Source organism: Malania oleifera, chromosome 6, assembly GCF_029873635.1.
Source record: "Malania oleifera isolate guangnan ecotype guangnan chromosome 6, ASM2987363v1, whole genome shotgun sequence".
Classification (NCBI taxonomy): Eukaryota; Viridiplantae; Streptophyta; class Magnoliopsida; order Santalales; family Ximeniaceae; genus Malania; species Malania oleifera.
The window spans coordinates 10,301,669-10,373,757 of record NC_080422.1 but is presented as its reverse complement, the minus strand read 5'-3'; the positions used below and the strand labels follow the sequence as shown (position 1 = coordinate 10,373,757).

Sequence of the window (72,089 nt, the reverse complement as noted above, 5' to 3'; positions counted from 1 at the left end):
GGATGATTTGAATTGGGCTTGGTGTAATTGGGCCACATGGTTTTGGTTAACTAGGTTAGGCCTAAATAGGTCATTGTGGGTCTAGTCATGAGCTAGGTTAAGTCTAGTTAGACTTGAGCCCATTTTGGCCTTAAAATATAAGGCTTAATTCGGTCTGGGTTTTGTTTGGGCTAAAGGGTCAATTGAACTAATAGGCTTTGATCTAGAGGGTTTGAGCCAAGGTGAATGGATCCATGGATTTGGATAAATGGGTCAACAAATCCATGTCAAAGTTGACCTAGGTCCTGGGTCTTCGGGCTAATTGACTTTGACTCGGGTCAAGTTGACCTGAGTCTCCAAGTCAGATTTGACCCAAATCTCCAAGTTGAATTTGGGGTATTTAGATCTGAATGATTGTATATGGGTTTTCAGGTTTTTAGATCTGCCTGGATCCAAATTTTGGTCCAAGATTTCGGATTTGGGTCACATATTTGGGCTTGTTTTGAGCATTCAGGAGGAATTTTTTTAGTTTATTAAATTAAAGTTGGATTTTGTTCAAAGCTTTGTTCAAATTTGAACTTGAATTACAAAGTCTTGAATTTTAAAATTCAACAATTTTGAACATGTTGGAACTTTAAACAGAATTAAACTAATTAATACAAAATTTATATAATCAACCTTTATTTCTGAATTTCCCAATCTGCAAACCTACTCCTTTGCCCAAACTCTTCTAAGTTTCAAAACTGCTCAATTTTTTTACTCTCTATAATTTGTGGTCTTCAGTCTCTCTCCAATCTCTTAATTTCAATCACTCAGCCTTTTTCCTTCTCTTTTTTTTTTTTTTTTTTCTAGTGAGCAATTTTTTCTCCTCTTTTTTTTTTCCTCCTAATTTGGTTTTCGAAACTCACCATTTATAGGCTGAGAGGGAAACAACCCAATTAATTATGATTAATCAATTAGAATTTAGTTGATCAATTAAATTAAATTGGATTGATAGATTTTTGTTTACCTTAATTTTGATTTGTAATCACCCCATTTTTAGCTAAAATCTTCTTCATGTTTGTGCAGATGCAAACATGAACATGTCAGCCCACTATATTTTATTTTTTTGCATTTTTTTTTGTTTTTTTTTTTATTTTCCATATATTCGATTTTTTTTTTTCTATTTCCATGTATTCAAGTTTGCCCATTTTTATAGATTTGTTATGTAAGATGACAAGAAGATCTGTCTCTTGGCATCCTATAGTCACAAATCTATAAAGGGAGGAGACACAAAATTTAGACTGGGCATTATATAGTAAAATCCTCACAAAAGAGAATGAATGGATTTACAAAGGTGCATGGAATCTGAGTCAATTCAACAAACTTAAAAAGTAAGGTATAAATTGTCCTAGTTTATAAAGATACTGCTGCCATGGATTTGGAAACTATGCCATGTGCCTCCAAAATAGACATCACAACTTGAAAGCGACTAGCCTGATTTGGAAACTAATGTCACATGCCACTGAGGTAAACAAAATATCACAACTTGAAAGCGACTACTTGGATTTGGGAACTATGTTACCCATCCAAAGTAGACATCACAACTTGAAAGCGACTACCAGAATTTAGGAACTAATGTCACACACATCCAAAGGACTTCACAACTTAAAAGTGACTACACAGATTTGGGAACTAATACCACTTGCCTCTGAAGTAAACAAAACATCACAACTTGAAAGTGACTACTTGGATTTGGGAATTAACTTCACACGCCTCCGAAGTAGATATCACAACTTGAAAGTGACAACTCGGATTTAGGAGAATCAATCCCTATACCCTAAGTAGAATATAGACCATTCCAATACACGAAAAGTAATAAATTAAAGGAGTGAGAAGTGGAATGAACACTATTCACAAAATCTATGAGATAAATTGTATGATATGAACATTATGATGCATGACATGAGGATACATCCTAACAGAAAAATGCATATGGAATGCTTCCTATCACTATTGATGATGCATGCAATGCACGAAGATGTACAAATATCTTCTTTAGAAATGCTTGTGGACCAATCAACATATGAAATTCTTAAACCAGTCTTTGTCGTATCTCAATTTCACTTCAACAGTATTCAAATTATGATTTATGGAGAGGAGGGTTTATAATTTTGCTAATGATGCCCTTATTAACGACTAGAGAAATAGCCACAGCCAGACCCGTAGCCCTCATTGGACTCGAACGAACATAGCCCCTAGCCCCTCTCGGCCCTTCGAAGCCCTTCGTGAGTTCGTTTTGCAGATTTGAACCAGCAGGAGCCTTTGCAATCCTTCGAACCAGCAACGTGAGCTCGTCTGCGAGCCTTTGAACCAGCCGGAAGCCTTTGCTACTTCGTCTTCGAGCTTCGAACCAGGATCGTGAGTTCGTCTTCGACATTTTGAAGAAGCACGACCCTTCGCGACTTCATTTCCAACCAGCAGGAGCCCTTGCGAGTTCTTCTTCTTCTTCTTCCTGCTGCCTGCTGCCTTCTGCTTCTCTTCTTCTTCTTCTTCTTCTTCTTCTTCTTCTTCTTCTTCCTGCTGCCTGCGTGCTGCTGACTGTTGCGTGCTGCCTGCTGCTTCTCTTTTTCTTCTTCTTTATATGTAAGCTTATAAATTAAATATTTTCTTTAATTAATCTAAGCTTATAAATTATAACTAATACATAATATTTATTTTTTTTACTGAAATTTACCTACTGTTTTTAAATTTGTAATATTTAGTTTAATTAATGTAAGTTTATAACTAATACATAATATTTATTCTTTTTATTGAAATTTGGCTACTTTTTTTCCTCTTCTTCTTTATATGTAATTACTAATTAAATATTTAGTTTAATTAATGCAAGTTTATAAATTATAACTAATACATAATATTTATTCTTTTTACTGAAATTTAGCTACTATTTTTTAATTTGTAATATTTAGTTTAATTAATGTGAGTTTATAAATTATAATTAATGCATAATATTTTTTTTTTATTGAAATTTAGCTACTATTTTTTGATTTGTACTCTTTTCTTTTGATGATGAACTATGTTGAATTGTTGATGCTTTTGGACTAAATTTTCAATTTTTTAATTGAAATTTTTGGCATTTTAAATTCTAATATTACTAGATATTCATATGTTCATATATCAATTACCCCAAATAGACATTTTACACCATTTTAATAATTGTGCGCCTTACCTTCATGAGGCGCGCGCCTTCAGCTCGGCTCGCGCCTCTAACTACTATGATCATTAGTAGGTTTTCCAGACCATACCTTATAGGATGTTTTTCCCCCAATTGCAGATGACTTGTATCTGAACTTGCATCTTTCTCAGAAACAACAGTTGCTGAGCCAATAATTGTACTACCTTGAAAATAATACAACTTATTTTTCCTCATACCTTTCGTCACCACAAGCATACTTGATTTAACCTTTAAGGTTCCATCTATCAAAGTAATAGTGAACCCTTTAGATTCTAAGGCACCCAATGAGATCTGATTTTTCTTTAGGCTTGGAACATATCTAAAATCAGTCAAGGTTTTAATAGTTCCATCTTGACATTTCAACCGTATTGAACCTATTCCGGTTGTTTTATAGGTATTATCATTTCCCATAAAAACAACCCCATCATCTAATTTTTTAAAATTAGAAAATCATTCCCTATTGGGTCACATATGATAGGGACAACTATTGGGTTATCCCACATTGCTTGTGGAAGGGGTTGTTGGTCAGTTATTAAGTGTTAGGGAAAGCCTCACTCCTTGAGCTAACTTTTGGAGTTGAGAAGACCCTAGACCACCTAATAGTGGTATTAGAGCAAGGTTCAATCGAGCGCCCTTAAGTGGTTATAATTCTGTTAAATATCTTGTGTTGAATTATGAAGGCTAATCTAAGTAGAATGGTGTCTTTGAATGGTTCAAATTATCATATATGGAAAGGAAAAATGGAAGGCCTACTTTATGTGAAACAATTCCATTTACCTGTGTTTGCTTATGAGAAACCAGAAAATTAATTCAATGAAGAATGGACTTTGTTGCACAGACAAGTTTTATGGATATCTTAGGCAGTGGGTAGATGATAATATTTTGAATCATATTGATAGTGAGACATGCACGCACACTTTGGCAAAAACTTGAGGCATTGTATGCTCGCAAGATCGGAAATAATATGATGAAGCAGTTGATGTATTTGAGATTCCAAGATGGAACTCCCTTAACATATCACTTGAACACTTTCCAAGGAATTATTAATCAGCTGGTTGGGATGGGTATCAAGTTTGATGATGAGGTTCAGAGTTTGTGTTTACTTGGTACATTGTCGGACTCTTGGGAGACATTTAGAATGTCATTATTTAACTTAGCTCCAAATGGTGTAATCAATATGAATCTGGCTAAAAGCAGTGTATTGAATGAAGAGATGAGAAGAAAATTATAGGGATCCTCTTCCCAGTCAGAAGTTTTGGTTATAGAAAGAAGGGGGAGGAGTAAGAGCTGAGGCCTGAAGAATAGATATTAAAGTAGAAACAAATCCAACGGGTTTGCTAATGTTGAGTGTCATCATTGTGGCATGAAAGGGCACATAAGGAAATATTGCAGACAGTTGAAGAAAGAGAACAAAGAGAAAGGGAAGGATACGAAGAATGGCGATGGCAAGAATGATGATCGAGTTGCCATCACTACTTCTGGAGACTTCTTTGTTGTTTATGATGATGATGTCATATATTTTGCATGCCATGAGACCAGCTGGGTGATTGATGGTGGTGCCTCAACTCATGTTACATCTCGATGTAATTTCTTCACGTCCTATATAGCTAGTGACTTTGGGACAGTGAAGATGGGTAATGGTGGCTTGGCCAAAATTGTTGGTATTGGAGATGTGTGCGTGGAGATGAGATGGGTAATGGTGGCTTGGCCAAAATCGTTGGTATTGGAGATGTGTGCGTGGAGATGAGTAATGGCATGAAGTTAGTTCTTAGAGATGTGAAGCATATTCCTGACATTCATTTGAACTTGATGGGTATTGCAACACCTTTTGCAATGGTTAGTGGAAGCTCACTAGAGGTGCTGTTGTTGTTTCTTGAGCACATAAGTTTTATACTTTGTACATGCTGCAGGAAAAAATCTCCAAAGACATTATTAATGCAATGGATGATGAGGTTTCAGTAGAGTTGTGGCATAAGAGACTTGCCCACATGAGTGAGAAAGGCTTGGCATACTGGCCAAGAAGAATCTTCTATTTGGGATGAAGAGTGCATCTTTAAAAAAAGTGCACACATTGTTTGGAAGGGAAGCAAAACAGAGTCTCCTTCAAGAGTTCCCCTTCCACAAGAAAGCCAGGTATACTTGAACTTGTACTTTCAGATGTCTTTGGCCCTATGAAGACTAGAACACTTAGTGGCTGCCTTTACTTTATGACCTTCATAGATGATCATTCAAGGAAGTTATGGGTATATACCTTGAAAAGAAAAGATCAGGTATTGGATGTGTTTAAGCAGTTTCAGGCTTCAACTGAGAGACAAATTGGGAAGAAGTAGAGGTGCATCAGAACAGATAATGGGGGAGAGTATTTGGGTCCTTTTGATGAATATTGCAAGAAACAGGGTATTCAGCATCAAAGGACACCTTCGAAGACTCCTCAATTGAATGGTTTAGCTGAAAGGATGAACAAAACACCGGTTGAAAGAGTAAGGTGCTTGCTTTCACAATCACAATTGCCAAACTCCTTTTTGGGGGAGGCTTTGAGTACATCAGTACATGTTCTTAATCTCACACCATGTGTTCCTCTTCAATTTGATGTACCAGATAGGGTTTGGACTGGCAAAGATGTTTCTTATGATCATTTGCATGCCTTTGGATGTAAGGCATTTGTGCATATTCCCAAAGATGAGAGGTCTAAGCTAGATGTCAAGACTCGACAGTGTATCTTCCTAGGCTATGGCCTTGATGAGTTTGGCTATAGGTTGTATGATCCAGTTGATAAGAAACTTGTGAGAAGCCGAGATGTTTTGTTTATGGAAGATCAAATCATACATGATATTGAGAAGACAGAAAAAGTAGTGCCTCAATATAGTGATGGTTTGATTGACTTGGATCTGACTCCTTTGACAGAGTTGCCAACACAGGTTGAACATGATGTTCACAATGACTAGCAGGGTCCAAGTGATACTGATGTTCCCTTACAGGATGATATTCATGATCAGTTGCCAGTACTAGAGATACCACCAGATGTTCCACTCAAGAGGTCTACCAGAGACCGAAATACTTCCACTCGGTATTCTGTAGATGAGTTCGTGTTACTAACTGACAGGGGAGAGCCCGAGAGTTATGCAGAAGCCATGGAAGATGAACATAAGTCAAAGTGGGTTGATGCTATGCAGGATGAGATGCGATCATTGCTTGACAATCACACTTTTGAGTTGATGAAGTTGCCTAAGGGCAAGAGAGCTTTAACGAACATGTGGATTTACAGGGTGAAGCAACAAGAACACACTTCACAACCACGGTACAAAGCTAGACTGGTTGTCAAGGGATTCAGACAGAGAAAAGGTATTGACTTTGATGAGATTTTTTCCCTTGTTGTGAAGATGTCATCCATTCGTGTGGTTTTTGGTTTAGTCGCTAGCTTAGACTTAGAGATTGAACAGATGGATGTGAAAACTGCCTTCCTTCATGGTGATTTTGAGGAGGAGATATATATGGAACAGCCAAAGGGTTTCAGGGTGAAAGGAAAAGAGGACTATGTGTGTTGGCTTAAGAAAAGTCTTTATGGTTTGAAGTAGGCACCCAGACAATGGTATAAGAAGTTTGAGTCTGTTATGGAGGAGTAAGGCTATAGGAAGACTACTTCTGACCATTGTGTTTTTGTGCAAAAATTTTTTGATGGTGATTTTGTTATTCTATTGCTTTATGTTGATGATATGTTGAATGTTGGCATTAATTCTTCCAGAATTGATAGGTTGAAGAAGCAGTTAAGTCAGTCATTGCAATGAAGGACTTGGGGCCAATAAAGCAGATTCTTGGGGTTCGCATTCATAGATGCAGAAAAGACAAGAAGCTATTTATATCACAAGAGCAATACATTGAGAAAGTGCCTGAAAGGTTCAACATCAACAAGGTTAAAGTGGTTTGCTGTCCTGTTGCTTCACACTTTGAGCAAAATGCAAAGCCCTTCAACTAATGAAGAGAAGGAAGATAGGGAAAGAATTCCATATGCCTCAGCAGTAGGAAGCTTGATGTAAGCAATGGTTTGTATGAGGCCAGACATAGCCCATGCAGTTGATGTTGTTAGCCGGGTTCTCTCAGATCCAAGAAGAGAACATTGGAATGCGGTAAAGTGGATTATGAGATATCTGCGACGCACTTCCAAGTTGAGTCTTAACTTTGGGAGTGGCAAACCAATGTTGGTTGGCTATATAGATTCTGATATGGCTGGTGTTGTGGATACTTGTAAATCTACTTCGGGTTATTTGATGACTTTCTTAGGAGGGGCTGTTTCTTGGCAGTCGAGGTTACAAAAATGTATTGCACTTTCTACAATTGACGCATAGTTGATTGCAGCAATGGAAACTTGTAAAGAGTTACTACAGATGAAAAAGTTTTTACCCGAGCTTGGTTTCACACAACAACAATATGTGTTGTTTTTTGATAATCAGAGTACTATTCACCTTGCTAAGAATTCTTCTTTTCATTCAAGATCGAAACACATTGATGTAAGGTAGCATTGGATAAGAGATACTTTTAATGACAAGTTGATAGCACTTGAGAAAATTCACACCGATGATAATGGCTCTGATATGTTAATGAAGGCTCTAGCAAGGGAGAAGCTTGAGATTTGTCGCTCGATCGCCGAGATGGCAAATCCCCCCACCTAGTCGAGAAGGGGGAGATTTGTTGGGTTGGGTTTCCCTACTAAGTGAGGATGACCCAAACTTGCCCAATACGGGCCTATGTGTGGAGAGGCCTATTTTGGAGAATAGGGTTAAACCCTATTCTTTGCTGCTGTAAAGTGTGGTGAACATTCAGAAAATGAGAAAGAAAAGTAAAGAGAGCTGCGACCGCCACATAGAGAGAGAGAGTTGTCCAGTCTTGACCAATTGCTCCAATCAATGAGCGTTTGTGGTCCAATTGAGCTGCAAATTTACAGGGATCTTCATGACACGTGAATCTTCATTGTGAACGGTGGAGATTGGATTCTGAGCATTCGGTGTTGTTTTTCAGCTCGTGGGCAGTAGCCTCAGTTTTTTGCTGCCACATAGAGAGAGAGCTATCCAGTCTTGATCAATTGCTCCGATCAACGAGCGCTTGTGGTCTGATTGAGCTGAACTTACAGGGATGTTCATGACACATGAATATTCATGGTGAACGGTGGAGATTGGATTCTGAGCATTCAATGTTGTTTTTCAGCCCGTGGACAGTAGCCTTGGTTTTCTTCCGCCACATAGAGAGTGAGCTGTTCAGTCTTGATCAATTGTGCCAATCAACGAGTGTTTGTGGTCCAATTGAGCTGAAATTTTATAGGAATTTTCATGACCCGTGAATCTTCATTGTGAACAGTGGAGATTGGATTATGAGCATTTAGTGTTAATTTTTCAGCTCGTGAACAGCAGCCTCTGTTTTGGTGAGATCTTTCTTTAATTTTTGTAGAAGTTTATTTAAGCCAAGGAATTCTATTTCTTGAAGATAGTTGCTAATTGTGTGCCTTTAGTTGAGACTAAAGAAGACTCATATATTCTAGTAATTGTTGATAGTGGAATTGTTTGAGTGGACTACGGGTCTCGTGGTTTTTCCTTCTCACACTGAGAAGGTTTTCCATGTAAATATCGCGTGTCTTGTGCTTGTGGTGTTTGGATATATATTTTTTACGTATATATTGCTCTATTTTATAGTTTCTTGCAGATTCATACAAAGAGGGAGTTTGAGTATTGTTGTTTCTTCTTACAAAGTGGTATCAACTTGTTAACATTGGAGGAGTCTATGAGTGAGCTTGATACACATGGGTGAGCACTAACTTGACCTAAAAGCTTAAGTCTATTGGGTCTTGGGCCCAACCATGTATATAAGCACCCATCATCCACTCAATTTTTTCAATGTGGGACAAACTCACAAGTGGAATTCTCAACAATCTCCCCCTCACTTGTGAGTTTGTCCCACATTGGAAAAATTGAGTGGATGATGAGTGCTTATATACATGGTTGGGCCCAAGACCCAATAGGCTTAAGCTTTTGGGTCAAGTTGGTGTTTACCCATGTGTAAGAAGCCTACCCACGGACTCCTTCGGTGTTGATAAGTGGTATCAGAGTCAACGGTTCATAACTCTGTGTGTGGGAGTGTGTGATAGAAGATGGATCCGAGTAGGGTTAAGATGTGGGAGGTAGGATTGGTTTAGAGGCCCACATGGAATACAATCCGAGACACTTAAGGTGCGGCGGTAAGGTCCACTTGAGCGACTGTTGAAGAGTTTTGCTTACTCCTATGAGGGAGATGGTTTCCGTTCATGGGGGAGTTGTTGGGTTATCCCACATCAGTTGTGAAAGGGGTTGGTGGTCAGTTATTAAGTGTGAGGAAAAACCCCACACCTTGAGCTAGCTTTTGGGGTTGAGAAGGCACTAGACTACCCAACACTGGTATTAGAGCCTGGTTCACCAACATTCTCCCTCGTGTGCCGTGCCAGGGGAGACCCCGATGGTTGCTTTGTCGGGAGAGACCCCGATGTGTGAGGAGGAGATTGTTGGGTTATCCCACATCGGTTGTGGAAGGGGCTGGTGGTTAGTTATTAAGTGTTAGGAAAAGTCTCACCCCTTGAGCTAACTTTTGGGGTTGAGAAGGCCCTAGACCACCCAACAATTCCGTGCCTCCGCAATGTAAATATAATTGCTATTACAAGCACTTTTAGCCTCTCATCTATGAAACAATGGCTGATTTCACTAAAGTAGAACCTTTGATGGTATTAACTTTAAGCTGGGAATAGCAGAAATTTAATTTTATTTGAAAACATTGACTATAGTTTATGTTTTGGATACTTTGTGCTCACAACCTGAAGGAAATATAGGAAGTGGGATGAAATTTAAATATGGGAGGATGATGATAAGAAATGTAGGAATTACATTTCTAACACTTTGTCAAATGAGTTTTATAATGTCTATTGCAAATATTTGCCAAATAGGTATGGAAAATTTTAACAAAAATTGTAAGGACCCAAAAAATAAAAATAATATATTTGGTTTGGTACAAGACCAAACCGTCGACTGTTTCAGGGAGTTTAGGGAAACCGTTGACGGTTTCAGACAACCGAGAGCCTATATGTAAAAACATGGGAAAAATTGGTTTGGTATGAGACCAAACCATTGACAGTTTCAGGAAAACCGTCGATGGTTTTGTGCGGGTTAAGGGTCTATAACTCAGGGAAGCTTATATATCTTTTATTAAAACACACACATTCTCTCTCTCAAATTAGGGTTTTGGGCTCTCTCTCTCTCTCTCTCTCTACTCTCACTCTCTCATGTTTCTCTCTCTCTCTCTCTCCCCTAAGCTCTCTCGGGTCTCCACTCCCACTCTCCGATCCTCTCTCTCTCCTCTCCGATTGTCTCTCTCTCTCCTCGGCCAAGTTTAAGGAAACTCGGGTTCCGTCTCTCGAAAGCTGTAGGCTCGGTTTCGGGAACGTGGTAGGCCTATCTTCGGTATTAGGTAAGGGGAATAGATTATGTCAGTATATTCTGGAAATTGAACCGATTAAACTTGAGTATGTGGATGATTATTGCTATTATACAAGTATTTGGGAAAAGTTAAAGTGAGTAGGGTGATCATCTCCTTTTTCTTGTAAAACATATATTTGGAGTTGTATTAAACTGTGGAGGTGATCATACCTTTATTTTCAGCAAACTATACCGATTATATTATGATTTAACACTCAAATAAGTGTGGCATGAGAATGGCTTGTTTTATTGCATAATTAAACTTGTGGAAATTTTTATGGTATTATATCGCGAAAATTGTGGTTTTATACTGAGTTCTTGAAATGCCGAGAATAATGCAGAGATTGTGAATTTCATGGTGATATACTGATCACGTGATGGTTGAGAAATTTATGTGTTGAGAACGATGGGGAGGGATTATTGCAAATTATGTATTAAGAATTATGATCATGTTATCTGTTTTATTTATGTAAATTGCATTTTATGTTCTAAGAACCTTAATAGACTAACCAGAAAGCTCGATACTGTAGCTAGTATGAAATTAATGCAGCCACACTGTTGTGGAAGTGTAGGCCATGGGATAGTCGATTTGGTCGCGAAAAATTGTTGTACCCTCCTGGAGTCCGGACCAGGTTGCAGTAGGCAAATTAGACTTACAGACAAGATACTTTGACTTAGCTTGGTGGTAGGCCAGCCAAGGCAACGTCTAGTCTTCAGATTGCACAACCCGTCATGGGGATTAAACATGTCGTTAGTCTAGAATGAGAGATTCTTTTAGACATAATTGTAGATTTATATATTTGGGGCTATTATTGAGTCGGAGTTATTAAATGAAGGAAAATATGTATTTTCAACTATACTGGTATGAGTATAGTTTATACATGCCTTTTCAGTAAAGATAAACTGATGGATATATTTGCTTACACTAAACTCATGTTAGCCACATACTGATAATAATTTATTCCGTCTTACTAAGAAGTGTCTCACCCCAATAAATATTTTCTCATTTCAGGGCGAATAGGGAATCAAGCTTAGGAGCTACGGAGCAGGGTGTAGATAGTAGAGTTAAGGTAAGTGTTTGTATGAAGCTGAACTAGTTATGCTTTTGTGTACCTTGGGATGTAATATTGTTTTTGGGGAGAAACCCATCTAATAATGGTGATGGGTTTAGTACTCTGGTATGGTATTTGAGGTTTATTTTGTTTCCGCTGCTTGTTTTATATTTAGTTATGGAAAGGTGTACCCTAGACCCCACCGGGTTTCGGGTACTGACAATTGTGGTATCAGAGATACGTTACAGATATGGTATCAGAGGTGTGTATGTTTCGGGGCGTTACAAAAATTATGTGACTAAGGATATAGGGATGGAGAAATCTGCTGCAAACATATTCTTTCACTATTAAATGGCTGATGATAAAATTGTGGACTTACAAATTTGTGAGTTTTAGAAGCTAGCTAAAGAAATAGAGGTGATTGGTATGTTCTTGATACCAGAGTTAGTTCACATACTGCCTTGATCTTGGAATGAGAACTAAGGACATTTGATGCACAAGAGGAAGGATATGGACTTGGAGTAGCATGCAAATGGAATAAACAAATAGGAACATGGCAAATATGAACAATAATTTGGAAGTTGTTAAATAAAACTTCATAACAAATGTGAGGAAGTATATGCAGGCCAGTAGCAAAATAACAAGAGAAGGAGGATTGGCAATTGGATAAACAAATGAACTCATAAATGGCTTAGGAGGCACAACCACAATAATCAAGACATGAAGAAGAAAGGCAGTGATTTTGTGGAAATTCATGCACATCAGTGTAGGTTCTGTAAAGAGGGTAAGATGAGAGGTCCAAGCTAATATCTTGAAAATAAGGTTATGGCTGTTATAATATCTGAGGTTAATCATTAGTTATTGTTATTTGGCACTAAGCATATAAACAATGATCCTAATATATTACCTGCCAATGAGAATGTCGATTGCAAATTTGTTTTCATGGGAATGCACTGTCATCATCTATTCAACGAAGGGTTATAGAAAACTTAAAATCCATCACAAGTAAACTTTTTCAATTAACTAATGTGTGTCATGTTCCATACATTGAGAGGAATTTAATTTCAGCTCTTTCTTAAACAAAGGTAAGACCAAGTCAGTTGTTGAGTTTGATAAATTAATCTTTACTTGTAAAGCCTTTTTTCTTGGTAAAAAATATATTGTATTGGAGTATTATTTGCATTTACTACCAGGAAACTTTTAAGCCTATAGTTACAACAACAACAACAACAAAAACAAAATCAAGCCTTAAGTCCCACTAGGTGGGGTCGGCTATATGAATCTTTTTCCGTCAATTTATGCGATCATGGACCATTTCTATTGAAAAATTTAGGGTTATTAAATCCTTATTCACTATTTTATTTCCAATTATTTTAGGTCTACCCCTACCCCTTCTATTACCCCCCACGGTAACTAACTCGCTCTTCCTTACTGACGTACTATGTGGCCTACGTTACAAGTGCCCAAACCATCTGAGTCGTCCCTCCCTTATCTTATCTTTTATATAAGCTAAACCTAACTTATTGCGAATATCTTCATTCCTTAATTTATCTTTTTAGTGTTATACCACTCATCCATCTAAACATTCTTATCTCGACAACTTTTATATTTTGGATATTCTGTTTCTTCGTAGCCCAACATTCTGATCCATACAACATAGCTAGTCTTATGGTCGTCATATAAAACTTCTCTTTTAATTTTAAGGGTATTCTACGATCTCAAAGCACAATTGAATTTCTCCATTTTACTCAACTTGTTTTAACTCTATTCATCACATCATCTTCAATTTTTCATTCAGCTTGTATAATAGATCCAAGGTATCCAAATCTATGAGTGCTATTTATTTCTTCATCATCAAGTTTAACTTAATCTTCAATATTCCTCCTTCCATTACTGAAATTACATTTCATATTTTCTGTCTTATTTCTACTTATCCTAAAGCTTCTAGATTCCAAAGCTTCTCTCCATAATTCTAATTTAGCCTCTACTCCGCCCCTAGTTTCATCAATCAATACAATATCATCTGCAAACAACATACATAAAGAAACCTCATTTTGAATGTTCTTAGTCAGTTGGTCTATCACTATAGTAAAAAGAAAAGGACTCAAAGCAGATCCCAGATGTACACCTATGGAGATTGGAAATTCTTTAGTTTCTCCATCTAAAGTATTTACATTAGTCATGACTCCATCGTACATATCTTTAATGACATCAGTATACCTACTTTTTTTTTTCTCTAAAACCCACCATAGAACTTCCCTATGTACCCTATCATATGCTTTCTCTAAGTCAATAAATACCATATGCAAGTCCCTCTTCTTTTCCCTAAACTCTTCCATTAATCCTCATAAAAGATATATAGCTTTTGTGGTAGATCTCCCAGAGTCCCAGGCATAAAACCAAATTGATTTTCTAAGACCTTCATTTTTACCCTTAATCTTTGTTCAACTACACTTCCCACAGTTTCATCGTATGACTCAGAAGTTTAATTCCATGATAGTTATTTCAATTTTGTATATCTCCTTTATTTTTGTATATAGGTATTAAAGTGCTTTTCTACCATTCATTTGACATTTTTTTTTTAGTTTTTATAATTGTGTTAAATAAAAAAAAAAAAAAAAAGGCCGTACCCAGTGCACAAGGCTCCCACTTTGAGTGGGGTCTGGGAGAGGTGGATGTTATCTGGTCCTATACCTTTTCCATTTTTCAATTTTTTAAGTGCAAACTTAACTTCATTTACTCTAATTTTGCAAATTAATCTCATATTTTTAGTCTTTTCTTTATTTTTCAATTCTAAGTTTAAACCTTCTATTTGGTTTTCATTAAACAACTTAATAAAGTAACTTTTCCATCTATCTTTTATGTCTCGTCCTTAACCAAGACAATATTATCCTCACTTTTTGTATGTTTTACATTTCCTAAGTCCTTACTCTTCCTTTCTCTAGCTTTAGCAAGTTTAAATATTTCTTTCCCCTTCTTTTGTATCTAATCTATCATACGAACTATTAAATGATTTGTGTTTAGCTTCACTAATGGCTTTTTTTGCATCTTTTCTTGCCTCTTTATACTTTTCAAAGTTACCTATGTTTCTACATTTTTGCCACGTTTTATACCAAATTCTTTTAAGTCTATAGTTGATTAGAGAAAAACAATTATTATAACTGTTAGCACCGGAGGAGCCCATGAGTGGGCTTGATACACATGGGTGAACACCAACTTCATCTAAAAGTTTAAGCCTATTGGGTCTTGGCCTCTTGGGCCCAACCATGTATATAAGCACCCATCATCCACTCAAATTTTCCAATGTGGGATAAACTCACAAGTGGAATTCTCAACAATCTCCTCCTCACTTGTGAGTTCCAACTGCTCCCCCTTGAACGGAAACCGTTTCCCTTATGGGAGCAAGCCTAATTCCCCAATAGTTGCTCAAGTGGGCCTTACCACTGGCACCTTACATGCGTCGGATTGCATTCCATGTGCCTCCGAACCAATCCTACCTCTCACGTCTTGATCCTATTCGGATCCATCCCTAGCTTAGATAATCCTTATTGGCCTCGACCACACACTTGGTCCTCCAACTGTTAGCATGTCTGGAGAATTAGCTTCACGTCTCGACTTTTTATGATGTTGCTCACCTAGAGTTACGAACTGTCGGCTCTGATTCTACTTGTTAGTACCAGAGGAGCCCATGGGTGGGCTTGATACACATGAGTGAACACCAACTTGACCCAAAAGGTTAAGCCTATTGGGTCTTGGGCCCAACCATATATATAAGCACCCATCATCCACTTAAATTTTCCAATGTGGGACAAACTCACAAGTGAACTTCTCAACAAAAACCTATACACATTAACCTTGGTAATTTTAAGAGTCAAAGAAGTAGAGGTGGTAAGAAGTATTAAATAGCCATTCGTTGATATTTTTTTGGATATGCTGGAATTTTTTTGTGATGATCAATGAATGAAGTTAAATAGGCTTTTATTAAATTTATAATTGAGTTTGAAAATGCAAAGATATGAAAATCAAAGATTAAGGTGGCATTTGGTTTTTGGAATAAAAAAAATATCCCTAGAGTGAGGGTGCCTAGAAATATTTTTGTTTTGGTTTGGGTTTGCAGATTCTCAATAATGTTCACATGATGCCCATATGTTAGTTTATAGTTCAACTTGGGAGACATTTGAAGAATATTACCATTATACCCTTGTTATTTGACTTGTGTATGAACAATATATGAAGAATAATCATATTTTGAATACGAAAAATTATTAAGAATATGTTCTGAATTAATCCATGTCCTAAAAATTTTAACCATATTTAACCCATAATGATCTAGCTAATTGAAGTAATGGAACCTAACAACTTAACCTTTTAGGTAAAGTAGCAACTAGCAATCTAACATGGTATTAGAGCTATGTGCCCTCGTTTATTGTGCAGTGGTAAAAAAATGATTGTTTTCATAATAATGGGTGTTATTCATTGTTTGCTAATCTCTCCATGTGCAATCATACTGCATGTGTGAGGGAATGTTAAGGCTTACATGGTTGGCCTACAACTTAATAACTTAAGCTTTTAGGTAAAGTGGTAATTTAACAATGTTATGTTATTTTAACATAATGGTAATATTAGTTTCATTTTTTTTATTGATATCTGTTTTTGTTGTTATAAAATAATTAAATATAATAATAGCATGTCATGATACTATACTATTGTCCAATTGGCCAAAATAGTGGGGGAGTTTAGTCTCAAAAATAGGATTCCCTTAAATGGGATTCTCATGAAGCTTATCCATCCCTTATTCATAGATCTACCCACCTTAGATACAAAATTCTCTAGTTTTGAAATAGGAATTAAGGTAGTAGATCTTTTAGCTCCTTTTCTAGGGAGCATGGGAATGAGTGTTTTGTGAAAATCCTCATTCCTAGGGAATATGATGTTATAGTTAGATTATGGCCTATAGACCATGGGGGATGCTGTGGTCTTAAGAACTTTTCAAAGAGAATATGATTCCAAATCTCTTAAATTTGTGAACATAATAGCATAATACATGAAGTTGCATCATATGCCAGAACAAATTGGAATGACAAAAAGGAAAAAAATGATGTTACATAGCTTCAAGCAACATGCTGAATATGATCTTACCTAGTTCTAGGTGACCTACTAGTATTGCGCGCGGGGGGGGGGGGGGGGGGGAGTGGTAGCATGTCATAGTTAATAGAACCTTAGCTTAAAGAAGTGATGAAGCACCCTATGAATTAGAGAATGGTTTTGAACTTAATTTAAAATATTTGAAACTATGGTAGATGTTTAGCTAAAGTAGGACCACGTGAGATTAAAAATATGAAAATTGGACCTAAAATTAGTGATAGTGTATTTATTGGTTATTCCTATAATAGTGCTACATATAAATTCTTAATTATTCACTCAGTTTATTATGTGCTAGAACTTAATATCATAATGGGGGCTCAAGATGCACAATTTTTTGAAAATATATTTGCTATGAATATATAGAAGTTAAACACAAAATTTTAGATAACAATATTTTTTTCTAGTGATAAAGAAATTGTTATATTGAGAATGAAGAAACTTCTGAGCTTTAGAAAAGTAAAAGGTTTAGAAAAGAAACTTCTTTTGGATTAGATTTTGTAACAATCTTGAAGTAAAAGATTATCCAATTACTTTTCAACAAGGTACAACTTCAATAGATTTTTATTTTTTTACAATTAAGGATGAATTAGAATCTCTAGTAGACCATTTTTGTAATCAGTGAAGAGGTCTTATAAATAGAGCACCAAGGTGTGCCACCATTTCAAAATCAAAGAAAAAAGAAAGAAACAAAAAGTGTTGAATCAATTGTGTGATAGAGCATCCAAGAAATTGATAATTGTGTGTCTCAAGCATGCACAACTAAGTAAACGAATTTGTAAGAGTTTTAAACCAGTTATCATTGAGTATTGGGATAAGTAGTTGTTTCTTCAAAAGCTGTAGCATCTCAATGCTGTCAAGGGATCTCTCTCATGTGGGGTCACACATGAAGGTAAGTGGCCATAGAAAGGAAATTGGTCAACCTGGTACTCGATGAAGAATAAGGCAATCTATTGAGGGTTGTTGAATACCATAAGGCTAGAAGGGTTTCCATCTTCATGGAAGTGGAGTAGGTGGGTTGATTCCTTACTCATGGGATGACTTCTAGGCTAGCAACAAGCTTAAGAGGAAAGAGGAGGAAAACCTAATACTACAATGCAACAAGAGCCAGTTCGACAAGTTCCTTGTTCTGATACCAATTTAATGCAAGTGGATGGAGGTATATCATCTTTTCAGAAGGCTTTAACCCCAATGGATGGTAGGATCTTAACATCTGCACATGAATTGGGGTGGCAAACTGTTTCTAGGCCCAAGCAAAAAGTGAACTAGCCTGTTTTCCAACAAAGATATTCACAAAGCGACCAAGAGCTACACTCTTTGTGCTCTCGTCTTCATTGTGGTCAATGCATCAACATTTACTCTGAGGCAAGTCCCACACAACATGTGAGTTTGCAAAGGATGATTGTACCCTTGTGCTTTTTCAGTCAAATGGTCTTGGGGGACTTAAACTTGGGTAGAGTCAGTAGACAATGGGATCTTTTTTTATTAAAATTTTAAAATAACGAGTTGTTTATTTATTTATTTATTTATTATTATTATTATTATTATTATTATTATTATTATTATTATTATTATTATTATTATTATTATTAAGGCCGAAAGAGTTTTTGGTTTTTGGGACTTTTGCAAGAGCTTCTTTGTAGGCCTAATTCCTTCCTTGCCTTCTTCCAATCCAAAGGCAAGTCCTTTTGACTCCTTGGGAGGCAAAGACTCGCATGCCCACTTGATTTTCCCCAAGACTTTGAGCCTAATAAACTCCCTGATAGAGTTAACGTGGTTTGATGGCCACCCCCTAGCATTCCCCTAACCTTTTCCAACATAGAATTTACTCTCTTTGATTCCAGATGGAAGTGCTTGACTCTGAAGCTTCACAAAGGAGTTTGTGTGATGTTCAGAAAAGTTATAATTTGTAAACACCCCTTTTCACAACTATACGAAACTTCGCCTTGATTTTGGTGTGTCACAAGGCATTCTTGGATCACAATCCAATGGACACAATCACCAAAGTTTGTGGAAATTTGATGCATTGACAGTTATAGCGATTAGTTCAAGGACTAAGTTTCTAATTGGGTTTTGTATAAGGTCAAAATGGGAAGCAAAATCATGGGAGTCTAATTTGATGGCTTTAAGGAGAAAGCTATAAGTCTATTTAAGGAAATAATGAAAAATAGAAGAGAGGAAGGCAAACAACACCTTAAAAGGGATGCTAGTAATAATAAAAAGAAAGATAAGAGCAATGAGTTAAAGAGACTAGAATTTTCGATAAATTATGATAAGAATGGGAATTTTTCAAATCTTGAGGAGGCAAGCTGCATCAGGATTTATTTGCTGGACATATGACTCTAAGGTGTATTTCTTGGAACATTAGGGATCTTGATGATAAAGTTAAAAGGTCTATTACTATCTTTCTTGGAAGAATGGAAAGGGGTTGTGATTTGCTAGTTCTTGAGGGCTCTTAGTTATATAGAAGGAAGATGTAGTTCAATTAATAGAGCAAATGATCGACGCCTTCTCATGACAGGTCCTACCTTTTTCAAGAAGTTGGATGGCAACTTTTCGTGGCTTATTGTTGGAGTATATAAACTAGGTGGAGGACTATCTAAACAATGTATTGGAAGCAACTTTATGAAATTGGAACAAAATGGGATGCTCCTTGTGTTATTGGAGGAGATATCAATGTGGTACTATCCCCTTGTGAAAGGAATTGTGGAACTTTAAAGAATTCGAGAATGAAAGATTTTAAGGACCTCGGCAATGTGAATGCTCTTATTGAACTCCCTCTCCTGGGGGCCCTTTTACTTGTTACAACTCAAAAGACCTCCTTTTTCTCAAGGATTGAGAGGTTTTAATCTTCCTTGTGCAATGAGTTCAAGGTGCCTTTCTGCGGAGGATATGAGTTGGCATAAAAAAAAGAGAGGATGAAATGGGTGAAGGAGGGGGGATTGCAATTCCATTTTTTCCATAAAAGGTAAAGCCTTATAAAATTGGAGTTAGAATTTGAGATTTTGGTGAGGGGAACTCTCAAATTTGGAAGAGACTAAATTCTATGAACAATTGTTTTCTAAGGAGCTTTTGAATGGATTGATAGTGGAGGGTCTCGTTTGGTGCCCAATTAAGGGGAGCTCAGCGTAATAGCTGTAGAAACCTTTTGAGGATGAAGAAATTAAGAAAATGGTGTTTGAGATGAGTAAAGACAAGGGTCCTAGACATGATTGGTTCACGATGACAGTTTTTAGGAGAATTGAGAGGTATTGCAAATGATATCTTGAGTTTCTTCAAGGAGTTTCATTGGAAGCAGGTGGTGATTTCTTTTTAGTTTTAAATCCCAAAAATCTAGCCTCTGCAATATTCTTTCCAAGTTCTTACCTAAGAGGCTTCGAGAGGTTGGGACACAATGCCGATGGTGCAATCGAAGTTTATTTGAGATATGAAAATTTCATATGTCGTGCTCATGGTTAATGAGGAGGGGGAGGAGGGAGCTTTTATTCAAATTGGATTTCAAGAAATCCTATGATATGATATATTACGCTTCTTGGATAAGGTGATGGTGCAGGAAAGGTTTTAGGGAGGTGTTGAGGAAGTGGATCAAAGGTTGCTTAAGCTCCACCTATTTGTCAGTTGCTGTTGCCAACCTAAAGAGTAGTTTAGAGCTACTTCGGAGCTTTTTTGTCTACCTAGGTGGTGAACACCTTGAATATGATGCTTATACATGCTAAGTGTTTGTGGATTGGAGGCTTTTGTGTGGGGAGGAAGGAAGTGGAGGTGTCTTATCTCCAGTTTGTGGATGATACCATTTTGTTTCTCAGTTGTAGTGTTGCTAAGTTTTGAAAGGTCATTACCTTGCTCTAAATCTTTGAGAAGATCTTGGGTTTAAAGATCAACTTGTCTAAGAGTGGTGTGGCTGGTATTCATTTGGGTGTTGGGTTAGAAAGCTTCAAAACCTTGCGGGTTTGTATTTCCTTTGAATGGCGGCTTTCTTATGTTGTTCTCCCCCTTAGGGGCGACCCAAAGATTCCAAGCTCCTCGACCTTTTGAGACCCAAAGATAAAGAAGGTGGGTAGAAAATTTGGAAGGTTGGAAGAGGGCATACTTGTCTCTTGGGGGTTGCGTCACATTTTATCGTTGTTTTCCTTGCCAACATCCCAATCTAGATCCTTTCTCTTTTTACAGTGCACTTGAAGGTTGCTAGGACTCTAGGGAGGGTGATGCGTGATTTCCTCTAGTCAGGCTCTAGGAAGAATAAGAGGAACATTAGTTAGGAGGTTGTTAGAAAAACCCAAATACGAAGGGTTCTGGGGCTTGGCAACATGGCATTATGGAGGTTTCCTTTGGAAATGAACTCCCTATGGGTGCCTTATGTGTTTAAACTTTCCTATCTTCAAAATGCATTTGTCACTTCATTCTTTTCTTTCAAGGGGAGCTCTAATGCAGAATTTCCATTTCAAGATCTCATTGAAAGAGAGGTTAACGAGCTCGCCACTTTGCTTCCCGTGTTGGACCACTTTGCGCCATCCAACAAGGAGGATGGGAGAGTTTGGGAGGGTTATTTTTCAAGCTTGCCTCCTTTAAATCATTTTTCTTACATATTTTAAAAGTCCCTTCCTCTAACTTTTTATCTTGGAGACCATCATTTTTGAAATGCTAAGGGTTCCTTCGAAGATTTGGACCTTCAGTTGTGGCTATGGATAGGATTAATGCACATGTCACGTTATAGATAGGAAGGTCCTACATGTCTCTCGCTTCCAACATTTGCTTGATGTGTGCGAGTCGAAGCGGACACACACCGTTTTCTTCATTGTGAGGGGGCTTCACATCTTTGGAATGCCCTTGTCTCATATCTCGAAGAAGCTTGGGTGGTGCCTCATAATGTAAGAGATCTTTTGCTTGTGATTTATTGGGGCTGGCTGAAGTAGAAAAGATGCATCCAATGGAATGGGGTATGCTATCATATGGACCCTTTGGCTTGAGAGGATTGTGAGCATTTCTAGGGTACCCTCAATTTGTCCATGTTATTTTGGGATAAAGTGGTGTTCTTGGCATCTTTTTGGGCCATTTATTTGGCTTTTTTTATTGTTTTTTTTGGGGGGGGGGGGGGGGGGGTGGGGTTATTGTTGTCAAACCTTCAAAACCTTCAAAGGGGACTGGAGCGCAATCTTTTTTCTTGTTCATTACTCTTCTTTGTGGACACCTTGTCTGCAGCCTATTTGTGCCTTTGCTCTTATCTAAAAAAGATAGAAGCTAAATCCTGATGCTAGTATAGATAAAATTTAGAGTTACATTGGTAGTTAAAGGATGTGACCAAAGAGATGGTAAATATGTGACAAAAATAACACCTATAAGAATGTTAATTGCTGTAGCTTCTATGCATAAGTTGTACATATAAAAAATGGGTGTGAAAACTGCATACTAAAAATAGATGGTGTGGGCATAAATTTGTAGATTAGTAGGACTTTGTATGGGCTTAAACAAGCACCTTTACAATTGCATATAAATTTTGATAATATTGTTGTTAAAACTGGACATAAGAGTCAGATAAATGTGCCTATAGTAAATTTGATGGTGAATGTGTGATATAATTATTTCTCTTTGTTTGGATGACATGTTAATGTTTGCTATGGGTTAATACTTATTAATTCTATTAAATTATTCTTAGCTTCCAATTTTGAGATGAAAAACCTAGGATAGGCAGGTGTGGTACTTGGTATAAGAATTTCTCATGAAGCAAATGGAGTTATTTTGTTTCAATCACACTGGAAAAACTCTTGAAAAAATTGTTCACATTGATTGTACTTAAGTTAAAACTTCTTATTGCTAGTTTACATGAAGCAAAAATCATGTTGCTTAATTATTGTCTGCACATGAATTTAGGTTCTTTAATGTATTTGATGAATTAGGCATGTCTAGTAGCATATGCCCATGTGTAGGTTGAGTATATAATCATGGGCATGATCATTGGATAGCTTTAAAAAGAATATTGATATTTAGGGTAATATTTTTGATAAGCAAAGAAATGTGTTAGAAGACAAAAGAAGACCCAACAAGAAAGGAAAATAAAACTAGGAGAACAAGAAGTCCTCATTACATAAGGAAAAATTGCTACAAGAGCACAGAAAACACAAAACTAACCAATCTTGCTATAAGCCTTCCAGAGATGACGAAAGAAACCATTGGCCAACACCCATAGTGATGCAAGATAAACCACTTCGAAGCAAGTTGTTAGGAGCAAGGTCTTAAATTTCAATTTCAACTTAAATTTTGAAGCTCCAAAAGTACAGAAATTTCGACGAAAATTTTGATTTCGATGTCAATTTTGATTGATTTGAAAAAATAACAAAAATTAGGAGTAAAGCATGAAATTCATTGTGAAACTTTAAAAAAGGTTCACTGATATAATAATGTAAGTTTTAGGACCAATATATTACCAGTTAAATACATCTATGTTGTGTATGAGGTGGAAAAGTTGTAATATTGTATGTGTATCAAAAGTATTTGTAAGATAATGTGCATTAAACATATTTGGTTAATACAAATGAAATTCATAAATCATTTAAATATTATCTATTATACAAATAATGATAATTTAGACTTGAATGGTTAAATAAAATGTTGTTGTAAGTTTATTTTTTTATAAAATTTTAAAAGCTCTTGTAATAATCTTTTGTTTTGATAAAAATAAATAAAATAAATTAACAGAGAAATTTCACTTCACTCTAAAATCTCTCATTTGAATTTTGAGGAAATTTCATTGCATGGTTAATATTTCAACAAGTTTTGCTAAAATTTCGAGATATCGATAAATTTTGGATGATTCGTTGAGATTTTCGCTGGAAATTATACAAGATGGAAATCAACTGCCTTTTCGATTTCGAGGGTGATGGAAACCAGATATTTTGATGAAAATTTCAACAATTTCATGGAAATTTAAGACCGGAGTAGCCATGCCTTTGAAAATTCTGGCATTCCTCTCCAACCAAACACTCCGAAAAATTGCCATAACAATTTAACTACCACAAAGCTTTCCTATCCTTTCCCTTGCCAATCCCCCCAAAATATAAAAGTACAAAAAGCCTTCAAAATGGTGGGGCAAACACAATTTTCACCAAAAATGCCAAATAACTTATTCCAAATAACCAAAGTGAAAGGGCAAAGAAGAAATCTCCCCACTCCTTAAACAAAGGACACAAACATCCCTTTTTAGGTATTCTCTTCTGAAGCAAGTCATTGGTATTGATTTTATCAAAGATTGCAGTTGGGATAAAAGCTTTAATTTTTTAGGGAACTTTAGCTTTCCAAATCAAAGAGTACAAGGTAAAAGGAGCAGCATCAGGATCACGAATGAGTTGTGGGCTAGGGTGTGGTATGTCATAGATGTGTCACCCTGCCCCGCTTGGCTTGAGCACATGTTTCTTGACCTCAATTTTGTAATTTGTTTTATTTTTCTTCGATAAATTCAATGATCTGCTATAACTGTTGGCATTCCTCTCTGTTGTAGAGTTTTATTCTGGTCGGGTCAAGTATAATGTTATATTTTAAATTTGATATCTGTAGGCTGTAGCAGCATCCACCAATTTTAATTGGTCTTTAATTTTTATTCAATTAATTTTTGGTTGCGATTTTGTGGGTTTCTCTAAATATTTGTCTACTTTGTTCACTTGACACACCAACAATAGTCTCTGCTCTTCAATTCTGGTTCTCTCCTAATTGTCTTCCTCTTTCAGTTGGCTATTCTTGTGAGTGTACACAAATTGAGTTCCCTGAGTATTATTGGAGGTCGTCTGTGTGGTGCTTGCTTGCATTGAGGTATTATCTTCATGGGTGTGAATTTGGATTTAAGGATAGTAGTCCTTCTGTGCTTTAGCACTGATAAGTGTAATAGTTTCTTTATATTTTTCTTGCTGTAGCTGCATTCCTTTTCAACTATATGCCTATGTATATACACAATGTGCATGTGTATTCTTTGAGTTGAGAATGGCAATTTTTGCCTTTGTATATAGGCCATATGGTTCATATGATTAAACTACCCAAATTTCTTCCTCTCCTCGTGCTCTCATTAGCCATTACTCATCTTTTAATTTATTTTATTTTTATTATGGTATTGGAACACTAGTCTCACGATATTATTTTCTTAGCTTTCTTATCACTTGCAATATTTGATCATTGTGCCATTTCCTCTCCTATATCCACACAGGTTTTCTTCCTCCTCATTCATCGATGTGGATCCTTTTAATTATGTTTGTGGGCACCTTTGAAGAAAATAAAAATTTAGTCATTTGGTAGCCTTTAGAATGATGCCGTAAGAGGAGCTCTTTGTCACTCTTAGATTGTTCATTTGTTCATCAAACAAATTAGAGAGCAGGCTCTTCCAACTGTGAGGAAAAAAAGGTCAACATCACCTTTCTATCTCATGTTTTAGTATCTGCAGCCACAAGGATGCTTTGTTTGTTGGGACAGATCCATCCATTATAGCTAGAATAGTCTCATAAAATATAGCAGTAATAGCATCTTTGTCACTGCCCTTCTTGTGCCATTTTGACTGTGCTATCCTTGTACATTTTACATGAGATTTATTTGCTCAATATTGAGCTAGTTTCTTTCATTCTTCATTGTATTTGTCACTAAAAAAAAGAAAAATAAAAAGCTGAGAATTTCTTAACAGCAAGATGATAATTTCTCAACAATCTTTGCACATCTTAACGAGAATGTTAGAGATAAGAAATGATATGGGTTATACAAAGTATTTGATGATATATTATCTCTAGGTTGAGAGATGAGGTTCAGATAACCTTATCTTAACTGGCTTATATATGCATAATTGTATCTCTGTATTCCTTGAGTTGAGTAATAGTCCTGGCGCCTCCTGCGGATGTTGATCATATCATCATATTGCATAAATCTCTTACTTTTTCTCTCTTACTCATTATTAGTCATTTTATTTTATTTTCTGTAGTTTGGTTAGCCAGAAGTGTATTTTTTTTCCTGGGTTTTGAATAGGAAAAATATGATAATTCGCATTTTTTTTTTTGTTTATTTACTTATTATTTGTTTTATTTATTTTGTTTATTTTTTTGAAGTTTATGTGGTAACCATTGGAACATTGGAGGTTTTGAGTTTCACCATTTACAATTAACTTATCTGACTAGTTAAGTTTTTTTTTTTTTTTTGTGGTAAACAAAGGAATTTTATTAGAGAGGCAGAATGTACAAGAAGAAAAAAACAAAAAGGAAAACAAGGAGAATTAATCCTCCCTTTGCATAAAAAATAAATAATTACAGATTTGCCATTCTAGGCCCCAAAACCAAATTGGATGCAAAAGAGCCAACCAGTCCTGCTGGCATGTCTTCCAAAGAGATGTGGCGAAAAAACCATTTGCTAACACGCAAAAGGATGATATGTAAGTCACTCTACTCCAAAGCAAGTTAGTAGACAGCTACTTTTTTAAAAGTTCTAGCGTTCCTTTCCATCCAAACACACCAAATTATAGCCATAAGGAAGCATCGCCATAAAGCTTTCCTATTTTTTCCTTGACCAAAGCTTGTAAACGTGATGGAGCAAAATGTCTTCAATGCGTATGAACAAACCCAACTTTCACCAAATATACCTATTAAGATTTGTTTAAAAAATGAATGACCTAACTTGAAGATAGGTCTCTCCCTCTATTTATAATACAAATTTAAATACATTCTAATGACAATAATACCCTTACTAACTTTCACCAATTAACATACTAACACACTAAATAATAATAATACTAAAAGAAAAATATAACCTTTAACACTCCCCCCCAAGCTGGAGCATAAATGTCATAAGCTCCTAGCTTGTTACAAATGAATCTAACACGAGCACCCCCCAATGCTTTGGTAAACAAATCAGCAAGCATGTTCAACTTCACATAAGCGGTTGTAATGAGCTTCTGCGCGAGTTTCTCCCGAACAAAGTGGCAATTAACTTCAATGTGTTTCGTCTGCTCATGAAAATTGGGTTGGAGGCAATATGAAGAGTAGCTTGATTTTCCCACATCAACTTCATAGGTTGAGAATGCGGAAAACCCATTTCTTCCAACATGTTCTTCAACTATACAAGTTTAGAGGTAGTGTGAGTCATAGCTCTATATTCTGATTCAGTACTTGACCTTGCCACCACAACTTGTTTCTTACTTTTCCAATAAATCAAATTACCACCAACCAAGATACAGTACCCAGTGGTAGTTCTCCGATCGAAAGGTGATCCAGCCCAATTTGCATCTATATATCCATGGATATAAGTGTGGCCCTAATCACAATTTAAAAAACCTCTCCTAGGTGTGTTGTTTTTTGTCCCACATTGGTAGAATAGTTCCACATTAGTATAAAAGGTTGTTTTAAATTTTTTATATTATTTGTCCCACATTGGAGAGAAGTGTTTTTTGGACTTGAGGTTGAAGCTATATAAAGAGCTCAACTCTTCATTTGTAAAACACACCTCAAAATTGTACTTTGTCAAGAAGCAGTTGATTGATCATCGGCGCCCGAGGACGTAGGTAATTCTATACCGAACCTCGTAAATTTCTTGTCTTGTTCTTTTTACTGTTTTATTATTAGTTTCTGCATTGCTTTAATTTCTTATATATTCAATAGCAATAATTGTAGTATTGGTGTTTGGCACAAGTGGGGTGCCCGACACAACAATTGGTATCAGAGTTAGGTTGAATAGTGTTGATACGGAGGTGTTCTTCTGTTAGGATCCTTGATTCCACGTTTGATGCCTAAGAAAGACCTTGTCTAAGCGAGTGCTTAGAGACCATTGCGGCTCAGTCGCTCCCTGGAGGTCGGCCTGGTCAAAGTGGAATTTCATAGGATAAAACAGAGTAGACATAGTTGGTACGTACTATTCATCCTAGGCCTTTTGCTTTGTTGGTTGCTATTGAATATATAGAAGATGACAGAAACTAGTGCAGTAGTAGAAGAATCTCTCTCCACACAAACTCCAACCCCTTCGGCTTCGACATCATCATCGAAGACGATAGCTAATGCTCGGTTTGAGGTGGAGAAATTTGATGGTACCAATAATTTTGGTATGTGGCAATGTGAGATGATGGACATCTTGTATCAGCAAGAACTAGATATTGCTTTGGATAATAAACCAGTAGATATGGGTGACAGAGATTAGGAAAAGAGCAATCGTCAGGCATGTGATACGATTCGTCTGTGTCTCGCCAAAAATCAGAAATATTGTGTTATGAGGGAGACATCTGCAAAGAAATTGTAGAAGACATTGGAAGATACATTTATGACCAAGAGTCTGGAAAATCGACTCTATTTGAAAAAGAAATTGTTTCGCTTCCAGTATCAACCAGGTATTTCGATTAATGACCACATAAATGCTTTCGATAAAATTTTGGCCGATTTGTTAAATTTGGATGAAAAGGTGAAAGATGAGGATAAAGCCATATTGTTGCTGAATTCTCTCCCTGATGAGTATGAACATTTGACCACCACTTTATTGTATGGGAAAGATAAAGTTACTTATGATGCTGTTTGTACTGCATTGATTAGTACTGAATGCAGAAAGAAGGATCAAAGGGTCCATAAGGAAACAGCAGAAGCATTAACAAGAAGGGGACGTTTTCAGAGTCGTATGCCTGGAAGGAAGAGTAAATCTCATGGGAGGAGTAAATCTCGTGGGAGACCTGCTTAAGATGAATGCGCCTTTTGTCGTGAGAGAGGGCATTGGAAGAAAGATTGCCCTAAATTACAGTAGAAAAATAAGGGCAAAGCACATTCTAATGCCAATATAGCCAATGATGATGGAAGTGTGTCAGATTTTTCTCTTGTTGGAACATCTTTGTCACATTATTTTGGTGAGTGGATTTTAGATTTTGGTTGTTCCTATCACATGTGTCACAATGTGGAATGATTTTCTAATTTTGAAAAATTAGATGGTGGGGTTGTTTTTAAGGAAAATGATCAATACAGTTGAAATGTCAAGATGGAACTATTAAGACCTTGACTGTTAGGTATGTTCCAAGCCTCAAGAAGAATCTGATTTCATTGGGTGCCTTAAAGTCTAAAGGGTTCACTATCACTTTGAAAGATGGAACCCTAAAGATTAAATCAGGTGCGCTAGTGGTGATGAAAGGAATAAGGAAAAATAACTTGTATTACTTACAAGGTAGTACAATTATTAGCTCAGCAGCTGTTGTTTTTGAGAAAGATGCAGGTTCAGATACAACAAGGTTATGACATATGTGATTAGCACATGCAGGAGAAAAATCTTTACAACAATTAGCTAAGCGAGGTTTGTTAAAGGGTGTAAAGGTGTGCGAATTTGAATTTTGTGAGCATTGCATTCTGGGAAAACAAACTAGAGTGAAATTTGGCACAACAATCCATGAAACTAAAGGTATTTTAGACTACATCCATACAGATGTATGGGGGCTCACAAAAACGGCTTCATTGGGTGGTATGCATTATTTTGTCACTTTTGTTGATGATTTTTCTAGAAGAGTTTGGGTGTATTCTATGAAGCATAAAAATGAAGTGTCTGATATTTTCCTTAAGTGGAAAAAATTAGTTGAAACTCAAACTGACAGAAAGATTAAACGGCTCAAATCAAATAATGGTGATGAATACACGAGTGACCTGTTTATAAAGGTATGTTAGGATGAAGGTATTGCTTGACACTTCATAGTTCGAAACACACCATAGCAGAATGGGGTGGCAGAGCGCATGAATCGGACTTTGCTGGAGAAAGTTCGATGTATGTTGTCTAATGCTGGGTTAGACAAAATGTTTTAGGCTGATGCTGTTAGATATGTATGTCATCTCATCAATCGTCTACCATCATCTGGAATAGGAGGAAAAACACCTTATGAGGTATGGTCTTGAAAGCCTGCTAGTGATTATGATTCTTTACATGTATTTGGTACTATGACTTATTATCATGTTAAAGAATCTAAGTTGGATTCAAGAGCCAAGAAAGCAATATTCTTGGGGATAAGTGTAGGAGTTAAAGGATATCGTCTTTGGTGTCTAGAGACGAAAAAAAAGATTTTAAGCCGAGATGTGACTTTTGATGAACTTGCGATGATGAAGAAAACAATACGCAAGGAGTCACGAGTTGAAGAGAAGACTAGTGGTACTCAACAACAGGTGAGGTTGAAACAATTTTGGGAAACTCAGTGAGAAATGAGACCACAAGGTAACTTTCCAGTTACGGTGGGGAATAGTGTACAAGAAGAGGAGATTTCAATTCGAGAATCTTCACAGCAATAAGAATCAATTGTTTCTCAAAGGCCAAGACAAGAAATTCGAAAACCTGCTCGGTATACTGATATGGTGGCCTATGCACTTCCAGTTGTGGATGATAATGTTCCTTACACTTTCAAAGAAGCAATAAGGAACTCTGAATCAGACAAGTGGAAAAGAGCAATGGATGAAGAAATGCAGTCTCTTCATTAGAATCAGACTTGGGAGCTAGCCCAGCTGCCCAAGGGTGAGAAAGCAATTGGTTGCAAATGGGTTTATGTAAAAAAAGAAGGATTTCCAGATGCAAATAATATTCGCTTCAAAGCTAGATTGGTAGCTAAGGGCTACGCACAGAAGGAAGGCATTGATTATAATGAGGTATTTTCTCCAGTTGTTAAACATTCTTCCATTCGAGTTTTGTTGGCTTTGGTAGCACAATTTGATCTTGAACTAGTTCAGCTTGATGTAAAAACTGCATTTTTACATGGTGATTTGGAAGAGAAAATCTATATTACTCAGCCAGATGGATTTCAAGTTGCTGGAAAAGAAAATTGGGTATGTAAATTGGGTAAATCGTTGTATGGTTTAAAACAATCTCCAAGACAGTGGTACAAACGATTTCATCAGTTTATGATGGGTTAGAAGTACATCATAAATAAACATGATCATTGTGTTTATTTTCGCAGACTACAAAATGAATCTTTTATATATTTAGTCTTGCATATTGATGATATGTTGATAGCTTCAAAGAATAGGGAAGAAATCAACAAGTTGAAAAGTCAGTTAAATCAAGAGTTTGAGATGAAAGATCTTGGTGAAGTAAAGAAGATACTTGGCATGGAGATTTGTAGAGACAGAATGAGAGGAAGAGTTAGTTTGTCTCAGAAATAGTATTTGAAAAAGGTAGTACAGAGTTTTGGCATGTATGAGCAGTCAAAACCAGTAAGCACTCCTCTTGCTCCTCATTTCAAACTTAGTGCGGCTTTATCTCCTAAATCAAATGAGGAACGTAAGTTTATGTCATAGGTTCCTTATGCAAGTGCTGTTGGTAGTCTAATGTATGCAATGGTTTGTACTAGATCTGATATTTCACAAGCTGTTAGTATGGTGAGTAGGTATATGCATGATCCGGGTAAAGGTCATTGACAAGCTGTGAAATGGATTTTGAGATATATTATGAATACGATTGATGTTGGTATAGTATTTGAGAAAAATAATACTATTGATTAATGTGTTGTTGGATATGTGGATTCTGATTTTGCAGGTGATTTGGATAAATATCGATCAACTACTGGATATGTTTTTACATTTTCTAATGGTCCAGTGAGTTGGAGGTCTACCTTATAGTCTACCATTGCCTTGTCTACATTAGAAGTAGAGTACATGGCAGCTTCAGAGGCTGTTAAGGAAGCTATTTGGTTGCAGGGTTTACTTGAAAATTTGGGAGTTGTTCAGAAGCACATTGTTGTGTTCTGTGATAGCCAGAGTGCTATTCATTTGGCAAAGAACCAAGTCTACCATGCACGAACGAAGCACATCGACGTTCGGTTTCATTTTATGCAGGATATTATTGATGGAGGCAAGATACTTCTTTAGAAGATTGTGACAACAATCAAGTTCAAACATTGTTTGAACCTGATCAATATCCTGCAAGTCTGAATATTTTTGGAAGGCGCCGATGATGTGGAACTCCAGAAAATGTTGGTAACTGAAAATTTTGTTGAATTTATCGTTAAGGTGGAGATTTGTTGTTTTTTGTCCCACATTGGTTGAATAGTTCCACATTAGTATAAAAGGTTGTTTTGAATTTTTTATATTATTTGTCCCACATTAGAGAGAAGTGTTTTTTGGACTTGAGGTTGAAGCTATATAAAGAGCTCAACTCTTCATTTGTAAAACACACCTCAAAGTTGTACTTTGTCAAGAAGCAGTGGATTGATCATCGGCGCCCGAGGACGTAGGTAATTCTATACCGAACCTCGTAAATTTCTTGCCTTGTTCTTTTTACTATTTTATTATTAGTTTATGCATTACTTTAATTTCTTATATATTCAATAGCAATAGTTGTAGTATTGGTGTTTGGCACAACTGGGGTGCCCGGCACAAGAAGGTGCACCTTTGAGATATCTCAAGATGTGAATTACTACTTCCCAATGACTTGTCCTCGGAGAATATAGAAATTGACTCACAACACTTGTTGCAAAATATATATCCAGCCAAGTAACTGTGAGATGATTCAACTTTCTAAGTATCATTGTCATGTAAAGCATTCGTCTCTTTAACCGTTGCATCCCTCCACCTTGAATAGGCTAATGCTTAGATTTTGGAAGGGTAGTAGATGACAAAGCAGTGACAAAACAATAATAGGAGGGTGATAAGGAGTCGTAAGAAACATAGTCTGCAATGGGGGGTTGAGTACATGTGCATTTACCTTTCGAACAGCAATAGGAGGATCAACATTATGGGAAGTATGATCATCAGACAAGGAAACCAAAGGTGTGGTAGTAGAAGCTAGAGGGGACTCTCTTCCTTAGAGCCGCCATTAAGAATACACCTGCAAATTAGGATGATCGAGGCAATGAGAAGAACTTGAACTACATGGAGACTCAGATGGTTGGTTGGGCAAGGATACCAACGTAGAATCTGGAAGATTAGGCAAAGGAAGAGACTTATTAAGTTCAGAAGTGGGTAGTGACTGGGTGTAGTAAGGTGTAGACTCAAAGAAGGTAACATCTGCAAACACAAACAAGTGATGCAATACAAGACTATAACAACAATATCCCTTTTGAGTATAAGAGTAACCCAGAAAGACACATTTTATTGCATGAGGATCCAACTTATTCACCCCAGGAGTTAGTTGATGAACAAAGGACACACACCTAAATATACGAGGAGGAAGAGAAAATGAAGGTGAATTAGGAAAGAGAATAAAACAACAACAAAAAAACCAAGCCTTAGTCCCACTGGGAAAGAGAATGGAGTAGGGAATTTTACCACTAAGAATAGAGGATGACATTCTATTGATCAGATAACAAGCAGTAAGTACAACATCACTCCAAAACACTTTAGGTTCATGCATTTTATAAAATAAAGTGTGAGTGATTTCAAGAATATGTCTATTTTTTAGCTTTGCAACCCCATTTTGTCGAGTAGTGTGTTGGGGGGGGGGGGGGGAGGGGTGTCTAATTATCGGTATATGGATGGTTTTGTGATTTAGTATGGGATGGAGGTGGATTAGGGGAGAACAACCGTGGGAATGGTGTTTTTCAGAGACAACTGAGGGAAATAGGGTTTAGATAGGATCATGCTCTGATACCGTGTTAAGATTTGATTAAAAATGAATGATATAACTTGAAGATAGGTCTCTCCCTCTATTTATAATACAAATTTAAATGCATTCTACTAACAATAATACCCTTACTAACTCTCACTAATTAACATACTAACACACTCAATAATAATAATACTAAAAGACATATATAACCTCTAACAATACCAAATAATTTATTCGAAGTAGCCAACGTGTAAGGACAATGAAGAAACAAATGTGCACAAGTCTCTCCACTTCTCAGGAAGAGGACACAAATATCCAGAGACAAGGCTTTATTGGGTCTTCTCTTCTGAAGCAAATCATCAGTATTAACCAAATGGAAGCTTTTATTTTCGAGGTAGCTTTAGCTTTCCAAGTCAATGGATTAAAAAAATTGATCCGTAGTAGGGTCATGAATCAAATAAGAGAAAAAGGATTTAAAAGAGATTTACCCATAAGTATCTAAGCTTTAAACCATTTTTGTTGCTCCCCAGATGATTATGAAAAGAATCAAGCAGCCTAGTCGAAAGTGCCAGCTCATTAATCTTTGTCTCATTAATATTTCTCCCGAAATAGAAATTGCAAGAATGCCTTCCTCCTTGTAGAAGTAAAAAGCAAAAATTGAAGTATAATGGGGATATGATACATTATGTGACTAGTTATGTTTATAGTTTGAAACCATAATGGATAGTGTGATGCTAAAATCTTTGGACCATGTGGCAGTACAAACTTTGATAGGCCTTTGTTTTTTTTTTTCAAAGATGTTTGGTGGAGGGGGAAGGGGCTGTGTGGCTTAGGTTATCCTAATTGGCTTAATAGAATCACTTCCTCAGGTATCTTATACCTTGGAATAGGAGTATTATCTTGTGGGAATATTTTTGTTTGGTTTGCATATCAAGATCATCAACTTCCATTGGTTTAGATACCAACAAGCCAATTTCATCCAACAGATCAAGAACATACTTCCTCTGTGACATAATAGTTCTGATACGAGATCTAGATATTTCTATACTGAAGAAATGTTTCAGCGGTCCCAAATCTTTGGTGTGAAACTTAGTCTGTAGAAAAGGTTTGAGACTCTGAATACCTCATCATCACTCGTAATAACAATATCATCCACATAAACAACAAGAAGGATCCTACCCAATGCAGTATGACGATAAAACACGAAATGATTCATGACACACCGTCGAAGATCAAAGTCAAGTACTGCAACATTGAAACGAACAAACCATGCTTTGGGAGACTGTTTTAAACCACATAAAGCCTTCTTGAGCTGACAGAATCAGAGCATGGTAGAGGAAAAAAATTAGAAAAAAGTGGTCGGAACTTCACTAATGTGCTGGCATGTGAAGTCGGCCTTGCCAACATTTGTCTGGCGCGTGGGGTGTCCTTTGGTGATGGGTCGTTGGGGGGGGGGGGGGTGTTGTTTATGGGTATATGGTTGGATTTATGAATTAATATGGGATGGAGGTGGATTTGGAAAAAAAAATTGCAGGAATGGTAACACTAGCGGCGGTTGAGGAGAATGGGGTTTAGGTTGGATCACACTTTGATACCATGTTAGATTACCACTTTACCTAAAAGCTTAAGCTGCTTGGTTGTGGGCCAACAATGTATATCAAGCATTAACATTCCCCTACACGTGCAGCCCGACAACACGTGGAGAGATACACACATGATAGATAATGCCCATTACAGGGAATATAATTTTTTTTTGAAAACATCACGTAATAAATGTGGGCAACGAGACTAGAACCCGTGACCAACTAGTAACCAGCTCAGATACCATGTTAAGATTTGATTAAGATGAATGACCTAACTTGAAGATAGGTCTCTTCCTCTATTTATAATGCAAATTAAATACATTCTAATAACAATAATACCCTTACTAACTCTCACTAATTAACATACTAACACACTCAATGATAATAATGCTAGAAGACATACATAACCTCTGATAGTACCCAAATGTCTGCATCCAACATTCTGTAGGCCATATTCTGGTGAGTTGTGTAAGCATAATCTGATCCAAATGCCCCTTAGCTTGTTGTAATATATCTATCATGCAAAAGAGGGCATACTGAATACATGAGTAGTGTTACATAGCCCAGCAACTCCCATGACTATATTAGATTGTCAAACTCATATTGTGTTTGGGAGCAGGAGTTTGAGGCTTAGATTTGGATTTGTGAAGAATTGTACTAAACTTGAAATAATGCATTTTTTCAGTTCCAAATTCAAAGCTTCCCAAAAGCAGTGGTAATTTATTTTCTTTCCCATATCCAAGGTATATAGTGCATATGTGTGCCACTGTCTCCATAAATTTAATGACTTATTTTAATTGTTATCTTTACCATGATTATAATACTTTTTTAACTTGTGAACATCAACATTTAATTTGTGTACATATTATGAATAGAGGCTGTTGTGGATGCAAACAAAGCAATTGAGTTGGATCCTTCACTGGCCAAGGCATACCTGCGGAAAGGGTGCGTACGCTCTCCTCTAGTTCTGCAGCCTTTATCTTTATAATTATAATTTGATGCCTCCAATATTGTGTGTTTTTAGTCCTGTTTATCCTGTTGTGATCACTTAGAGTTTAGTGATTTGGCAGTTGTGCAATTTAATATTTCAATACTTATACTTCTCCTCAACTTGTTTTCTTTATTCTCCTCCCTTGTATTTGTGACTTGTTAATAGCGTGATTGGATTGCATTTGATGATGTAGTTCTTCAGGTTGATGCTTATATAGGTTACTTAAGCTATGGGTGCTGTCAATTGTTCAATTGCTTTGCAGAAACATGGACCTTGCTCATGTTTATTTTGTTTAAAATAAATAGTTATTCATTAGAAAGTGTCCTTTTGAGTTCTGTATTGATTGTTGTCTGCTGATTCTCTTTTTCAGTTGAGAACATTTTAGTCTACGGAAGTTCATGTTCACTTTCTTTCTTCAGTGAAGACACATACTAACTAATTCAGGCTCTATGTTTGTGTGTGCAAGTGCAGTATAAGCTTGTCAATTTTTGTTTAAAGTTGTATTATACACTTTTTATTGAATAAATGCTGAATATAAAGACTTATGCTAGGTACTTTATGCCTTCTCTTGTTATTCTTAAAATTGAAGTTTGTTTTCAGAAAGGATTTTTGGTTGCTTTTTATTGTTGTGTAAAAGGTGGGTCTTTGATTTAGTGATTCACTTTGTGGGCAGTCCTAGGTACTGTGGCTTCCTATGTTTGCAAACTGTGCTCTACCTTTCTCGCCAGGTTTTCTGTTTTTCAATCTCCATACATAAGGTCTGGATGGTATCGTTTGGGCCTTTAAAGATGTAGAATTCTGAAGTTGATTTATTTTAATTTTTCATTAATTTTGAGAACCGAATATTTCTTTTAATTCTGGAAGGAAGTGTCCTGATGATGGAGATACCAAGATAGTAGTAGCCTGGTGTGGAGAGGGCCTTAGGAAGCTATATTTATCTTTCAAGAAATTTAGGAGATTTTATTTTGTTTATTTTTAGATAATTTTAGAAAAGTATATTTCTTTAAACCAAAGTTGGCTTTCAAAATTGGAGAAATTGTATATTCGTTTTTAGGGTTTTGCCTGTGAGTTCCTTTGGTGCATTCTGCACTAATTGATATCAGAGCACATGTAAATAGTCTGTGTTGAACAGCCACTGACCGTTGTAGTCACCGCTTTGACCTTGCTCAGAGCCTTGCACGTTGCCAATGACTTCAGTGAAGATTCATCACATCAAAAGAAAAAAGCCTCTCCGTTTTCCTCCTGCAGTCTCAGTCGTTTGACCTTGTTGTCAACCAAGCCTACTGTCCTTGAAGATTCTGCCTGTTACAATTGCAGACATGAGCATCTGAATTCCTGAGTCATAGCTGGGCCCTGGGGGCTATTTCTAGTAGTATCTGTTGTAATTTCTCTAGCTAGTTAGCCTTGTGGCACATCTCTTTTGATTGGAGTCATCCAGGTCTGCTATTGCCACTCAGTCTCTGGTTGGAAGATATCTTGCTGGGTTTGTGGGAGACTTACTAAACAGGAGAAGAGGCATTTCCTTTATTATTGAAGCTCTAATAGCTGAACCGAATTAATTGAACATGAGTGGCCTCATGAACTGAACTGATGAGTTCAATTGAACTGGAATGATCTCAACTATCAGGCTAAAAGTAGTAGTTAAATTTTTTTTTTACAAAAACCCAGGAGTTATGGTGATTGAAGATTAGTTTGATCAAGTTGAAAGGGATGCTATTAATTTGAAATATTGGAGAGACCACACCTATCCTTGTAGAAAAGACTAGTGTGACCAACAACAATATAACAAAGAAATCACAAACTTTGTGGGGTGTTGCAGATCTTCATAGGGATGTCACTGTTCTCACCAGCAAATTGACCGATGTAATGGCCTGACTAAATACATTGTAGAGAAGACCAGACTTGTGGCTTTTATTCTGTGTGCACTGGTAGAACTGAAGAGGCAACACTTGCTGGAGTGTTATGAATTGGCAAGAAGGGTCATTCTTACGGTTCAGTGCTTCAAAAAGAAGCGTTTGGATGTGGTAGAGAAAGTAACATGAGCAGGAAGAGATGGACATATATGCAAGTAGCTGGAGCCTGCTAGTAGTGAGGAGGTATCTTATAGTGAGCAGCCACTTATGGCGCAAGTCTGCATGGTTCTCAGCCAAGTTTTGAGGAAGCCTGTTCTGAGACTGTACCCTAAGCTGAGTGAACTCTTCTGCAGTACAGATCTGCAGAGTTCTAAAGCCGAGCTCGACATCATCTCCTAAGCTGAATGAATTCCTCCATCATGCTGTGACAACTGCCACTGATGAGTTCAGTAGCCTGTACATGCTTTTGTGAACACTGAAGCCTAAATTAATATAATATTTTATCATGTTGTTCGCCAGCTAGGTTTGCGACCCTTTAGGATTACATGACGCATATATCTGGTTATTGGACAGGATTGGGTATATGATTTCTTCTTGTGCAGATGTGGATTGGTGCTTGGGGGGATCTCTTTAGGCAGGCCATGACAGTCTAATGATCTTTGCTAGGTGGGAAAATGCCATGAGCATCAAGGTTGGTTCGTTTAGCTGGGATCTGTGTTCCAGTCTTTGTCACAGATGCCAAGGTCCATTTTGGGATATTGAGTTGCATCGTCTCCATTGACCAAGCTCTCCTATTAATTAATGTTTGATGACAAACTTCTGTGTGGCAATAGAGAATGATGGAGGTAGTTGCAGCCTGACTTGGAGAGGGTGTTTAGTTTGGAAGTTGTTCAAGAAATTTAGAATATTTAATTTTTATTTATTTTATTTTCAATTATTTATTTTAGGAAAGTGTATTTCTTTTAATTTTTGAATGTAGATTGTGTGTGCCTGCGTGTACTTTTGTAATCATCTTGGAAATTGGTTTTGGGAATTTGGAGAAATTGAGTATTTGATTTCTAAGTTATTATTACTCACTAGTTCCAGTAGGTTATTTTGTACCACCCCCTCCGCTGTGAGGCAGTGGCGATCACCACGAAGCTCCATCTTCTGCAATAATTTAATTGTGATGATCTCCCCCTATTCTTGAAATGACCCTGACGATCTGTAGTTTTAAAAAACTATGGATAATCTGTAGTTATTTTGTGTGTTTTTTTTTGGAAATTAATCTTTATTTTTTGTTTGTGATTTGATTCACCTGCAAAATTGTGATGCAAATTTGTAGTGATTTGTCATTTTTAGCGAATTTTTATTTTCTTCATTTTTTGGGTGATATGTAATGTTATATATTTTTCTTAAAAACTTAAGGTTCTCATGTATTTTTATCAAAATATTGGATTCTTACCAATAGAGAAACAATGGGCAATACAGGAGAATAAATCTTCCTAAAAAAACACAAAAAGCTGAAAGAGAGTAACAAAAAAAATAAATATGGAACAGGAAACCAATCATGCCAAACATCCTCAAAACACATTCCTTTGAAACTACCTGTGGCAAATGCCAATGATGAAGCCACATACTGAATCTTATCCTGAACCAAGACCAAGAAGTCTTCTTCTTCTTGAGGATATGAGTGTTTCTTTTTTCCTCCATATGAACACCCCATAACACAGCATACAACCGTCATCTCCAAAGGGCTTATCTATCTTTGCTCCTTCTGATCCTTGAAAAAGAAATGGCCAGCATATCCTCCCCTGACCCCAAATTCAACTTTCTCCAATAAAACCAAAAGTCTGTTTCAAGTCCTCCAGGAAAAAGAATGTTGACTGGTGTGACTCATGAAGCTGAATCAGTTTTATTTGTTGCTATTCTTTAGGAGCTGAATAAGTTTTATTTGTTGTTATTCTTTAGGATTATAACCATTTCTTTATGCTGATTTTTAGGCTCGTAGCTGTTATGCTCAACATGTAGCAAATTTTTCTGCAATTCAGTTTTAGCAGATTTTTCTACAATTCAGTTGTCAATATGCTGTATAAATAGATAGTTTGTTGCTCAATAATAATCAGTCTTCTGGAGTCTCTAAATTAATTTCTCTCATTATCCTTGAGTCTCATTATCCTTAAGTCTCTAAATAATCATTAGTGCTTATGCTCCTCAAGTTGGCTTAGCAGAAAATCTTAAGAGACAATTTTGGGAAGATATGGATAGTATTATACAAGGCATACCAGGTACTGAGAAAATATTTATAGGAGGAGATCTGAATGGACACATTGGAAGAGATAATAAAAATTATGAAAGGATACATAGAGGATATGGATATGGAGACAAAAATGAGTCTGGGGAGATGATCTTAGACTTTGCTATGTCATATGATTTTAGTATAATGAATACTTGCTTTAAGAAGAGAGAAGAACACTTAATAACCTTTAAAAGTGGAAAAAATAGAAGTCAAATAGATTTTTTTTTAACTAGGAGGGTAGATCGTGTATCATGCAAGGATTGTAAAGTTATTCCAGGTGAAAGTCTAACCACACAACATAGAGTCTTAGTGTTAGATATATGCATTAAAAAATGGAAGAAAAAGGATAAAATAAACCAGTGTAGGAGAACTAGATGGTGGAACCTAAAAGTAGAAAATATAATAAAATTTAAAGAAAAAATGATCAAAGATGGGGATTGGATCTTAGAGGATGGGATAGATTCAAATACTCTTTGGAATAGATTAGCTAGCTCTATTAAAAAGATAGCAAAAGATATTTTAGGCGAATCAAGGGGAAGATTCTCAAATAGCAAAGAAAGTTGGTGGTGGGATAAAGATGTACAAAAAATCATAAAGACAAAAAGAATTTGGTATAAAATGTGGCAAAAATGTTAAAACAGCGATAACTTTGAAAAATATAAGGAGGCAAGAAAAGATGCAAAAAGGGCCGTTAGTGAAGCTAAATATAGATCATTTAATAGTTTGTATGATAGATTAGGTACAAAAGAAGGGGAAAGAGATATATTTAAACTTGCTAAAGCTAGAGAAAGGAAGAACAAGGACTTAGGAAATGTAAAATGTATAAAAAGTGAGGATGATATTGTCTTGGTTAAGGACGAAGATATTAAAGAAAGATGGCGAAGTTACTTTAGTAAGTTGTTTAACGAAAACCAAATAGAAGGCTTAAATTTAGAATTGTCAAATGAGGAAAAGACTAAAAATATAAGATATATTCGAAAAATTAGAGTTAATGAAGTTAAATTTGCACTAAAAAAGATGAAAAATGGGAAAGCTATGGGACTAGATAACATCCCCATTGAAGTTTGGAAATGCTTGGGTGATAACGGAATTATATGGTTAACTAATTTATTTAATGCAATTGTAAAACTAAGAAAATGCTAGATAAATGGAGGAAAAGCACTTTAATAACTATATACAAAAATAAAGGAGATATTCAAAATTGTAATAACTATCATGGAATTAAACTTATGAGTCATACGATGAAACTATGGGAAAGAGTAGTTGAACAAAGATTAAGGTTAGAAACGAAGATCTCAGAAAATCAATTTGGTTTTATGCCTGGGAGATCTACCACAGAAGCTATTTATCTTTTAAGAAGATTAATGGAAAAATTTAGGGAAAAGAAGAGGGACTTGCATATGATATTTATTGACCTTGAGAAAGCATATGATAGGATACCTAGGGAAGTTCTATGGTGGGTTTTAGAAAAAAAGGGTGTATGTTGTAGGTATACCGATGTCATTAAGGATATGTACGATGGAGTAATGACTAGTGTAAAGACTATAGATGGAGAAACTAGAGAATTTCCAATTACCATAGGTATACATCAAGGATTTGCTTTGAGTCCTTATCTTTTTGCTTTAGTGATGGACCAATTGACTAAGAGTATTCAAAAGGAGGTTCCATGGTGTATGTTGTTTGCAGATGATATTGTATTAATTGACGAAACTAGGGATGGAGTAGAGGCTGAGTTAGAATTATGGAGAGAAGCTTTGGAATCTAGAGGCTTTAAGATAAGTAGAAATAAAACAGAATATATGAAATGTAATTTTAGTAATGATAGGAGGAATATTGGAGACAAAGTTAAACTTGATGATGAAGAAATAAATAGCACTTGTAGATTTCGATACCTTGGATCTATTATGCAAGCTGAAGGAGAAATTGAAGATGATGTAATGCATAGAGTTAAAGCAGGTTGGGTAAAATGGAGAAGTTCTTCAAGTGTACTATGTGATCGTAGAATACCCTTCAAATTGAAAGGGAAGTTTTATAGGACAGCTATAAGACCAGCTATGCTATATGGATCAGAATGTTGGGCGACGAAGAAACATAATATCCAAAAAGTAAAAGTTGCTGAAATGAGGATGCTTAGATGGATGAGTGGTATAACATTGAAAGATAAATTAAGGAATGAACATATTCATGGTAAGTTAGGTGTAGCTCCTATAGAAGATAAGATAAGGGAAGGACGACTCAGATGGTATGGACACTTGCAACGTAGGCCTTATAGTGCACCTGTGAGGAAAAATGACTTAGTTACTATGGGGGGCAGTAGAAGGGGTAGGGGTATACCTAAAATAACTTGGGAGGAGATAGTGAGTAAAAATTTAATATCTTTGAATCTATCAAAAGAAATGGTCTATGATCGCATAAATTAGCGGAAAAGGATTCATATAGCCGACCTCACTTAGTGGGACTAAGGCTCGGTTTTGTTGTTGTTGTTGTTGTTTATCCTTAAGTCTTTGTTTTTCTAAAATATCCAACAAATTGGTATCAGAGCTGTAGTCTTGAGGGACCTGTGAGATTGAGAGAGCTCAAACACAACATCTTATTTAGAATGAATTTAGAAAATTCATTTGCTACAATTGCACCTCCAGTATTTGATGGAACAAATTATCAGATGTGGGTTGTTAGAATGGAACCCTATCTTGATGCTAATGATCTATAGGAAGCTGCTAAACGAGTGTATGAAGTTCCAGCCCTACCAAACAATCCAACTCTTGCTCAAATCAAAAATCAAAAGGAGATGAAGCAAAGAAAATCCAAAAGCAAGGGCAACCTTGTTTGCTGCAGTCTCATCCACCATTTTTACTAGAATAATGACACTGAAAATAACTAAGGAAATTTGGGATTTTTTGAAGCAAGAATACGAAGGAAATGAAAGGGTCAAAGGGATGCAAGTACTGAATTTGATCCGAGAATTTGAGATGCAAAAGATGAAAGAATCAGAAACAGTCAAGGAATATTCGGACAGACTTCTTGGCATTGTCAACAAGGTAAGACTCCTTGGTTCTGATTTTTCTGATTCTAGAATTGTTCAAAAGGTCCTAGTCACAATTCCTTGAGGCTACAATTTCATCTTTGGAAAACTCAAAAGATTTGTCAAGCATTACCTTGGCAGAATTGTTAAATGCACTGCAGGCACAAGAACAAGGGAGGCTTATGAGGCAAGGAGGATCTGTGGAGGGTGCTTTTCAAGCCAAATCACAGAACAAAAATGGTGGCAAGAACAACAATGGTAACAAGAACAAAAAAAAAAACATAACAAAAACAAGAAGCCTAGAGGTAATGCAAGCAACAACAAAAATAGCCAATGCAGCAACACTCAAGTCTTTCCACCTTGCTTCTACTGCAAAAAAACCAATCATCCACAAAATAAGTGTTGGTGGAGGTCAGATGTAAGGTGTCGCAAGTGTGGTCAGTTAGGGCACATGGAAAGGATATGCAAGACTCAGCAACAAGAAGGAGAAGCCAAGGCTGCTAAGGATCAACCTCAAGAGGAGCAGTTGTTTGTGGTATCATGTTTTGCCCCCAACAGCTCCATAGAAAGTTGGCTTATAAATAGTGGTTGTACAGACCACATGACTTATGATTGAGAGCTGTTAAGAGAGCTTGACAAGACTGCTATTTCTAAAGTCAGAATTGGATATGGAGCACACATTGCAGTAAAAGGTAAAGGAATAGTAGTGATTGAAGGCCACACAGGTCTAAAATTAATTTCTGATGTTTTATATGTTCCTGTAATTAATCAAAATCTTTTGAGTGTTACTCAGTTGTTGGAGAAAGGCTATAAGGTGCTGTTTGAAGACAAAAACTGTGTGATTAAAGATACAAAAGGCATAGATGTGTTCAAAGTTTAAATGAAAGGCAAAAGCTTTGCCTTGGATTTGATGAAAGAAGAGCAAACTGCTGTACACAAAGAAGATAGCAATACAGTGCTTTGGCACAAGAGATTGGGGCATTCCCATCATGCCGCTCTACTTTTCATGAAGAACAATCTGGTGAAAGGCTTGCCTAAATTAGAGGAGTCTTCTAAATGTGCTGCCTGTCTGTATCGGAAGCAAACTAGGCTTCCTTTTCAACAAAACAAGGCTTGGAGGGCTACACAGAGGCTGCAATTAATACACACAGATGTGGGAGGACCAATGAAAACACCATCATTGAATAGCAGTAAGTATTATATTGCTTTCATTGATGATTACTCTAGAATGTGCTGGATTTATTTTATGAAGCTTAAATTTGAGGTTGTTGACATCTTCGAGAAGTTTAAAGCTTGGGTTGAAACTCAAAGCGAATGCAAAATGCAGTTGATTAGGTCTGATAATGGTATTGAATATACCGCTGAAAAATTTAACAAGTTTTGTGAAGAAGCAGACATCAAACATCAGCTGACAGCACCTTACACTCCTCAATAGAATGGTGTTGTGGAGAGGAAAAACCGAACAATTATGGAGATGACAAGGTGCTTGCTTCATGACAAAGGGCCGCCAAAGAAAGTTTGGGCCGAGGCTGTAAATACAACAGTTTTTCTGCTAAATAGATTGCAAACAAAAGCTTTGCTGAAAAAGACTCCATTTGAAGCATGGTATGACTATAAACCAAAGTTGCTTAATCTGAAGACATTTGGTTGCCTATGTTTCTCTTACATCTCTCAAGTTAAGAGAGACAAATTGGACAAAAAAGCAGAATCTGGGATCTTTGTAGGCTATAGCTCAATTTCAAAGGCCTACAGGATCTACATACCACAAAGCAACAAAGTAATTGTCAGCAGGGATGTTCAATTCCTTAAGTTAGATAACTGGAGTTGGGAGAACGACAAGAAGCTTGAGGTTCAGGAGGAGAATGATGATATGGATGATGAACCTGTTAGAGGAACCAGATCACTCTCTGACATTTATCAGAGGTGTAATGTTGCTATAATGAAGTTTGCAGGGCATGAAGAAGCTGCATCTAATTAGAAGTGGACAGTTGCAATGAAGGAGGAGCTAAAGATGATTGAAAAGAACTAGACATGGGAGTTGGTAGATAGACCTAAACACAAGAAAGCTGTAGGAGTCAAGTGGGTTTATAGGACCATGCTCAATCATGATGGTTCTGTAAACAAGTACAAGGCAAGCTCAATCATGATGGTTCTGTAGACAAGTACAAGGCAAGACTTGTTGTCAAGGGATATGCCCAGATGTTTGGGGTAGATTTTTTTGAAACTTTTGCCCCAGGATGGATACTATAAGGATGTTGCTGGCTCTTGTTGCACAAAAAGGCTTTGTTATACACCAAATAGATGTCAAGTTAGCCTTTTTGAATGGATACTTGGAGGAAGAAATTTTTGTGGAGCAGCCTGGAGGGTTTGTTTTTCAAGGACATGAGGAGAAGGTATATTGACTAAAAAAAGCCCTGTATGGTTTAAAACAGGCACCAAGGTCCTGGTATAGCAGAATTGATGCACACTTAGTGAACTTAGGCTTTGAAAAAAAGTCTTGAGTGAATCTACTTTATATATCAAGAAGACCGATGATGAAGTACTTGTGGTATTTCTGTATGTTGATGATCTACTCGTTACAGGAAGTAGCAAGGAGTTGATTGACAAGTTTAAAGAAGAAATGAAAGATGTCTTTGAAATGACAGACCTTGGAAGGATGACATTCTTCCTTGGTATGCAGGTACATCAAAAGAAAAATGAAATATTTCTATGCCAGCATAAATATGCAAAGGAAGTCCTCAAGAAATTCCACATGGAAGAGTGCAAACCAACTGCAACTCCAATGAAACAAAAAGAGAAGTTTTGCAAAGAAGATGGAGCTGCAAAGGTGGATGAAAGGCTGCATAGGAGCCTAATAGGCTGCCTAATGTATTTAACTGCAACTAGGCCAGATATCATGCATGTAGTAAGTTTGCTATCAAGGTATATGCACTGTGCTAGTGAAATTCATTTTCAAGTAAAAAAAACAATTCTTAGATATGTTAAGGGCACAATTGATTATGGAATAAGATTCAGTCAAGTTAAAAACTTCAGTCTCCATGTTTATTCTGAGTGATTGGGCTGGATGATGATGATATGAGAAGCACCTCAGGTTACTGTTTTAGCTTTGGTTCTGGAATTTTTTCATGGTGTTCTAAGAAGCAAGAAGTCATAGCACAATCCACAGCTGAAGCAGAATATGTAGCTGCTGTTGCTGCTGCTTTGAATCAAGCCCTTTGGATCAGGAAACTTATGACAGATTTGCATATGGAACAACAAGAAGGCACACAATTATTTGTGGACAACCAAGCTGCAGTTTCAATTGCTAATAATCCAGTGTTCCATGGCAAAACAAAACACTTCAAAATAAAATTTTATCTTCTAAGAGAGGTACAAAGGGAAGGAGAAGTGCAGTTGATCTACTGCAAAACAGAAAATCAAAGTGTTGGCATCCTAACAAAGGCACTTCCGAAGATTAGATGTGAATTATTGAGGCAGAAGCTTGGTGTATGCAGCTCCAGAGTCAAGGAGTGTTGACTGGTGTGACTCATGAAGCTGAATCAGTTTTATTTGTTGCTATTCTTTAGGAGCTGAATAAGGTTTATTTGTTGCTATTCTTTAGGATTATAACCATTTCTTCTTGCTGACTTTTAAGCTCTTAGCTGTTATGCTCAATATGTAGCAGATTTTTCTGCAATTCAGTTTTAGCAGATTTTTCTAGGATTCAGTTATCAATATGCTGTATAAATAGATAGTTTGTTGCTCAATGAAAATCAGTCTTCTGCAGTCTCTAAATTAGTTTCTCTCATTATCCTTAGTCTTTGTTTTTCTAAAATATCCAACAAAGAACCATGCAAAAACAAATGAGAGTGGATTCAGTGCTATCAAGACAAAGAACACAAATATCTGTGGATAAAGGTTTAGAAGGCCTGTTAGTGTTAAATCTGTTAAGAACAACCGGCTAAATGAAGGCCTTAATTTTGGAGTTATCATTAAAAATACATATTCAAATGTTTGCCAAACAACTTTTGCAGTTCAGTTAAGCTTTGAATCTGGTTGACTAATTCATAGCACATCCAGTCACTAATTCAGAACTTGATTTAGAGTTTAGAACCTAACACTATTTGTCAAAAAATCTGTTAATACCAATCTCATATTTTTTAGAGTTTAGAATCTAACACTTAATTTGCTTCTTCCTCCTAACATTCCTATGTGTATACTTGTTGTAGGCTACTATGTAATTAGCACTTAGCCACTGGAAAATTTATGTTTTTTTGAATTTTTGTGGAAAATGGTTTGTTTTGGTGCATATTGATAAGTCTTAATAATAAAACCCCTTTTCTTAGCTTATTGAAATACAGTTCAACTTTCATTTTCATGTGACTTGATCTTTTTGTGGATTTTTTCACATTATTTTCTCCACAATTGAAGGGGAATATTGGCACAAACAGTAGACTTGCCATGTGACCTGGAGGTTTCTGTTTCAGGCATGCAAACAGCCTCCTGCAAAATGCAAGGTTGGCTGCATACTATAGACCCATCGTGGCTTCCCTGGACCCCACATTCATGGGAGCATTGTGCATCAGGCTGCCCTTATTTTCTCCCCAATTCTTTTGGCATTTTAGTTTTTGAGTTCTACACTTGTTTTTGCAGCACTGCATGTTTTAAGCTTGAAGAATATCAAACTGCGAAGACAGCCCTTGAAACAGGTGCTGCTTTGGCTGGAGATGATTCCAGATTTACCAAGCTGATCAAAGAATGTAATGATCATCTTGCAGGTACTGATTATCCTCTGGAGTATCCAAGAAAGTAATTTGCGGTCTGTCTGTCTTATCAAGTAAATCAGATAAATTTCATGCTGTAATATGTTGACACAACGCGGAACAATTTCATGCAGTAATTTGTTGACACAATGTAGATTAATGTTTTGTCTATATTTTAAATTTTCTGTGATTTCACTGTGTTTTTTACTCAATCCCCCAATATATTGAGGGATATTGGTTGGGTATCTTCCTAATTATAAATTTGGTGTAACATTTAAATATGGTCTTGGCATCTGATGTTCAGATCATGTGATAAAGTAACAGGCTAATTCTAAACTGATGCACTTAAATTACTACCCATATTTTTGTCGTCATAACTGCACTTAAATTTATTAACCCTTGGGAGTTCGGAACTCAAACCTTAAATTTGGATAGAATGTAACACAAAATTATACTGAATTTCTTCCAATCCACACAAATCCAAATCTGAAAGCTTGAAATTCATGCTCCCAAACGCAGCATAAGGTAATATTTAGTTCATAGAATATAGTGACTTGTGAGAGTGTAATGAAAATTGTGTAGATATTTAGCAATTTAGAAAGAAGTCACACTTGTAAAAGTTTATACTGTTCAACATGGAATAGGAATGAAATAGACATTCCCATGGTGAAATTTGGGAATAATTATTCATAAAATTTTTGGCATTGTTCTTTGCTTTATGAAACTAACAATTTCTTTTTGTGTCAACTATTAATTACTTCAATTGTACCTCTTTATTCCTGGGAATAATGATTTCACGAACCAAAATGTAAGCTAAGTGATTTAGTTGTGGTCTTTTAAAAATTAAAATATGATCATTAAGAAGTACTTACGCAAGAATCAAAATGAAGGAATGGAACAGTGCGCACAACTTCTGATGTCCTATGTGGTTCTCTGCATAGGTTAATGAGGAAACAAACTTTCAGCCAAACACTCATTTGGTTCCGTGCATTGGTTAATGAGGAAACGAACTTTCAGCCAAACACTCATTTATTTATTTATTTTTGGGAATTTCTATTCATTTAGATTTTAATCTTTTTTGGGGGAATTTTGAAGAAATAGAACAGTTTGCACAACCTGTGATGTCCGATGTAGTTCTCATGTTTTTTTTTTTTTGGGGGAGGGGGGGGGGGGAGATTTCATTTATTTTATTTGAATTTTTTTGGGGAATTTTTGAAATTAAATTTGGATGAAAAATTAAAATCATGGGAAATAGAACAGTTTGCACTACTTCTGAAGGAAACAAACTGTCAGGCAAGTTTTTTTTTTTTTAACTTCTATTTATTTATATTTTTAATTTAGTTTTTTTGGGATCTTTGAAATTAAATTTGGATGAAAACTTGAAATCATGTGTTGCTTGCAATTTGTGCAGTTTTTTCATGCAAATTGGTGCTGCTTGTATCCCAATTTTTTTTTCTGGGTGATATTTTTTTGGACCTTTGTTATATATAAAATATGTTCCTGAGGCTTTAAATAGTCCATTCTACAGTTGGTTTTGTTACTTTTTTTACTCTTAATTTGCATTGTAGCATTTTATGGTCTATGCATTTGATAGATTTTGGTTGCTTCTTCAAAGAAAACTGGTCATCTAGCTAAGCCCATAACCTTTAATCCTCAGCACAATCTTGAACCTGCTTCTTTCTTGCACCAATTGTCAGAGAGAACTTCTGGAACTCACGAAGAAGCTGGAAAAAGAAATAGCACATCCCATGAAATAGAAGCAATGGCACCGGTCAAACCAAAATACAGGTATCTGCAAGCTGGATTGCTTATATGTTTTCGAGAATTTCTATAGTTCATAAACAAAAATACGCCTTTTATGTTCCCCATTTATGAAAGAACTAGCTCTTGAAGTTTCTTTTATTTATTTATTTATTTTGGGGGTTTGTGTTGTTTGGGGGGGGGGGGTACTTGTTAGCAGAATACAAAAATTCTATTCAACTCTACGTACATTAACATTGTGTACATCCCAATCTTATAATACAATCACCTAATCTAATAAGGAAATAATCCCTATAGAATAATATATAATCTCCTACATTTACACACTTTCCTAATTTACCCATTATACACAAAGATGCTCGGGATTTTAACACTCCCCCTCAAGTTGGATCATAGATATTAATCATCTCCAACTTGTTAATGAGATCATCAAAGTTCTGCAGTGCCAACCGTTTCGTAAAAATATCTGCAGTTTATTCCTTGGTAGGTACATAGGTTATACAGATAGTTCCTTCTTCAACTTTCTCTTTGATAAAATGTCGGTCTACTTCTACATGTTTAGTCCTATCATATTGAACTGGATTGAGAGGGATACTGATGGCTGCTTTGTTGTCACAATAGAATTTGAGAGAAAATTTCACCCGGACCCGTAGTTCATCCAAGAGTTTTCGTAACCATAGTCCTTCACATAATCCTTGAGCAACTGCTCTGAATTTAGCTTCGGCACTACTACGAGCTACTACATTCTGTTTTTTGCTTCTCCAAGTTACCAGATTTCCCCAGACAAATGTGCAATAACGGGTAGTGGACCTTCTATCTTCCACTGATCCTGCCCAATCTGCATCTGTAAAGATCTCTACTTCCTTGCTTTCACATTTCTTGAAGAAGAGTCATTTTCTCGGGGAGCCTTTGAGATATCGAAGGATCTTATATACAACATCTAAATGAGCTTCTTTTGGTGAATGCATGTGTTGACTTACCACACTAACTGCAAATGCAATATCTGGTCTGATATGTGACAAGTAGATTAGCTTACCAACCAATCTCTGATACCTCTCATTTTCAACAAAAATTTCACAGTCTTCAACCCTCTTTACTGCTTCAATCGGGGTTTCACTAGGTTTGTATCCTAGCATGCCAGTTTCAATTAGGAGATCAGTGATATACTTTCACTGAGAGACACTAATACCCTTTTTCGTTCTAGCAACTTCCATGCCCAAGAAGTACCGCATTTGTCCTAAGTCTTTAACTTCAAATTCAGTAGCTAGAACTTTCTTCAATCTTTCCATCTCTACTGTATCATCCCCAGTTAAAATTATGTCATCAACATACACTATTAGAATGGTTTGCTTACCTCTTTCAGACTGTTGGAAGAATAGGGTGTGATCAGATTGCCCTTGTTGATATCCTTGGTTCTTTATTACTTTTGCAAATCTGTCGAACCATGCCCTGGGAGATTGCTCGAGTCCATACAAGGACTTCTTGAGTTTACATACTTTGTTTTCTTTACCTTTCTTGCTAAAGCCTAGTGGTATTGTCATGCAGAATTCTTCTTTTAACTCACCATTTAGAAATACATTCTTAATGTCAAGTTGTTGTAGTGGCCAATCTAAGTTGGCTGCCAAGGATAGGAGAATCCGAACTGTATTCAAGTTTGCCATCAGTGCAAATGTCTCTGTATAGTCAATGTCATAAGTCTATGTGAATCCTTTTGCAACGAGTCGGGCTTTATATCGTTCAACTGTCCCATCAGATTTATATTTCACTGTGAAAACCCATTTACAACCAACTGGCTTCTTTTCTCTCGGCAGATTCATTACATCCCAAGTCCCATTTTTCTCCAGAGCCCACATTTCCTCCATGACAGCCTCCCTCCATTTAGGTATTTCCAGAGCTTCCTGAATAGTCTTTGGAATTCTCATCCTGTTAAGGTTAGAGACAAAGGCATGATATCCTATAGACAAGCTGTTATAAGACATATATTTAGACCAGGGATATTGGGTACATGACCTGGTTTGTTTTCTGACTGCAATAGGTAAATTGATGTCATCAAGTACAGGATTATCAGAAGCAGGCTCATGAGACTCATGGTTGTTCAGGGCCATCACCGGTTCCAAATCGCTTGGTGCCTCAGGTATGAGATTCTCCCTGTTCTTTGTGTTTGGCTTTCTTGAGTAAACTAGTATGTCTGTGTTGTTTTGCTTCCCTGCATCTCCCCCTGAGGTTAAGTGCTCTTTTGTGTTTGACAGTTTAGGAAGTGACGCAACGGGAGACTCAGTGGATTTGTCAGGGAATGATGATGCAACGGGAGACTCAGTAGATGGCACCAAGTCAGTGGTAATAGGAGATTCGATAGACTCTGTGGTAAAGAAGTCAAAGAACCGATCTTCATTCCATTGCTCCCCTTGAAGAGAGGGTTTTGGGAAATAAGGAGTGGTTTCAAAGAATGTGACATCAAGGCTAACAAATATTTTCTTTGAGATAGGGTCATAGCATTTGTAGCCTTTCTGAGTAGGGGAGTAACCAATGAAGACACATTTAACGGCACGAGGATCCAATTTATCGCGATGGTGAGCATGAATATGAACAAAAGCCGTACAACCAAAGATTTTCAGTGGAATACTGGAGGGGAGTCGTGAGGTAGGAAAATGTTCTTGGAATTTCTAGAGAGGAGTGGCAAAGGAAAGGACTCGACTCGGCATTCGATTAATGAAATGTGTAGTTGTTAAGATGGCATCTCCCCAAAAATAGTTTCTCATGTTTGTAGTAAACATCAATGCTCGAGCTACTTCAAGTATATGTCTGTTTTTTCTTTCAGCAACCCTATTTTGTTGAGGTGTATCCACACAAGAGCTCTAATAAACAATCCCATTTTCTTGAAGATAAGTTCCCAGAACATCATTAAAATATTCCGTACCATTATGAGTACATAAAATTTGAATGTGAGTCTGGAATTGTGTTTGAATCATGGAATGAAAACCAACAAAAATGGAACGGACTTCGGTTTTATTTTTCAACAAGTAAACCCAACAAAAACGAGTATGGTTATCAATAAAAGTAACAAACCATTTTGTATGGGTGCGATTGAGGGATCTTGAGGGTCCTTACAAATCATTGTGAATCATAGTAAATGGACTGGATGGTTTGTATATGGATGTTGGGTAAGAAGCACGCCGATGTTTTGCAAGTTCACACACTTCACATTGAAACTCAAGAGACATTTTATTTGAACAGATAGACGGAAACAAACGCTTTAGATATTGAAAATTTGGGTGACCCATCCTAGAATGCCATAACAAAAGTTCATTATCTCTAAAAATAGATGCAGAATCACAAATTACAGTATTACATTGTTCACTCAAGCTTGCCTCCTCAAAGTAGTAGAGTCCCTCATACGCTTTAGCAGTGCCAATCGTCTTCCCCGATGATAGATCTTGAAAAACACAATGAGATGAAACAAATTTAGCAGAGCAATTGGAGTCTTTTGTTAATTGGCTAATGGATAACCAGTTGCAAGATAACTTGGGAACATGTAGGACATATTTTAAGGTTACAGAGTCAGATATGCGAATACTTCCTTTACCGGCAACTGGTGAGAGTGAACCATCTGCAATTTTGACTTTCAGGTTTCCACCATATGGCGAATAGGATGAAAACAATTGATAAGAACCAATCATATGATCAGATGCACCCGAGTCAATTATCCATGGTGATTTGTGGCATCATATAGTATTTAAGGCTGATAAATAATTACCTCGGTGAGCTAGAGAACCAGTGGAAGACTGACCCGATGTTTGAATGGAGGTAATCATTTTATATAGTTGATCCAACTGTTCAGGGTTGAATGCACTACTTGGACTGATATTATTGTTTTTTTCACCTTGTAATTTTCCAGTTGAACTGTCAGTGGTAGCCTGATACCCACGATTTTTTTGGTAATGTCTCGGTTTCCAATCTGTAGGCTTTCCATGAATTTCCCAGCAGGTTTCTTTTGAATGACCTGGCTTTTGACAGTGCTCACACCATAATTTGTCTCTTTGTGATTTTTTTCCGTATCCTCCCCGGCCTTTTGAAATCAGAGCCGAGACGTCCGACCCACCCGAATTTAGGGCTGGTATTTCAAACCCAACACGATCCGGCTGTGGCTTCAGCATCACGCGTCTTCAGCTTTCCTCCCTCCTTACTTTAGCGAACACCTCTCGGGTTGATGGCAGAGGTCTTCGGCCAAGAATTCGTCCCCACACATCATCCAGATCTCGGTTGAGGCCGGCCAAGAACTCGAAGACCCATTCGTTTTCGAGTCGTTTTTTGTATCGTACGTTGTCGCCGGAGCATTCCCATTCTTCTTCGATGCTCAGGTCAAGCTCCTGCCAGAGATGGGTCATCTCCATGAAATACTCAGTCACGCCTCGCTCGCCTTGCCTCATTTGCCACAACCGGGTCTTGATCTCAAAATCTGCGAGTAACTTTTGACATCGGAATACGTCTCATGAACTACATCCCAGACGTCCTTCGCCGTGGATAAGAACAAGTAGATTTTCCTGATTGAAGGTTGCATCGAGTTGACGAGCCAAGTGGTGACCATGGAGTTTTCGGACCTCCATTTTTGCAAGGCTACAACTTCGGTGGAGTCGGGTTTCCTCCGTTCGCCGGTAAGATAACCCAGTCTTCCTTTCCCTTAGATTACCAATTTTATGGATTGAGCCCACTCACGGAAATTTTTTCCATTTAATTTTTCCACTGCGAGTGAAAAAGTTGTGTTGTCTAGCCCATTCAAACCTCCAACGGATGTGATCTCCGAATCGCCATCGATATTTTCAGCAGGGGTCAACCCTCTACTGTTGTCGGTGCCGTTGGTGATAAAGCTGGCCATAGTTAGCTAAGGTTGAGAAACCCTATCTCTGATACCATGTTAGCAGAATACAAAAATTCTATTCAACTCTGTGTACATTAACATTGTGTACATCACAATCTTATAATACAATCACCTAATCTAATAAGGAAATAATCCCTACAGAATAATATATAATCTCCTACATTTACACTCTTTCCTAATTTACCCATTATACACAAAGATACTCGGGATTTTAACAACTTATAATCTCAGAAAAGAGGATTTTGTCACACCTTGAGAAGGATCAATTGTCACCACATTACCTTTTCACTATCCTCTCCACCAAGGACCACAGTGACCAAGTCTGGTTCTTGCATTCTTGAGCTAATGATTGGAACTAAAATTGCAAGTGACAGACTGAGATATTTGGATTGAGGTGGACTGCTCTGTAGGTTCTTGTTTTCATTGTGGATTTTTGACTAAGAGTGGGCCTTGAAATACAAAGGTCCTTTTGGATACAAATATAAGGCTTGGGGTGGTTGCTTATGATGTGGGTTTATTTGTAACATTATTTATCTCCCATAGAGTGAACAATTGTTGTGGGATCCTCAATTAAACTTGTGAAGCTAGGGGTAAATAATTGCAGCACTACACTCGTCAGTGCTCTTAACCACCAGAGGGTGCCACATGAAAGAAAATCTCTTGTCATGGTTTTACTTTATTCATAGATGTTTTGAAGTATAAACATATCATTTGATCCTCATTGTATTTTGTGCTTTGTTAAGGTATAAACATATCATTTGATAACACATTACCAATCCAAGTGGTCCAGCCTTATTTTGATCTTAAGCAGCAGCTGGAAAAGTTGAACAAATGCTGCCATGTTGTTGCCTCAACTATTATTTTTATGTAGTTACACATAATTTTATGATATTGCTAATATTTTTGAAGTCTAACAATGACCTGTTGTAATTGGTTGAGTTGTGGCTCATTTAGAAGGTGTGTCACTTGAAATCTGTAAGGGGAAGGTTTTGCATTGGCTCGTGACCCCTGATGGGAAAGGTTTTGCATATGGAGGGCTCATGATGCCTGATATGAAAGGGCCGAGGGTTGAAACTTTGTGGAGTTCTTGTTGACAGTACAGTGGAGATTTTTGCTAGGGCTTTGTAGAGTTCGTCTGTTTTTGTTTCAATTTGCTGCATGTGTGTAATAACCCTATTACATATTCACAACAGATATCATTGTGTTGGCTTCCTTTCCTTTCATCTATATTTGTTTTCCTAACATGGTTGGACAGGCATGAGTACTACCAGAAACCAGAGGAAGTTGTAGTAACTGTATTCGCAAAGGGAATTCCATCGAGAAATGTAGTCGTTGACTTCGGTGAACAAATAGTATGTTTGTTCCCTCGTCTAATAAAAATAACAGTGCTTTCATTTGCCATTTAAACACCTTTCTGCTTCAAGATCTCAGCTGGTTCTCCAATTCTTCTTGGGGGAAGCTTAGGGGATAAGTAATTGTAATATATTTTTTACTGAGGGGATAAGTAATTGTGATAAATTTTTATCTTGCAGCTAAGTGTAGCCATTAATGTCCTTGGTGAAAATGTTTATCATTTTCAGACTCGATTATTTGCAAAGGTACTGATGGACTGTCGTACTAAAGAATTGCTTTTTGAAAGGATTTTACTTTATATGAATGTAAATTTTTTCAAATATTACATGGTTAGTTCTGCACTGATTACATGGCTGCTCATGCAAAATTTATGGCTATCCTCATTATTCCGTTGTGCATTGATGTAGTACTTTGCTACTTAATGTTAATCTTTCCTTGATTTCTCTTTCTATGGAAAGACTTGCTCTAGAATGACTTCAGAAATTTTCTTGGCCATTTAGGCAAAAAAAATCTCATTTATAGAATTGCAGCATCCTATTAAATTTTGTCTAGTGTATTGGCTTCTTCCCCAGCCCACCTTTTTTTTTTTTTCCTTGTTTTGGAATCTGCTGATATATATCTGTGAGTTTCTTGTTAATCTGATCAAAATGTTTTGTACTTTCCTTAATTCCTCCCACAAAAATTGCCGAGTACTGGTGTTTTCCTTTACCATCAAAATTCCACTGCACATCACTGGGTTTTGATTTGGTTGCGCATTGATTTTGCTTTCTATGGTTGTTTTTGTGGAAGAGCAGATAATACCTGATAAGTGTAGGTATGAAGTATTATCAACCAAAGTTGAAATCCACCTTGTAAAAGCTGAAGCTTTTCATTGGACATCTCTGGAATTCAGCAAGAAACTTACTGCTCTGCAATTAGTAAATGTGTCATCAGGTTAGTCACTGTATATGTAGCCAGTCTGCATTTAAAACAAGAAATTACTATTGTTTCTTGAGTATCATGTTTCTCAGAATGGATACAATATCGCACTATCATCTGTCTGGTGTAAATAATCTCTCTATTATGCCCGGAAAGTTTTCTTGCATGCTGATTGCTGATCAACTTTCTTCTCTTTTTATGAGTTTGCAGTTGGATCCTGCAGGCCTACGTATCCATCTTCAAAAGCAAGAGCCAAAGATTGGGAAAAGTTGGAAGCTCTAGTGAAGAAAGAGGTCTTACAGCAACTCAGTGCCTATATGTTGGAAAGTTCATTCCTTTTATTTAGGCTCGCCACTAAGTGGAGAATTTACTAAAATAAATAAAAAATGGCTATGTATTCTTACTTTGAAGCTTGTCTTTGTTTTGGTCAAGTGATTTGACTTTATGCTGATTTGAATTTCAGGAAAAAGATGAAAAGCTAGATGGTGATGCAGCTGTCAACAAGCTGTTCCGAGACATTTATCAAAATGCAGATGATGACATGAGAAGAGCCATGAGCAAATTTTTTGTACGAGCCATCTTTTGTTTTGTTTTTAATGACATAAAAATCCCCCGAATGCATTCTCCTTTGCTTGTAGTGTTTGAAGGGCTTAAGTTTTTACTTACTAGTTTTAGTCATTTCATAGGCTATGTTGGATGCAGGGGTCCCAAGTACTGATTTTGAATCATTTGCATAGAAATCACACTACTGAAACAGAATAACCGTGCGATATTATTTCAGATTGGTTCGAAGACCTGAATAACAAGGAATGCCATTTGCATGTTTGATTTAGAATTGGAATGCATAAATTGTTTCAACCAGTTGAACAAATGATTCACATGCATCAAAAATAAAATAAAATAAAGCGAGATTGGCAGATGAAGAGAGGGAAAATGGCCACCTTGCCATCTATTAGTGTTGCAAAACTAAAATGAAAAACACAGATTGTTATCATTATTATATTTATTATTTGATTTATGTGATGTATTATTTTATTATGTGGATTTATTCTTATTATACTTTACTCACTTATTGTGAATTATTTTATGTTTATAATTTTCAATGCCCATATATAAATTAGATTTATTTAATTTTTAATATCTAATTCTTTTTTTTGTATAATTGATATTTAATGATCTAACGTATTCAATGTTATTTATGTTTTTGTTTTATTTTGCATTTAATTATTTAATATGTTTACACATGAAGCCTAGAAGTAGAAACATTTTTTTCTGAGATAAAAAAAGGATTCCCACTGGGATCTCAAATGACCAAACATGGGGATGATCGGCTCTTCTCCTCCTTTCTTTAGTGTTGGCGCTATAGTGAAAGTATTTTCAGTTAGATCACCAGTCACTGGATTTTTGTAAAATTGATCATATGTTATATTTTAAATGCAATGGATGTGCTGTGCTGTTATAATGAAACAGGTGGAGTCAAATGGGACGGTGCTGTCCACAAATTGGAAAGATGTGGGTTCAAAGAAAGTGGAGGGCAGCCCTCCTGACGGCATGGAGCTGAAGAAATGGGAGTACTAGCTTTAGTTATGATGGGCCAACCGAATTCTGTCGTGAACTCGTGTTATTATTATCATTGCTCCCTATTGGGTTGGAATGTTTATATTGTCGTCTTTTATCTTTTTACCTCTGAAAAAGCACTGTTGTCTTCTTTCATGGCGGAGGCAGCGTCTCTCCTTTTTCTTTCCAGCAGCTGGCTGTCCTCTTGCAGAGGGTTTGTCATATTTGTGCGTTGTTTTGTTAAATGCTGCAGTTTCAATATGTTATGCTGTAACTAAATGCCTGCGAAATCAACCAACACACACACAGCAGCTACGGAAGTACTCTATAAACATCTTGGTTGCTCTGGCAAACATCATCTTGGCAGCCTGAATGGCCTTGTTTTGCAAGCTACGAGTATATATGAGTTGCTTTTAGTTTTAGCTATGCAACTTGGGTCAAGTGTGAATGTCTAATTGTGGGGGACAAATGTTTGCCTAGCCATAATATTATTGAGGATCGTCATGTTTCCTCAAGGGGAAATTGGTTTTCCAATTAGGGGTGTTTATGGTCATTGTGTTGAATGAAAGGATTGGATGGGTTGCATACTTAAACCTGTAACTTCAAGGCATGTATTTAGGTTATACAGAAACTGGATCCTGGTTGGGGGTGGGGGTTTTGGGGGGATCTTTGAATTTTGAAAAACAAGAGTGGATCATTAAATAAGTTCTTTCTTGGACTTCATTTTTAATTTTAGAAAGCATGAAATTTTGCTTCTCTAATGAATGTCAAGAGCTAGGGTGACCAAATTTTTTTGTTTTTTGTTTTAATCATAACTCAGAACTAGGTATATGATTAAGCAAGACAACTAAGCGTATGATTGAGTGTTGTAAATGCTAAAAGTAGACTCTTCAAGCCATATGAGCCAGCAAAAGAAATCAAATACAAAAATATTCTTAGTTCTCTATGTAACCTTGATATATTATTTATGGGTTAAAGACGGCCAAGTCACCAAACTTGTTACATAAATCCAATTGGATCAATATATTTTAATTTCTACGAATATAGTCATCAAAATTGTTGGAGTTCAATATCATAAAAAAATGCAACGAATGCTAGGGGGCGTAAGAATCAAATAGAGAAAATGTTGCAAAATAGAATATGCTTCGAGGCATGTTATAATATTGTTTTCCTTAAAATATTATTTGACTCCACTAGATTGGTGTGTATTAAGTCAGTAAATACGTTTTTTGGATACAACAAAGCATAAAATATAATCAGATATCAGTTTGTGTTATACACAAACGAAAAATTGATCACAAATACCCTTAGAATAATTTGAATAAATTTTTTGGAATTCTATTTCTACAGAAAATAGAATCTAGATTTGAAAAAGATATAATTTGTGGAAGACTTATGTAAGAAAGAAAACGAGAGAATGATGAATTTTCTGTATATTTTGTGGAGTTAATTTTTTCTTTAAATAGATAGAATCATGTCTTTTTCGAAAGGTTGCATTTGTTCAAATTGCGAAGTAGATAAGACTTGGTCGCACCAGGCGTCGACCTGGTTGCACTAGGTGACGATCTAGTTGTGCTAGGTGTCGACCTGGTCGCACTAGGCATTGACCTGGTCACGTCCTGGTCGAGACATTCTGGAAAATCAATTATTCATTCATGTTCAATGTACCATTGACTAGGTTGCACCTAGTCTCTTGGTCGCACCACTTGATCTTAAAAAATTTAAGATTAATTTTAAGTCATCCGATCATGATCAATGATCACGATTTCGCTAAGTGAAAAGTGTTAAGTGCTTGTGCACCAACTAAATGTGCCAGTAGCGCCCTACAGCCCACGCCACATGCGCATGCGTGTGCGTGTGCGGACGGTGCGAAACACTGCCCTAGGGTGCACTAGAGTACACACTAATACTTTCTCTTAATCAAATTTAAGAGATTATTACACCTTATCATTTGTTAATGATTTTCCTTTTCCACTCTTTCTAATGTGGGACAAACCCACATAGCTTTAAATGCTTATTTTAGAAAAAATTTCAACATTCCCCCACCATTTTCAAAATATAGATGAAAAATAATTTATTCATATAAAAGAAAATTTATGCATAAATGAAGGGTGTTTTTAGAACTTGAACTTTCACTTAGTGGATATATATCAAAGTTAATCAAGATTACATAGTAGAAGAATTTTGAACTAGCAATCCTCTTTTGATTATTCGAATACATATTACACACATTGTCAGATCTTTGGGTGTTACCAAAAGCTGACGCATGGATTGTCCTTGCGTCTATATCCCAGTTCAATAAGTGCTCTAGAGATAAATCTATTTCTCATAGGAAGCGGCACCACTTCCGACACTCATATAGGTAGGTTTATTAAAAGTACTCCTATAATTAAAGTACCTCATAGAACTTGTTATAATCCTATTAAGAGCTTAAGCTCAACCTTCACCTTTTTCACATTACAGGTACAAAGCAATATTTTCCTTGGGATGGATTATGTGACATACATTTTAGTGCTTCCAATCATTACATATGATGTACTTTACTCATTGAACTCAAGAGCTTAAAATTTTCAAGTGTTGAATCGAGTTTCCATCATTGGTGACTATAGGTTATGGATTTAAGTCTCATCCCCTTTGATGTTTTCTAGATCTTGTCTCTTGCAAGTCCTTTTGTTAATGGATCAGCCAAATTTTGTCTCGATCTCACAAAATCTATGGTAATTACACCATTAGTAATTAACTGCCTCACATAATTATGTCTTAGGCCAATATGTCTGGATTTATCATTATATATATTACTATGTCTGTGACAAAGTTGTCTCACTGTCATAATGCAAAGATATAGGTGGCACAAGCTTTGGCCAAAATGGAATTTCTAATAAAAAATTCCTAAGTCATTTCGTCTCTTTGCTAAGGGAAGCTAAAACTACAAATTTTGATGTCATAGTGGAATCTGTTATAAAACTTTGTTTCTTTGAACCCCAAGAGATAGCTCCTCCACCAAGGGTAAATATCTACCCACTAGTTGATGTATGATCATTACGATCAGTTATCCAATTGGCATATGTGAATCCTTCTAAAACTGTAGGATATCCTTCATAATGTATGTCATAATCCATAGTATTTTTCAAATACTTTAGCACTCTATATATAGCATGCCAATGAATATCACTAGGATTACTAGTATATCTACTAAGTTTACCTAGAAAAAATGCAATATCAGGTCTAGTAGAAGTCATAGCATACATCAAGCAACCAATAACTCTAGCATATTCTAATTGATTTACTGCTCTACCAGTGTTAGGTTGTAATTTCAAATTTGCATCAAAAGGTGTGCTAATAGGTTTGCAGTCGTAATGATTAAATTTTTTGAGTATCTTCTCAATATAGTGTGATTGGGTGAAAATCAATTTATCATTATTTCTAATTATTCTAATACCCAGAATCACATCTGCATTACCCATATCTTTCATATCAAAACTAGATGACAAAAGTTTCTTAGCACTTTCAATACTTTCAATATTAGTACCAAAATTTAACATATCATCAACATATAAGCAAATAATTGCACCTTTATTTCTATTGAACTTACTATATACACATTTATCAGATTCATGTATTCTAAAACCATTAGAAAGAATAACTTGATCAAATTTTTCCTACCACTGTTTTGGGGCTTGTTTAAGTCCATAAAGAGACATAACCAACTTACATACTTTATATTCATTTCCAGGCATAATAAAGCCTTCAGGTTGTATTGAATTTTTGAGTCTGATCCCTGTTTTGATACTGATAAAGCACAAGTTACTTATGTGTGTATTTAGTGATTGAATATGTTATAATTCAACACACACATAAGGAGACTGACAATGGAAGCCTTAAAGGAAGTAAATACTATACACTCAGGTGCATTCCACAATGCCAAAAGAGCAAAGAAGAAGACATATTTGATTTAATTTGTAATGCATTTAAGTTTTTATTATTTTGGTCTGTAACTCGATACTTTCCCCAGTGTCTCCTACTACAAGTCTGATAGACTGGAGGACCTTGCACCGCTTGAACCTCGCAACCTCCAGTCTCCTGTCTTCGTCCCCTACCATGGTTTCCTCTTCTCCACTGATTCTGTCTATGACCCTGCTGGTAGCTCATAGGTGTATATCTTTTCTTCTGTCCCAGCTCCTCTGCATCCATACGCTCACCAACCTTTGCCAAGGTTGCCCTCTTGACTAACTCAGCAAAGTCCTGGATCCGTAGTACCACCACCTGCTTAAAGATACCTCTCCTCAAACCTCTCTCAAACTGCCTCACCTTTTTCACTTCATTTCAATAAAACGCGCCGCATACTACTGAACTGATAACTGCCCTTACTTCAGACTCAGGAACTCCTCCACTTTAGCCTCCCGAACAATAACTGGAAAACATCTATTGAAGAACAATTCCTTAAACCAATCCCAAGTTATGGCTATCGGCGTAGTCCTCTGCTGCTCCAGAAACCGCACAACAGTCCACCACCTCTCAGCCTCTCCTGTCAATTTATAAGTGGCGAAGAGGACCCTTTGTTCTTCACTACATTGCAACACAGCCAAGACTTTCTCGATCCCCTTCATCCAGTTCTCGGCGGCTGCAGGATCGGTCCCTCCTGAAATTGCTAGAGGATTCATCTTCATAAACTTCTTGATAGTGCATCTATGGCCAACCGACGAACCACCCTACTCCTTTGAGCTCCTAGCGATCTCAGCTATAACTTGCTGAGCCACGCTACATAATACCGCATCAGAATCAATCTGACCTGCACTTCAGGGCCCTATCCTATCACTGCCACTCGCATGGGCACTACCTCCTCTTGGATCCATCCTGAAAAACAACAAACATAACTTAGAAATCCTATCCTTGTAATTTTACCCGCTAAACTTAGCCTCCTATCTCAACACTCTCAGCTTATTTCTAACCCCAGTCCTACATTCTAAGAACATAACCTGTCAATAGTTTACTATGGTTTTCCTAAAATCATCATCCCAGGAAAAACACAGAAACCATCACGGAAGTCCTGCCTTTAGCCTGTAGAACAAATCCTTAAATCTTTTGTTATACTTTGGTATCATTTTCGCTGCATTCTAAAGTCTACAGAACCTAGCAACGCAGGCTCTGATACTAAACTGTAATGACCTACTTAATTTTCACATATATTTTTTCCTTAAATAATAAAATACAAAACCAACATATTAAACTCGATAGGTCATAATCAACCGGAACCCATGGGTTCTAGGGATATACCAGAAACACAATACGGAAGCTTAAGTAGCAGGAAACATTAAATCATATAAGATCATAAACCCAACATCACTCATCACAATACCAGAGTTACTACAACCATTGTATTAATGTATACATAATACACAACCCAAAAGAAACCTAGGGTCACCTTCCACAAAATTCATCTGACCCAACCAAAACACTTACCTTTTAGAAAGGGCAAACCAACTGTTGTATCTATCTCAGCGGAACTTTATTCGTCTTCCAATCAGGGGCTCCTGAAATGATCATATAATTAAGGGCGAGACACCTCTCAATAAGGGAAATAAACTAATACTAGTGTGTGACAACATGTGTATTTCCGTATTCTATATAAAATCATACATAAACATATCATTATAATTGTCTGTATCATATCTGGGAAACATATGTTCTCATATCATGGCAGAACATACATGATTTTCATAAATATAATTCATCTCATATAATATAATACAAAAACAATCCTGGTAGGTTAGCTGGCTGTTGTCATGTATTATCTCCACATGACTAGGTTGTGTGGCCCGAAGGCAAGACCTGACAATGGTTGGTTGATCACTGCCAAGTCAAAAGTACATTCTGTAAGTCCAATGGGTCTGCCAGACCTGGTCCGTACACCAGGGGCGCTTACACTTCTTAAAACCACATTGAACATCCAACCTCACGCTACTCCGTACAGCAGCGTTAACATAAATATCATGATAAATCATGAACACATAGCATCGGTACCGTGCAAGTGACAGCCTAAACCAAGCCAACCAGGTTCTGATAACATATAGCATATAATGAAATTGTGATACATGGATATTTCATACCATTAATTATCAAATCAATCATATCATTTTGCATATACACGTATATCATGAAAATTATCAGCCCGTATGCCGGTATTTCATATTTTACCATAGCTTGGCTCGTACGCCGGCACATTATATCCATAGCTCAGGCCGTACACCAACACATCATATCCATAGCTTGGCTCGTACACCAGCAAATCATATCCATAGTATGGCCCGTACGTGGGCAAATCATATACATATCACGACCCATACACCAGCAAATCATAGACATAGCACGGCCCGTACGCCGACAAATCATATCCATAGCACGACCCATACGCCGAAAAATCATATACAATTCTCGGCCCATACACCGGTTTTTCATTATAAAAATTTATATCTTTATCATATTCCCAGAAAACATTATTTCATTATAAATTCTACTCATGCCACACGAAATAGGTTTCATATATATATAAACATATCATCTTTTGCAGTAGTATTTCCCAACATAAAGCATATATAAGTATATTTATTTTCCTAAAATCAGATGTTGTAATAACATAGATACATTTTCATAAAATAACTAGTTCAGTTTATCCCCTTACCTGATTCCTGAAAAGAAAAAAAAAAAACCCTAAAATAAGCAGTCCTACACCCGCAGGGTTTCCCATTCAACACCCTGAAAATGACATTCCCCAAAACTAAACTTCAGTATTTCTACACGTACTACGCTTTCTACAACTGTTAAGAAGTCAAATATTGAGTATAAAACCTTACCCTAGATTTGGGATGGATTCTGAACTAGCCCCACCAACGATCCACTCCAACAAATATACAGAGAACTTCCCTAGGAGTGTCGTGGTGGCTTCGGATCGTTGATTCGGCAAAGAACGGACCCAGAAAGCTAGAGAGAAGTGAGGGGAACCGAAGAGAGTGAAAAAGAGAGATTATGCAGCCAAATTAAGCTGAAAAATCAAGTTAATCACTATTTATACACTGACCTTCGTCAACGAGACACGTCACCTCATCGACAAGGTCATGAAGACAACTCGTCGACGAACTCTCCCCTCGTTGACGAAATTCAGAATCACCCAAAACCCCTCTCGGTATTTTCTCGTTGACGAGCCCAATATGCCGCGTCGTTGACGAACGCTTTGAAGACCTGTTTACCCCCTTTTTAATTTCCTTTTCTCTCTTCCTTTTATTATCAAAATATTATAATTCCTCTGGGTCACTACACTTGTGTTGTATTGCCTATATTTTACATTATGCATATTCTTAGGGGGAGTCTTTTTAGGCTATACCCATTTTTCTCTAGTGCATTTGTCATCATCAAAAAGGGGGAGATTGTTAACTTTTTGAGTCAGATCCCTGTTTTGATACTAACAAAGCACAAGTTGCTTATGTGTGTATTTAATGATTGAACATGTTATAATTCAACACACACATAAGGAGACTAACAATGGAAGCCTTGAAGGACGTAAATACTATACACTCAGGCGCATTCCACGATGTCAGAAGAGCAAAGAAGAAGACATATTTGATTTAATTTGTAATGCATTTAAGTTTTTATTATTTTGGTCTGTAATAATGCATGCATCTGCATGATATGATTAAATGCTCAAATCGATCGTAGACAAACCTTAGGGACTAACATTTTTCATATAAAACCTTTTCTAAAAATGCTAAAATTGTACACGATTTTCAAAATGAATTTAGGGTAAAAAAAGGGCTTTGGTCGACCGACGTTGGATTTTTGGCTTAATTGAAAAGCCTCGGTCAACCAACCCACTAAGGTTATAATCCCCTCGATTGACCGAGCACACTGTAGGCCAAAAGTCAATTGTTGACCTTGCCTCAAGTGACCGAACTCAAATTGAATGTACCATCCACAGTCGACCGAACCATGGAACTTAACTTTTCTACTATCCCCGAGTGACCGAATTTGCAGTTCAAAAATGCCTCGGTTGACTGAACCTAAAGAACCGGCAGACCGGCCTTAAGCCCAGTTGACTGAACCTACGAAGGTTTGGTTTTTTGCCTTAGCTCAGCCGACCGGTGTTTCCCACAGTCGACCGAACCCCTTTGAAATTCAAAATACGCTGTGAGTGTTCTAAGACGGTCAACCAAACCTCTCTGGTTGGAAATTTTTTAAGCGCTAAAATGTAATTAATTTCGTAATTAAACATTTCTAAAATACCAAGCGTGTCCCTAACGGTCATAATTTTTAGAAAAACTATAAATACCCCTTTCATAACTTAGATTAGCAACTTTGATTAGCAAATTTTTTCTCTTAAATTTTTACTTAATCAAAGTCCCCCATATACACTTTTATTTCAAAAATCATTTTGGGGTTAGATTTTTCATACTCTCCAACTCTCTTTGTTACGTTCTTTGAAATATTTTTTAAGAGAGTATTTTTTTTGGGCATTTTTTTTTAAATGTGTTTTCATTGCAAAAAACTTTTGAGCGAAAAACCCTAGTTTCCCATGAACTTATTTTTCACATCTTTATGTGGGAAAATATCTTGAGGGTTTAAAGATCTTTGAAAAACACTTATTGCATATTTCATTTTTGAAATCAAAGATCATTAAAATCTTTGATGTGCTTCTCACATAAATCATTTTCAAAGATTGCAAAATTATTTTGAAAACACCCTTACTCTTTGAGCACATATTTCACATCATTAGAGAGTGCATTTTCTTGAACTTTACTACGTACATCTTTGCTTGTATTTAGAATCATTTTTATGTACAAAAATGTTTTAATGTATCGGTTAGGTTCAGCCCATTAATTGAACTGGGGAGTCTCCGTCCCGTAAGGGAGATCGGTTAGGTTCATCCCGTTAATTGAATTGGGGAGTCTCTTCCTCGTAAGGGAGACCTGTTGGATTCAACCCGTAATTAAATTGGGGAGTCTCAGTCCCGTAAAGGAGATCAGTTCGGCTCAGCCTGGTAATTGAGTTGGGGTTTACCTTGCCCGTAAGGAAATGTTGTAAGTAGCGTCACTCTACCCAGTTAAAGTGAGCACTTAGTGGAATTCTTGGGGGGTATGCCCAAGGCGGAGACGTTGGCTGGTTTGGCTGAACCTCGATAAAAAATCTTGTGTCACTCTCTCTCTCTCTATCTCATTTATATTTTTGCACTTAAATTTCGCATGTGTATACTTTCATTTATCATTATAATTATTTGCATGCACACCTTTTTTTAAATGAGATATGTTTAACGTCTACGTTAGCATTCATCATTTTATTAATTTACATACACATGTGAAAATGAGATATGATATGTAGTGAATCGGTGTAAATGTTTAAATTAGCCAAAAATATTTTTAATACCCAATTCACTTCCCCTCTTGGGATCACACCAATTCCAACAGGTTGTTCCATGTAAATTTCTTCATCCAATTCTCCATTCAAGAATGCAGTTTTTACAAACATTTGATGGATTTCAAACTTGTAGATGGAAGCTAAGGCAAGTAAGACTTTTATGGTTACAATCCTAGCAACTGGAGTATAAATATCAAAGTAGTCTATGCCTTTTTTGTGTAAAGCCTTTAGCTACTAACCTTGCTTTGAACTTCTCAATTGTTCCATCAACCTTCATTTTCTTTTTGAAGATCCATTTACAACCTATTGGTTTTGAACCAGGAGGTAAATTAGCTAATTTCCAAGTTTTATTACCTATGATAGAATCCATTTCATCATTTATAGTTTCATTCCAAAATGCAAAATCTTGAGACTTCATTGCCTCTTGGTGAAACTATAGTTTGTTTAGAGTGTGATACTCTAGTACCTTCTACTAGGTATATTATGAAGTCTAGTCCAAAAGACTTTGTTGTTCTCCTGCTTTTACTCCTCCTAGGTTCACTAGGTTCAGAAGGTTCACCACTAGTACAAAGTGGTTTCAAAGTCTCCACTGATCTATTTTGATCACTAACTTTTTGTATGGAAGTGAACTTATTTTCAAAAAATTATGCATCTCTGGATTCTATTACTCAATTAACTCCTATAGAATCATTTGGATCAATTACCAAGAATTTGTAAGCTTTGCTATACTCGACATAGCCAAGGGATACACATTCTATTCCTCGCTTACCTAATTTCCTTATCTTAGGTTTAGAAAGCCTTACAATTGCTCCATGACCCCAAATCTTAAGATATTTTAAATTAGGCTTTCTTTTCTTCCTTAAATCATATGGAGAAGTCTTAGTCCTCTTAAAAGGAACTCTATTTAATATATGACAAGTAGTTAGTAAGGCTTCACCCCAATAACCACTACTTAGTCTTGAACTTGACATCATGGCATTGACCATTTCAACCAATGTTCGGTTTTTCCTTTTTGCCACTCCATTTTGTTGTGGAGTATATGCTGTAGAAGTTTCATATATCACACCTATAGATTCACAATAGGCGGGGAAGTAATGTTCACCTCCTCTATCTGATCTAAGACACTTTATCTTAGTGTCACATTGGTTTTCAACTTCTGCATTATAAATCTTAAATTTATCAATTACTTCATCTTTAGTATGCATAAGATAAACATAACAGAATCTAGAAAAATCATAGATAAATATTACAAAATATTTTTTGCCTCCTATGGTTGGTGTACCATGCAAGTCACATACATCACTATGCACTAACTGAAGTAAAGAAGAAATTCTAGAAGTTTTGTTAGGAAAAGGTTTTATGGTTATTTTGGTTTTAATGCATACACTGTACTTATCATCTATGTCATTTACATATCTAGGAATTAATTCCATATTTGCCATATCATACAATTTTGTAGTATTAGTATGTCCTAAACGATTTTGCCATAAAGAAAGTGAATCAACAATATAATTAGAAACAGTCATTTTATTAATATTAAGCTTAAACATGCCCTCATACATATAGCATTTTTCCCACAAAGATTCCACCCTTGGAGAGTACAAGTTTGTCAGATTCAAACACAAACTTAAAGACAAACTTATTAAGTAGGCTTCGAGAAACTAACTTCTTCCTAATTTCTGGTACATGGTATACATAAGTGAGAGTTAAACTTTTTCCAGAAATAAATCCAAAAGTAACGTCTCCTTTGCCTTTGACTACAACAATGGATGAATTTCCCATGTACAAAACATTGCCATCTTCCATCAGTTCATACTTTGAGAATGAACTCTTGTCTTTGCAAGCATGCCTTGTTGCACCTGAGTCAATCCACCATGTACAATCATCATCATCAATAGCATTGATTTCAGAAATAATAGCTACAAACTTGTTAGCGTTTGTTCCATCTTGCTTTTTCTTGAGAAGGCAATACTCATTTTTGTAGTGTCCAGGTTTTCTACAATGGAAGCATGAACCTTTCTTTTTCTTATTGTCATTCTTGATAGAATTGAACTTCCTTTTCAAATTCCCTTTTTTAGGATGTTGGGGTTGTTTAGAACTTCTTCCTTCTTCCATCATATGCACTTTAGAAGTATGCTCTTTTGCACCTTTATGGTTCTGCCTAAACACTTCCTCAACTTGAAAATGTTGGCCCAATTGTTCAAGAGAGATATCATCCTTTTTGTGCTTCAAAGATTTTCTAACATCTTTCTAGGATGGAGGTAACTTATCAATAATAGATGAAACAGAAATGCATTCATCCATTTTCATATTATGTTGATTAAATTGGTTAAGGATATGCATAATTTCATGAAATTGCTCTACAATAGACCTATTATCAACCATGGTATAATTGAAAAATTTTCCAGTCAGAAATTTCTTACTAGTCACATCATTTGTGAAATACTTAGCTTAAAGTGCATCCCACAACTCTTTTGCAGTAGCCATATTCTGATACATATAGAACAGATTGTCTAACATTGAATTGCAAATGTGGCCTTTGCATATATAGTCATCTTGTTCCCATTTTATCCTTGCACGTCCTTGAGCCAAAGTCTCATTCTCATTCACAACAGGTTTGGGGGTGGTCAAAACATACACCACTTTGAAACTCGCAAGAAGAAAGTGCATTTTTTCTGCCAGCGCCTAAAATTGCTTACATCAAATCGTTCAAGTTTGACAAAATCCATAGCTAATTCCCTTAAGGTTGAAGAACTAGCCATTTTGGAAATAACGTTTTAAAATTGTAAGAATCAAATAGAGAAAATGTTGTAGAACAGAATATACTTCAAGACACGTTACAATGTCATTTTCCTTAAAACGTTATTTGCCCCCACTAGATCAGTGTGTATTGAGTCAGCAAATACGTTTTCAGGATACAATGAAGCTTAGAATATAATATGATATTAGTTTGCGTTATATGCAAATGAAAAACTGATCACAAACACCCTTAGAATAATCTGAACAAATTTTCTGGAATTCTATTTCTATAGAAAATAGAATCCAGATTTGAAAAAGATAAAATTTGTGGAAGATTTATGTAAGAAAGAGAAGGAGAGAATGATGATTTTTTTGTATATTTCGTGGAGTTAATTATGTCTTTAAATAGAAAAAATTATGCCTTTTCTGAAAGACTGCATATGTTCAAATAGCGAAGCATATTTGACCTAGTCGCACCCTGGTCGAGACATTCTAGAAAATCAATTATTCATTCATGTTCAATCGATGGTACCGTCAACCAGGTCGCACCTAGTCTCCTGGTCACACCACTTAATCTCCTAGTCATGCCACTTGATCATAAAAAATATAAAAGTAATTTCAAGTCATCCAATCATGATCAACGGTCATGATCTCACAATGATGCAAGCGTGCTAAGTGCTTGTGCGCCATCTAAATGTGCAACTAGCGCCCTACAGCCCACACCACGTGTGCGTGCGTGCGTGTGCGGATAGTGCATTAGAGTACACACTAGCACTTTCTATTAACCAACTTTAAGAGATTATTCCACCTTATCATTAATTAATGACTTTTCTTTTTCTACTATTTCCAATGTGGGACAAACCCACATAGCTTTAAATGCTTATTTTAGAAAATATTTCAATAGGTAGAAGAGACAGAATACCTGCTTATGTCCCAATCAGCACCCTCCATCATCAAGATAGTATCCATTCATACATGGCTTAGCATCCTCTACACAAATGGGAGTAACCACAATCCATAAACTTTAATGACTCAAACGAATCCTAACTCCTCATTCGATTGTCTTCAGTGCAAGATACAAAGTTCTCTCAGATATGACTCCAATTTGAAGGTTGGATAAAAAAAAAAATCTGCCTTTCTACTATAAGTTTGAAGTTTTGAAATTATCGAAACCCAAAATCTCTTCTTAGAGTGATGTGTAAATCAATTAAAAAAATTATAGGTCACGATTGAAGAATAGTAGATTTGAAACCCCCAGTGCAAATGTTGATTACAAAGATCTGTGTTTTTATTGATGTTGGCATGTGATGTATTGTAGCTTTAGGTTGGGTGCATATATATAATAAAGAAATTCATAAAGAAAGCTGACCTACGTTTGAATATGTAAAAAATACATAATGTTTAATTTTTAATGTATTTTAATATGTTTTAGTCTTATTATTTAAGTTGTACTTAAAAACATATGCTGCAACTTGTTATTTTTGATTATATGTTTTTGATAATCAAGTTGTTGTTTACTTTAACTAGGCAATAATTATGAGTACTTTACCTTACGATTTCATTATGGTGGTAAGTTACTACTAACTGAGCGTGAGAACATCTATTCTACTGGTATAATTTATTACTTTGATTGGGTAAACAGT

General features: G+C 36.4%; 1 protein-coding gene across 4 annotated transcripts; it reads left to right on the top strand.

The window, feature by feature from the left end:
• Positions 1–24,028: 24,028 nt before the first annotated feature.
• Positions 24,029–58,694, top strand: LOC131157425 (protein SGT1 homolog B-like). 4 transcript variants are annotated; one of them, XM_058111564.1, is made up of 10 exons: positions 24,032–24,231; positions 35,830–35,899; positions 47,731–47,855; positions 49,538–49,628; positions 55,733–55,829; positions 56,010–56,075; positions 56,625–56,763; positions 56,959–57,041; positions 57,212–57,316; positions 58,219–58,694. In XM_058111564.1, the coding sequence occupies exons 1-10, from the start codon at positions 24,210–24,212 to the stop codon at positions 58,324–58,326; spliced, it is 906 nt and encodes a 301-aa protein (XP_057967547.1). In that variant the 5' UTR covers positions 24,032–24,209; the 3' UTR covers positions 58,327–58,694. The 4 variants fall into 4 exon arrangements, with proteins under 4 accessions (XP_057967546.1, XP_057967547.1, XP_057967548.1 ...); XM_058111565.1 differs by lacking the exon at positions 58,219–58,694 and adding an exon at positions 35,640–35,697 and having other exon boundaries at positions 24,078–24,182; positions 49,498–49,628; positions 57,212–57,609; XM_058111563.1 differs by lacking the exon at positions 58,219–58,694 and having other exon boundaries at positions 24,029–24,231; positions 57,212–57,609.
• Positions 58,695–72,089: the final 13,395 nt, after the last annotated feature.

Coding starts and splice junctions, on each gene's coding strand:
- LOC131157425 (XM_058111563.1), top strand. CDS start 24,210: ATGAGTTGTGGGCTAGGGTGTG. Junction 24,232..35,829: donor GAGTTGTGGGCTAGGGTGTG/GTATGTCATAGA, acceptor TATTATGAATAG/AGGCTGTTGTGGATGCAAAC. Junction 56,076..56,624: donor AGACTCGATTATTTGCAAAG/GTACTGATGGAC, acceptor GTGGAAGAGCAG/ATAATACCTGATAAGTGTAG.